This window comes from Ammodytes marinus (assembly GCF_949987685.1).
Source record: "Ammodytes marinus genome assembly, chromosome: 4".
In the NCBI taxonomy this organism is placed as follows: Eukaryota; Metazoa; Chordata; class Actinopteri; order Uranoscopiformes; family Ammodytidae; genus Ammodytes; species Ammodytes marinus.
Window position 1 is genome coordinate 1,867,164 of NC_137233.1, and position 72,089 is coordinate 1,939,252.

General features: G+C 42.9%; 2 protein-coding genes and 2 long non-coding RNA genes across 4 annotated transcripts; all 4 read left to right on the forward strand.

The window, feature by feature from the left end:
* Positions 1-11,444: 11,444 nt before the first annotated feature.
* Positions 11,445-16,288, forward strand: LOC307249873. Its single transcript, XR_013844851.1, has 2 exons — positions 11,445-11,564; positions 16,189-16,288. It is a non-coding gene; the product is annotated as an uncharacterized lncRNA (long non-coding RNA).
* Positions 16,289-19,191: 2,903 nt separating this feature from the next.
* Positions 19,192-21,710, forward strand: LOC307249189 (uncharacterized protein; the record flags this gene model as incomplete). The annotated part of the gene is made up of 2 exons (XM_080025828.1): positions 19,192-19,254; positions 20,546-21,710. The coding sequence occupies 2 exons, from the start codon at positions 19,192-19,194 to the stop codon at positions 21,521-21,523; spliced, it is 1,041 nt and encodes a 346-aa protein (XP_079881954.1). The 3' UTR covers positions 21,524-21,710.
* Positions 21,711-24,995: 3,285 nt separating this feature from the next.
* On the forward strand, positions 24,996-30,873 carry LOC307249678. Its single transcript, XR_013844846.1, has 2 exons — positions 24,996-25,479; positions 30,774-30,873. It is a non-coding gene; the product is annotated as an uncharacterized lncRNA (long non-coding RNA).
* A 10,415-nt stretch (positions 30,874-41,288) lies between these two features.
* LOC307249190 (uncharacterized protein) lies at positions 41,289-57,074 on the forward strand (the record flags this gene model as incomplete). The annotated part of the gene is made up of 4 exons (XM_080025829.1): positions 41,289-41,338; positions 43,704-43,803; positions 55,517-56,553; positions 57,017-57,074. Exons 2-4 carry the CDS (start codon positions 43,786-43,788, stop codon positions 57,072-57,074), a joined length of 1,113 nt encoding a protein of 370 aa, XP_079881955.1. The 5' UTR covers positions 41,289-41,338; positions 43,704-43,785.
* Positions 57,075-72,089: the final 15,015 nt, after the last annotated feature.

Sequence of the window (72,089 nt, forward strand, 5' to 3'; positions counted from 1 at the left end):
CGACGACCGATTTCATGGCACACACCAAACAGATTTGTGTCCCTCGAAACTCTACGACGGCGATTATCGGGCCGGTGTGTCCGGGCCTTTAGAGCTCACTCAAAGCACAAATAAACAACTGCACTTCAGAAAAACAAGCCCAAGATATGTGACCCCCAGTAAAAGTAACTTGTTTATTTCAAATTCTTTATGGGGAATGGCTGATAGGGCTCTTCTCTCTCAACATTTACAAAAGTGGATTCAGCAGCACTGGCTGTCACAATGGACTAGAGAATCCTCCTTTGCAGTGAGTGAGTGTTAAACTGCTTTTAGCCACAGTGCCCCTCACTCCTGGAACAGCCTACAACATCAAATAAAAATAAATACACTCATAACTGTTAACCAATTTAAATGTATTATTTTGAATCAGTCCCACTCCACTTGTAACTGTTTTAATTAGGCTATTGTTCTGCTTCATTCAATTGATCTGAATGTTTTAATTGTTGTTGTCTCTTTGTCAGCTTGTTTTGTATTTTCATTGTGTATCTGTAATTAATGGTTGATGGTTGATTTAAGAACGTTGTTCACTACCTAGCAGCACATGCTATCAAACAGCGCTAGCACACTAGTTGATTTAGCTTACATTAGCTAATCATTGTCACCTTCTCTTTACAGGTCCGTGGTCTGACCAAACGTCTGTGAGCTCGACACACAAACACCGTCTCTGGTTACTATCTGCTGCCACCGAGGAAGAAGCATGAGTTCTCCACAAACGGTGACTATACAGTTTATGTTACTATGGTGAAATTATGACGTTTCTTCTGTTTTTACCTGTTAAAAGTGTTTCTTTATGGGGGAGTTGTTCCTCAGCCTCGTGGGTCTAAGGACCAAGGTGTCGTATTACTGTCTGTACGGATAGTAAGGCCACTGACGCACATTACTGTCTGTCTGCGATATCGGGCTACATAAATACAACTGATTAGAATAGAGTTATTTCTGCTGAAACTGAATCAATCTGTTAAGGGGTAGGACTAGATACGTTGTTTGTCCTCATTCCCCCTTTCCAGTATGTGGAATATGTGTCTATTTTTTTTCTTTTTCTGCTATATTTTTATTTATTCGTGTTCTACTATTTTACTTTGCTTTTATTGTTAATCAATCAATCAAAACGTGGAGTGACCTTTGAGCACAGGAAGTTGACGAGCAGTTCACGCTACACAGCTGTCTGCCTTGTAATGGCATCTTGCGTGGGTCGCTGTGGTTTGCAGACTACGTGACTGATTGGTTACAGGGGGTCACACACTACAAGATCTTTGACCAGGACGCTCCGCAGTGAAGTCAGTGTGAAGTTGGATATTAATATTCAACAAACATTCATCAGGCCACAGGAGGATGGTTAGCAGGGTTGCCAGATCTCACAAGAGAAACATGTAACTGGGCCTATAAAAACTAGCTAAAAAAATAATATCCCTGATCATTTCTACCCAAACAGAGCTGATCAGTTAATATGATTTGATTTATGTTTTATTTCAGCAATTCCAAAAAAATACTGCAACTTGCAACATTTCTCTTTTTACATCTAATAAAGTAGAACAAAAACCAACTGGCCAACAAAAACATTCTGTATGATAGTGTGGTGGATTTCAGTAGTCTATGATATCAAGAGTTTGCTGACCGTGTATGTCTAAAGGTTGTGGTCACGGGGGAGAAGTAGAGCACCCCTAGAAAGACTAGTATCTGTCTATTTGTAGATATAATACACTTGATGCCCCCCCACACATGAATATAAGACACTGTTCTGTAACTAATCGAGTAGGTGCCAGGCGGCTCTCTCACTGCTGCTTCGATGCTCCATGAAATCCTCTATGTCTAATGTCTGATGGAAATCTCCTGAAATAAACCTTCCTGAAACACAATGATGATTGTCCAGTCTCCAGCCCTTTGTCTTTGTCAAGCCATGGGGAAACGTTCGGCTACTACAATAGCTTATACATTATCATATGGTGACACAGCAGAAGTGTATCATGCAAACATTAGGCAACTATTCATTATCAAAATTAAAAGCAAGGCAATAAAAGTTTAAATGGATTGACAGACGACGCAATGGGGGACAAAGTGTTATAAGGAAACAAATACATTATTTCTGATTAGTTGACTATGTGTTGGAGGCTGGCCGTGGCTTGCCCTTGACGTCTCTCCAAGCTGGTCTTCCGGTGGCAGGTGTAACTTGAGAAGGGCCGTTGCTAAGGTAGTCTGTTGTTCTTTTGCAGTCAGGGGAGTCGAATTGAATGGCATTGTCAGCTGATCAGCTTAAGCCCCTTTTCCTGTAACGACTGCCCCCTTTTTGTTTTACCGCACCGAACTGGAAGTGTTGAGGAAGTTTTAAATATTGAAAAATGCCTGTTGAATCTACAAAGGTTTAAACAGGTTTGAGGTTAGAGAAAGCTGCAAAGCATCTGCAGAGTGGGAAAGCAGGGAGTGGGATTAACAATTTAACTTAATATCATGATATCATTTCTAATGGAGAGAAGAATAAAAATGATTCTTGATACTTCTGTTATTGATAGATATCTATTTATGTCTATTGGCAATTGTCAAGACTTGTCAAGCTCCCTATTTTCTGGTGTCATCTTTTTTTTTCTCCCTGTTTACTGTTTTATTTTGCTAAACATTGTCTTGTCCAGTCCGTGTCCCTTCTGTTTGATGACTGTCCCCACCCTAATGTGTGTGACCTGTGTCTCCAATGTATTTGAGTATTAAAGTCCTTGGGCCTCATTTCTCAACCGTAAAACGCATAAATCTGTGCGTAAGTAGGGCGTAAGAACATTGCCACGCAAAGTATGGAATTTACCAAAATGTACTTAGACTTATGAATGTGTGTAAATGTAAGCACAACTCTGACCATGCTTACGAACAGAATCTAGTGGTAGAATAGCGATATTACAAGCACAAAGCAAAGCATTTAAGAGTTTCAACGTCTGCATTAACACTAGAACCGCCAGTGTTCTCTTTATATTTATAATCGCCACGCGTCAAATCCACCCGTGCATTTCTAGGGTAATATAAAGTCATGCATTTGTTTGTTTAATCATCATCTGTGTTCTGGACCTCTTGTTTTATAATCTAAGTTTTTTTAAGAACACTGATCACAACTCAGTAATGAAACTGAAGTAGATATAAAATCGCCAATACATCAATGAAAACAGACGGTCAAAACAGCGTTCAAATGAGCTAACATCCTAAATGCAATAAATAGTTACATGGCTCACTTATTTTTAGGTAAGCTCTAATTGATTATTCATTAAATGTGTCACACGTTTACATATTTTGAAGCGGAGGATCCCTCCGATGCTCTCTGTGCGTCTCATCTGACAGCACTCAGCTGTGAGCTGGACGAGCCGCGGTGACTCGCCAGACTCGCCAATCACTCATTTCACTTAGTAACTCTAATGTTGTTAGGAACTTATCTTCATCTCTTATTTATTGAAAGAGTTTATGAATGACTGCACGTAAAGTTGTCAGATCGCGGACCCCAAACAATGCCGTTGCCTTACAACTTGCTCGAAAATATCACATTTTCCCATGCAGCAAGCTTTCTTTTGTTTTAATGCCTCCTGCACTAAGTGAGCCAACAAAATATGTTTTGCTTTGATTCAACCTCGTTTACAAGGGTTTCCATTTATGTGTTGGAGAAGTTTCTTTTCGTTACCCTCGGCTCTTTACCATTGTGGCGGAGAGGGGTAAAACACATTCACATGGTTGATAAAGGGATGTGTTGTGACCATATATGGTTAATTGGAGGCGTTTCTGAATGCAAATGGTCTGAGCGTGAACGAGCATGGTACTTAAGAACATGTGGGATTTATCAAGATTGATGACTTACTGGTGTGCGTACGATAGGCCAGCGCACGTTTGATAAATACCGATTTTTTTGTACTTAAGCACATACTAAATTTCATTCGTAAGAGTGAATTTAGAACCTTTTCTACGCACTGTTGATAAATGAGGCCCCTGGTCTTCTTTTCATTAGTTGTAAAATCCTAAGGATCCTCATCCCTACTGCCGACCCTGACTGCACATCTCTGCCTCACTCATACTCTGTCTTTGTATTTCTGTCTGTCTGTCGCTACAGAAACAAAAAGGAACAAAGAAACCTAAACCTCACCGCTGTCAACAGTGTAAGAAAGAGTTCATATCGAGGTCGGTCTTAACGATTCATCAGAGAATCCACACTGGAGAGAAGCCGTACAGCTGTGACCAATGTGGGAACACCTTCACTACATCAGGAAGCCTCAAAGTCCACCAACGTATTCACACTGGAGAGAAGCCGTACAGCTGTGACCAATGTGGGAACACCTTCGCTACATCAGGAGACCTCAAAGTCCACCAACGTATTCACACTGGAGAGAAGTCGTACAGCTGTGACCAGTGTGGGGAAACCTTCGCTACATCAGGAACCCTCAAAGTCCACCAACGTATTCACACTGGAGAGAAGCCGTACAGCTGTGAGGACTGTGGCCAGAGATTCACCCATCTGAGTTCTTACAATAGTCACAGAAACATTCACACAAAGGAAAAAATCTACCCATGTCAGGAATGTGGGAAAGTCTTCAGTTACTACAGCTCATTCCGGCAACATGAGAATATCCACACTGGAGTCAAAGAGTACCAATGTCAACACTGTGACAAACGGTTCTCCTCATCGTCTCAACTCTCAGAACATGAGCGTTTCCACACTGGAGTCAAAGAGTACCAATGTCAACACTGTGACAAACGGTTCTACACATCGTCTCACCTCTCAGTGCATGAGCGTATCCACACTGGAGTCAAAGAGTACCAATGTCAACACTGTGACAAACGGTTCTACACATCGTCTGATCTCTCAGTGCATGAGCGTTTCCACACTGGAGTCAAAGAGTACCAATGTCAACACTGTGACAAACGGTTCTACACATCGTCTCACCTCTCAGTGCATGAGCGTTTCCACACTGGAGTCAAAGAGTACCAATGTCAACACTGTGACAAACGGTTCTACACATCGTCTCACCTCTCAGTGCATGAGCGTATCCACACTGGAGTCAAAGAGTACCAATGTCAACACTGTGACAAACGGTTCTACACATCGTCTGATCTCTCAAAGCATGAGAGAATCCACACTGGAGTCAAAGAGTACCAATGTCAACACTGTGACAAACGGTTCTCCACATCGTCTAATCTCTCACGGCATGAGAGAATCCACACTGGAGTCAAAGAGTACCAATGTCAACACTGTGACAAACGGTTCTCCACATCGTCTAATCTCTCAGTGCATGAGAGAATCCACACAGGACACAAACCGTACTGTTGTGACAAATGTATGAAAAGCTTCAACAGAAACGATCACCTAAAGAAACACAAGTGTGTTTAAACTATCAGTTATTATCAGAGTTATTAATGCATCAGCAAACAATGATATACTGTTTCTGTTTGTCATAGGTCAAAACATGTAGGAGAGAGAAGCATTTTTTCTCAGCATATGATGTGTGAATATATCATGTAATAAATGCAGAGCCCTGTTTTCATGTGAAATTCCACCTATCAATGAGGATAAAAAGATTCTGTTGTAGAACCTCATTCATCTGACTAAACCCATTTCCAAGAGTTTATCTGACCCCATCAGAATAATTATTTTACATTTTGTTGAGGTCTTTCTTGTCAAATGTTATGATAGTTATGTAGTTTTTGAAATGCTTTAACCGCTCTGCATGCAGTTGTCTTTTTATTGTTTGAAACCATTTATTTTCTTTGTTATTTTGAATAAATTTAAAATTGTATTCAATAATGCATATGTTTATTCTAATTAACTGTTTTATTTAGAAAATGAATCTCCTGTTAAAAATGCGTGTGAATGCTGAAAAGCTGATGCTAAAGTGGATTGCTGAGTATGAACTTTCTGATAAACTGAAAGAGTCCTTTAATCTGCTTGGAGCTAAACTACATTGCTAGCTTGGATTGATATGATTCAGCTGAAGGAGTATGATAGGGAGTGAATAGTTAAACTGTCATAATGTAAGAAAAATGTTGAATAATTAGAAATTTTAATGATATTTCTAGTTGACATATTTAAAGAAAGACATGAAAAAGTATTTCAAAGTGTTAAATAATCCTTTAATGGGCAGAATGAGTCACCCATCCTTAAAGAGGACCTATTATACCACTTTTCTGGTCTTAATTTCTTGTTAAAAACTGCTATAGAGCAACCTGACACGAATCACATCACAAAAAACTATGTAGATTTTCGGGAAGCTCTTTCTCTTATTTTGGCGATCCAGCAGGCCCTGTAAACACTTTGATTTGAACACTCGTGATTCTAAATGTCTGCAAAGGTTCAGCCCCAGCGGGACGCGAACCCGGCTCTCTTGCTTCGTAAACGTAATCTCAATCGACAGAGCTAAACGAGCACTGGTGTGACGATTTCACCACATGCTATATATAGCTGCCTGACCATATATGGCAAACGCTATATATGGTCAGGCAAGGTGACGCACTTTTACCGGAAATTTGAACAAGATCGGCTCGACTGGCTGCAATAGTTTTTAGTGCTCTGCACAGCCACCCCAGGCAGTCAGCAGGGAATACGTCGAAATGCATGTACGTAATTACTTGATACTTTAGTATGGTTAAACATGACTATACATTATTATAACAACGTTTATAGGTCATAAAAGTCGAAAAGTATCATAGGTCCTCTTTAACCATATTCACTTTTAGCAACTTGTTTATGAATATAGTTTCTTTGTTTTCAGCTTGAAGTATTTTTGAATGTTTGAATTGAAAATTATATCATGTTATCTCCAGATTCTTATACTGCTTAAAGTTTTGAGCTGTTTTTGTCATTTTATTAAATATTGGACTGAATAAATCAAATACATTTCAGCTTCATTTCTGTGGAACAGATAAAACAGGCACATCTGTATATCACATGCATTTTATTATCAGAGTTATTAAGGCATCAGCAAACAATGATGACTCACTGGACCCCCTGCAGTTTGCATACAGGCCTATCTATCTATCTATCTATCTATCTATCTATCTATCTATCTATCTATCTATCTATCTATCTATCTATCTATCTATCTATCTATCTATCTATCTATCTATCTATCTATCTATCTATCTATCTATCTATCTATCTATCTATCACAGTTTGCATACAGGGCGAACAGGTCCACAGACGATGCCATCCCCTCACCCTCCACACTGCCCTCTCCCTATAGAACATTATTCTATTACATGAACAGTATCCTGTTTCACTACTTATTTGTATTGCTGATCTATTTCGACCTCCCTCAGACCGTCACTACGGTCTAAACCGTGAATGATACCCTCCATTCTACCTATCTTTCGAGACCATAATATCAACAGAGTCGTATGACCGACCTTCAGAGGCGGGGCTCGGAGTGCATTTAGTATCCGGGGGAGCACGCCTCTTCCTCTTTGCCTTTCTCGCCTCATCTGAGAGACCGGTAAGTTGTGTTTGAAAATGTAGGAAGCTAGTAATCCGTCACATTATTGTGCAGGTGCCTTGTGTCCCTGAGGATTGTTAAACTGGTTTCCCTGTGATTACAGGTTGTAACTATTGGCGCACCGAAAGGTCTCCAGTAGTTTGTAGCACATGGTGTTTGATTGTTGTTGATTGTTAACACCTGTTGCTTCTCCCCTTAGCCTGCAAGGAAAAAGCAGTGTTGGGGCGAAATACACTTTTTGTTAAATACTAAGAATAAGTACAACAAACAAAGCCTTGCCTGCCGGCGTTAGAAGTGCTTTATTTATATATTTTCCTCGTACGTCCCAAGAGTGGTGATTCGTACTATTTCAGAGTTGATTTTGATTTTGATGGTCAACTTAATTTTCCCTGAAAACGGGTTTCTTTATTTATTCCCCATTGTAGGGAAAAAGAAGAAAGAAAAAGAAAATGGAGAGAAGAAGAAAAGAAAAGGAAAAGAAAAGAGAGCTGTTAAGCAACTTAAAGCTTCCCTTAACCTCTGTGCGCAGAAGGCCGGGTTCCTTTAGTTGTCCCCCATTGTACGTCCGCATACATATTGTGGGTGAATTTAATTAAATAGAAAGAAAATAATAAAGGGAAAAAGCAGCTTAACTAAGAGGCTGTTAATCAACTTAAAGGTTCCCTTAACCTCTGTGCGAAGAAGGTCGGGTTCCTTTAGTTGTCCCCCAGTGTACGTCCGCGTACACATTGGGGTGAAATTGGGCACTATGGCCCCCCAGACATGGTAGGATTCAGGACCGCCACTCTAAGAGCAGCCACTCACGCAAACGCCAACGTGAGCATTCCCATGGCCGTAGTAAAAGACGAGCCTCAAGAGGGGCTCTGCAGCCAGAAGGTCCAGGCCCCACCCCAGTGGCGGCGGCAGGACGGGAGGATATACAGCTGCAAATTGTGTCTGCCATTCGTGGCCTGACAGACAGGTTGGGCAGAATTGAAACTCGCTCTCAGAGTGAAGCTATCTCTGAGACTCACACCTCTGGTCGAACATCCCCCGCACATATGTCATCGTACAAGGAACCAGAAGCCAACCAGTGGACTCTATATCCCTCTATGCCCGGGGTTCCCTTTTCGCAGAAGAGGGACAATCGGAGTTTGCTGCAGAGCCACACGGCCTCAGCTCATCCCATCCAGAGGGATCTGCTTCTGCAGATGAGTGTTCGAAAGAGCCGGGTCAAGATAGTGTGCTCTCAAGGGTCCTGAGTGCTGCCAAGATCCTGGGACTTGAGACTCCAGTGGAAGTCCCAAGTCAGACAGAGGGGGTCTGGGCTGGCATTCCACAACCCCGTCCTTCAGTGGCTATTCCAGCTGCAGAAGACTACTGCAAGATGCTGAAAAAAGCTTGGAGTGCTCCTAGCCAAGCACCTCAGTTTAATGCAGGCTGCAGGAGGATGGCTAAGGCACGATACCCGTCGGAGACAGGACTGGGTGATATGCCTCCGGTGGAGAAGGAGATGGCAGCCTTAACCTCTCTCAGCCCAGAGAAGGTCACAGCTGACCCACGGTGTCCACGAAAGGAGTGCGACAAGATGAACCGCTTGGTTTGCAGGACCTACAATGCAGCTGCTCGTGCAGCTTGTGCAGGAAATGCTTTGGCTATCCTACTGGCAACTATCAGGAAGACTGTTAGCACAGCTGACCGCGACACCAGGAACTTGGTAGATGCGGCCTTATCCACCCATTCCCAGCTCACCCGGGATGTGGGGGCGGCTATGTCATCAGCCATGATGACCCGCAGGCAGATCTGGCTGGCTCAAACGAACTTCCCAGCGAATATTAAGAGTGAGCTCACCAATATGCCAATGGAGCCGGGCTCAATGTTTCATTCAGACTCCCAGAATGTGCTGAAGAAGGCTGAACAAAGTGCACGTGCCAGGGAGAGTGTGCAACGCACGTTCACTCACCCTGGGAGGACAGGGCAGCGACCTACTGGCCGGAAGCAACCACATCAGACTGCTGAGGGCCGTCGAGTTCCTTGGGTGCGTGACGGATGTCAGAGCCTGGGCAACCAGGGCTACAGCGGTGCTAAAGTAAGGCCACTGCAGCAGGGGTTTCAGTCCCACTCAACATCAAGAGGGGCTCCCCAAAAGAGACGTCCCCCGAGGGGCCAAAGGCCCCGGCAGGGTCGTTAATAGGATTGGTGGGACAGCCGCCGGGGCAGCTGGGAGCAGAAAGTTAGTCCTTTCAACTCGGGTGTTTCTAATCTGCATAAAGATATATCTCTTTATATACAGTTATGGAAACGCTCTAACCACTACACCACAAGTCTTTTTACCGCTTATTTTTGTACAGTATGTAAAATATTTTTTAGATTGGTCACAGTTAAACAGGGAATGTGTGTGTTTGTGTGTCTGTGTCTGTGTCTGTTTGTGTGTGTGTGTGTGAGTGTCTGTGTGTATCTGTGTGTGCATGTGTGTGTGTGTGTGAGTGTGAATATGGGGGCGGGACCTGATAAGCCTTTGGCTTCTTCCGTCTCCCTTCGGACAACACAAAGTATGATGTATGAATATTTGCAAGAGAAAATTGTGTATTGCGTGGAATTGTCCGAAAGAATAATAAATAAATAAATAAATGTGAGTGTGTGCATGTGTGTGTGTGTGTGTGTGTGTGTGTGAGAATGTGAATGTGAATGTGAGTGTGTGCATGTGTGTGTGTGTGTGTGAGTGCATGTGTGTGTGTTGTGTGTGTGTCTGGTGAGAAAGTACATTTCTAGCCTTGCTACCAAACGTCATAATGCATTTTTGAATTTTTTTTTTTTTTTTCACAATTTCATATTTCCACTATTTTCATGTTGTATCATGTATTGCAGCTACCTCTGTCTGTTGCCTTATATTTTACCTGTTATAAGACTTACTGTTAACGTTTATAATATCATTTTATACTCATTAAAAACCTGTAAAAAAATTTATTCAATCAACATCTCATACGTTCATAATAAAGTGCCTTGGTCTTATCATCCTGCCTCCTCTGAGATTTATTTTAAAATGTTTTGGAAAGAAATCAAATAATTTTTTAGATTTCTGTCTATTTATCTTCCATTACATGTCTTCTTTCATACTAGTATAAATCAAAAGGTCCAACATGTACATTCAGGTGTTTATTTGACTAAACCTTGTCTGTTTGCGTCTGTATATTTCTCCTATACAACCATCTTTAACGGACATTATCTCAACATTAGTTTTTATTTTTCCAATACTCTGAACCAAAAAATCTCAACTTCTAAAGCACTTACATCAACTAAACTTTCCATGATCATTCTCAGCACTATTCTGAAGGTTATTACAGAAGGATTTGTTCATATGTTGTTCACTGTCTGATTTATGAGACATTTTCTTCTTACAAACATGCAGACAATGCATACAAACTATATGTTTCTAGGCCTATGTTATGGTAGGCTATGTGTGTGTGTGTGTGTGTGTGTGTGTGTGTGTGTGTGTGTGTGTGTGTGTGTGTGTGTGTGTTTACTAACTCTGTATTAGTCTGTGTGTGTGTAGGTGTGTGTGTGTGTGTGTGTGTGTGTGTGTGTGTGTGTGTGTGTGTGTGTGTGTGTGTTTGTGTGTGTGTGTGTGTTTACTAGCTCTCCCCACCAGAGTGCGCTGTTGCATATCACACAGCAGCGATGTCTGGAGATGTGTTTACTGACCGGCTCTACTGTGGGGAAAAACTGATAGTTGAAGACATTTTTTAGGGTTTTTTTATGAAAAAAGGCCGTATCCAAATATTTTCTGTAAAAACGTAGGACACAAATATGTTGTAAAAATGAAATAAAGATTTTAACTCTTCAAGCCAAATTGACCCATAATTGGTTGGATATTCAAAGTTTCATGATATCTATAAGTTAAAATGTTACCCCGTTCACCTGCAGTGTCTCGACTTTGACCACTGGGTGGTAGTAATGCGCTCAGCGTCTACACTGACGGAAGTCTATATGGAGGAGAAGAAGCATCTGGTTAGGATCTGCGCATGCGCGATATTTTCTCACAACATTGGAAGACTCAGCAGACAACACAAGCCTCTTCACCGTCTCGTCTTTATTTATCAGGTTGGTAATGTTTCTAAACCTCACCGTGATTGTTGTAGTTTGTTAATGAATGTTGAGAGATCGTTTTAGTTTAAGGTAATATAGTGAAATGAACGGAGTTTGTCTTACTTTCACGAAAGTGTAGCTGCAAAGAAACAAACATGGCGCCGACTCCCGCGTTTACTGTTTACTGTTAAGGCTCTTTCCCGCTACATTGTACCGTCAACTCGCCTCTGGTACAGGTACTGTTGTATAGGTCGTTTTCTATCACAAGATAGGGGTCGTTATTATCTTTCAAACTCCCAGCAGGACATGTAGCCTACAGTATTAGCCTCAGCTTGTCTTACACACAGCAGAGTCGAGCGCAGCATAGCTTTAGCCTAGCCTAGCCTAGCTTTCCCACCTCATTGTATAACGTTACTTCCCCCGGGCCGAAATACACTCATAAACTCTGGGAAATGAAGCGTGGGGGTTTGGATTGGGCAGCGGACCTTATTACCAACTAGATTATCGTTCAAACTTCCAGCAGGACATGTAGCTTACAGTATTAGCCTCAGCTTGTCTTACACACAGCACAGTCTCAGAGCTACACCGCCCATATCTGGAGTGAACTTTTACTAAAGGCTCCTGCTCCTCCAAAACGTTATCACTAAAATAAATGTATCTATCGTATTAGTGTGCATGTTAAGGTGCGAACACGTGCGTAATGCAGCTAAAATGTTGCTTGATCATTTTGTGTCAAAAATGGTTGTACGCGCTTAACGTGCCTAGTCTACCTACCGATATTGTATTTCCCCTAATCAACCATGGCTGCGATCAGACCCGACACAATAGCGTGCATGTGTTACGGGTCCCAGGTGGGGACGCCCGTGAACAGATTATATATAACTGAAAGACAGGAAAATAACGCTGAAACGGGAAACGTGGTTTGTTTCTTTTAAATCTCCATCAGTTATCTTTTATTCATTCAACATGTAGCTTCACTCAAGGTCACTGTAACTTCACATTGTCCACACATTTCAAAGCCAGTATCATATCACTGTATATGTTGTCTATTTAGACATTTAAAATGTTCTTCAAAACTACATTCAAAACACACCTTTTCACACAGTGTTATTTCATCTCTCTTGTCTCTGCACCTTTAATGCTCTTAAAACCCTTAAAACCCATTAAGTTTTTATTGGACTAGTATTCTAACAGTGCCTTGTAAATATTAACAATATTGAACATTTACCTTACATTTAAACATACACATTTTCTTATTAACTTCAACTACTTCTCTTAACCCGTTTTTAACAACAATCAATAAACCTTTTTTAACACTTTACAAACGTCAGGAAGAAAGCCACGTGTGGTGCACTTGGTAGAGACGAGCGTGGCTCACTACTGGCTTAAAGCTACTAGCTTAAAAGTGGGACCTGAAACGGCGCCGCCGCTACAAATACATTCATCTCCATAGTCACACTCCACCAACACACAACACCACACACTCTCCAATCACTAACATCGATCCGCTCCACATTCAAAACACACCACCCACCTGAAAGACAGGAAAATAACGCTGAAACGGGAAACGTGGTTTGTTTCTTTTAAATCTCCATCAGTTATGAGGAGCATCCGGGGACCCCGGCAAACCACAATACCACGGCGCCTCCTACTGGCGGGATAGTGTAATTGAACATATAAAACAAGATCGCCTCCGCAGAAAACAAAGTGTCCCAACATAAAACGGTGCAATATACAAAAATGTAACATACACAAATGGACACACTTTAGTGGGCATCACACATGTCCGCACAAAAACAACAACAACACGGCCAACAACTGTGCCAAAAGACAAACTGAACAGCACAAATAGCCTAGCATTAAAACAGCATTGCATATTCACGGCAGCTACATAACAAACACAGTTACAGCAGCATCGGTGCACGGCGGCACAACATAAAGCCAAGTAGCCAATTAGCCTACCTGGCTGTGACAGGGGTACTTGTTGTGAAAGTCCCCCGGACATAGCCGTCATGTTTGGGTTCATAATATGAGGCGCTAGCCGCCCGCACACAACAGGGTGAGTTAACTAATGCTATACGGCGCTAACTTGTTTTATCGGCTTAAGCACAGCCGCACATATTCACTGAATTAACCAGGAAGTCCATTCTCCTGGTTTACTCTCCCCACGTCTTCTATTCCCGAGCTGCTGTCATACAGCACCGGCTCGGCTGCCTGCAATACATTTTCCTCCTCGGTGTCTCTCATCAGCCTCTGTGTACAGTACACTGTTCTCCGACCGTGCCAATGTATGTGACGTTGGGTCAAGCCCAACGCTGATTGGCCAACGCGGCTAATCGTCAGGCGTAGGAGCAACAAAAGTTAAATTTTTTGAACTCGGCGCATAGCTGCGTAGGCAGGAAAGGAATGTATCATGTCAAGATTCACTGGAAAGGCATTATCTTTTGTAAAAAAAAAAAGTATAGAAATAATTAGTCAGAGCTGCAAATTATCTGACACCCTTTCAATATCTAATAGATAATGTATCATTTGTATTGTGATCACTCATTCATAATAAAGTGTTACTGTTAAAACATGTATTGTGTTACTTACTGTCACTGTTTGCTTCGTGTAGTAAAGGATTACTTGAAACTCACATTTTCATAGTCAGGATATTGGACTAGTTTTCTGACCGATCTACATGCATTGACTTATACGTTTTTTAATTCAACCCTTTATCTCTCTGAAGATTTCTTATAAAACAGTATAATTACATTTTAAAAAGACCAAAACCATACTTAAAAATAAAGCAGTTTATTCATAGCCAGTGAAATGGAAATATAAAGTGTACATATCAAACAGAAGCAAAGCCATAACTTGTATGTAACTGTCCAGTTGTTGCTGTTGGGCCCTGAAGAAGACCACCTGTCCCACCCAGTGAACAGTCTCCTCTGATGGAACAGATAGTGTGGTCCGTCAGGTCAGTCATATCTGTAAAACATGAAACATTCAATGTTATATCATGTAGCCTAGCTGAAATATACATCATACATCTGTAGTTATGGCAAAGCTACAAACTAATGAAAATATATTTTTTCTTCGATTATTAAATAAGATAGGCTACTAATAAGTTCAGTATAGCCCTTGCTCAAGAAGCAACAAGTTCTGAGTGATACTGTGTGCTTTTTGAAATATAATTGACAGGAAACAAACAGCAGCAGAGGCAACTTACAGTAGGCTATTCTTCCTGTCTATTATAGTGTACATAAACACTGGAGATGTAGTAGGCCTACTGCTGCATGTACCACGACTGCTTGCATAACTACACACTGTCAACAACAAACAAATACTATTCAGTTTCCAACACACCGTAAAAGTGCAAAGAACACACCAAACCGACTGCTGACTTTCCTTAAGCTCTGTGCTTGCGCGGGACGTAATGTCTCCATAACAGCATGCGGCGCTAATCTGTATTGTGGCCCGAAAAAATACGGAAGCCGGAAATGATTGGACGGCTCTCTAGACCATAAACATAGATAGAAATACGTATTTATATTTATGGACCATAAAGAGCACCATTTTTAGCAGAGAGTGTTGAGCATGGTGTCGAGCAGTCAACAAGGGTTGATGCATGTGAGTACTCGCTGAACGAAACAAACAAACACATTAAAACGATGGCTAACTGTTGTTAGCAGTTTGTGCTACCCGCCTCACTTCCGGGCTTCACTGATTCGCTAGCCCTCCACAAATCAAATTGCTCCAACTGAAAGACTGCCCGCCGCTCAAAAGAAGCCCGACGACATCTACGACGACCGATTTCATGGCACACACCAAACAGATTCGTGTCCCCGCCCCCTCGAAACTCTACGACAGCGATTATCGGGCCGGTGTGTCCTGGCCTTTAGAGCTCACTCAAAGCACAAATAAACAACTGCACTTCAGAAAAACAAGCCCAAGATATGTGACCCCCAGTAAAAGTAACTTGTTTATTTCAAATTCTTTATGGGGAATAACTGATAGGGCTCTTCTCTCTCAACATTTACAAAAGTGGATTGAGCAGCACTGGCTGTCACAATGGACTAGAGAATCAGCAGCACAGGCTCTCACAATGGACTAGAGAATCCTCCTTTGCAGTGAGTGAGTGTTAAACTGCTTTTAGCCACAGTGCCCCTCACTCCTGGAACAGCCTACAACATCAAATAAAAATAAATACACTCATAACTGTTAACCAATTTAAATGTATTATTTTGAATAAGTCCCACTCCACTTGTAACTGTTCTAATCAGGCTATTGTTCTGCTTCATTCAATTGATCTGAATGTTTTAATTGTTGTTGTCTCTTTGTCAGCTTGTTTTGTATTTTAATTGTGTTTCTGTAATTAACTGGACGTCATTGTAAAAGAGGGTCACCCCTCAATTGGTCTTTCGAGGTTAAATAAAGGAAAATGAAATGAAATGAAAATGCTGTTGGTTGTTGCCTCTGTAGTTGATTCTGTAATGTTAAAGGTTTGTTCCCCCTGCAACACTGCTGATCACTGAATGACGTTGATGGTTGATTTAAGAACGTTGTTCACTACCTAGCAGCACATGCTATCAAACAGAGCTAGCACACTAGTTGGTTTAGCTTACATTAGCTAATCATTGTCACCTTTTCTTTACAGGTCCGTGGTCTGACCAAACGTCTGTGAGCTCGACACACAAACACCGTCTCTGGTTACTATCTGCTGCCACCGAGGAAGAAGCATGAGTTCTCCACAAACGGTGACTATACAGTTTATGTTACTATGGTGATATTATGACGTTTCTTCTGTTTTTACCCGTTAAAAGTGTTTCTTTATGGGGGAGTTGTTCCTCAGCCTCGTGGGTCTAAGGACCAAGGTGTCGTATTACTGTCTGTACGGATCGTAAGCCCACTGACGCACATTACTGTCTGTCTGCAATATCGGGCTACATAAATACAACCGATTAGAATAGAGTTATTTCTGCTGAAACTGAATCAATCTGTTAAGGGGTCGGACTAGATACGTTGTTTGTCCTCATTCCCCCTTTCCAGCATGTGGAATGTGTGTCTATTTTTTTTCTTTTTCTGCTATATTTTTATTTATTCGTGTTCTACTATTTTACTTTGCTTTTATTGTTAATCAATCAATCAAAACGTGGAGCGACCTTTGAGCACAGGAAGTTGACGAGCAGTTCACGCTACACAGCTGTCTGCCTTGTAATGGCGTCTTGCGTGCGTCGCTGTGGTTTGCAGACTACGTGACTGATTGGTTACAGGGGGTCACACACTACAAGATCTTTGACCAGGACGCACCGCAGTGAAGTCAGTGTGAAGTTGGATATTAATATTCAACAAACATTCATCAGGCCGCAGGAGGATGGTTAGCAGGGTTGCCAGATCTCACAAGAGAAACATGTAACTGGGCCTATAAAAACTAGCTAAAAAAATAATATCCCTGATAGGGATGGCCATTTAGAATTTTTTCTTTAACCGGTTAACCACCAGAATTAACGGTTATTAACCGGTTAACCTTTAAGATTTAATGTACCCTAAAATAGTGAAATAAATGAAGCATTATAGCAGGGCTCCCGACCTTTTTTTGTTCCAAGGACCTCTATATTAATTTAAAAACAATTCAGGGACCAGTAGCCAATTTAAATGCCTACATGTTGACATTCACACGGCACCTTGTCTGTTGTGAGAAGAGGTGTAGTATGCGAATGTAGGAGCAGAAAGTGAAATAAGTGACTGAAAAGGCCGGGACATTTACACACACACACAGGCTTAGGGGATAGCCTACCGAAACCCGGTGCTAAGTAGTGCAGAGCACGGGGCAACATTTTGAAAGACCGTAATATTGATAAGCTCCGATGTTATCAGTAGGCTACACTTTTGTTTATGACGGATTTTCGCTGTTGATCCTGGCACACAATCATGGCTGACCTGTGTCTGTGCAGGGGCACTCACTGCCTGTCTGTCACTCCCTCACACACTCATGAGACGGTGATAGATGCAGGACAGCATCCACCTCAAGAAGGCTAATGCTAGCGCTATGTTAAGCTAGCGGGAGCCCACGCTGTTAATTAAATTATACAAACATATGACACGGGAGCGTTGTGACCATAAGTTGTGACTGGGAGCGTAACATGGACCTATTGTAAAGTTGAGCCGCGTAGCCTACACTACTCGTTTCATTCTTTACCGACAGTTGGCATTCTTACATCCGGTTTAGCGATATCAAAATAAGAGTCCGGATTTCAGAGAAATTAAGATATATATATTTTTTTTAACCATTTAACCTTTAGTATTAACCGGTTAAAGATCTTCTTAACGGTTAACGGTTAACCAGTTAACCATGGACATCCCTAATCCCTGATCATTTCTACCCAAACAGAGCTGATCAGTTAATATGATTTGATTTATGTTGTATTTCAACAATTCCAAAAAAATACCGCAACTTGCAACATTTAATAAAGTAGAACAAAAACCAACTGGCCAACAAAAACATTCTGTATGATAGCTTATACATTATCATATGGTGACACAGCAGAAGTGTATCATGCAAATATTAGGCAACTAGATTCAAGATTCAAGATTCAAGATACTTTATTTTGTCATTGTACCAAAACAACGAAATTTTGTTTACAGTTATACCCCCCCAAGAGACATTGAGTGACAGTAAACAAACATGGGAGACGGGGGGGAAACACTGAAGAGTCGGCAGCGTGCGCTGCGCCCCCTGAAGTAGGAAGGATAAAAAGAACATCGGGAAAGACAGGTTAAAAAAATGCTTCTCTCACACTAGCTCCTTGGTAGGTGCAAGTGTGTGATTAGTACAAAAACCACCTTGGCATAGTAAGCAACAACAAGATAACGCCACAGACAAATAGACACGTCGATAAGCACAAAGGAATGGGTAGGGTTCATGGGACGGTAGGTGTCACAACCCAGGCGCTAGGGGGCGTACGCAGGCGCCCCGCCCGCAGCTGTCTGCGCTGCGACGGGAGGGAGAGGGGGAGGATTCAGGAAGGCTTGAGAGGTCAGGATGTGTGTGCTATGTGTTTACGTGTGTGTGTGTTCCATGAAACTATCTCTGTCCAGACGTAGTGGGAGTCTGCCGGCGTCAGTTGTTATGAGACAGTCCGTGGAGACGACCTCGTGGCCCGGTCACAGATAGAGTTCACAGGAGAGTAGGTGAAGGGAGTGTGGGGGTAGAGCGTCTCTCCACATAAACATCCCGGAGAGAGAAGAGATAACACCGCCACCAAGGACGGTGTAGGGAGCCGAATCGTGAGATTGTGATTTGTTTTGGTTGAGACTAGGCGCTGGAATGGCCTGTCTTAAGAGTCACTGGTATCCGAATTATCCGCCAACATCCTGTGGCCTAAATCCAAGTGCTTGCGGCCCGTTAATGGCATCCCTGATCGAATCCACTTTCCGAATAAGTCCAGGAATCACTTCCAGCTTGCGATTCACCTCACTTATCACTTGAGTCTGTGCATTAACGGCCCGGCACAAACCCTCAAATACGGGCAGCTTTGCTATGGCCTGATTTGCTGCCAACGCCTTATTACCGTTGCGGTAAATCAGGAATCCGCCAACTCCAATCAGCAGGAACCCTGATACCAGAAGCCCAATAGTGTAGATATCTTCGGCGTCCTCAATGGAGAGTATTGCTAGACACATCTGGTTCCAGCCACTCCACCCGTTCCAGGTGTATCCAACAGTAAAGGTTCCATCAGGACAAGCGGCATCACCTTTGCCACCTTTTCTCGTTGAGAAAATTTGTTCAATTGCAGAAAGACCCCAGTTGATCAGATCCATAATTTAGTTTTTCGGAGGAAAATGCACAGAGAGGCTCAGGATCGACAGAGACAACACAGGACAGAGAGCAGAGCAGCATAGATAAGGGTCGGGAGGGAAGAGAAATGCGACCGCCTTCCTTCAGAGCTAGACTAGAAACTATTCATTATCAAAATTAAAAGCAAGGCAATAAAAGTTTAAATGGATTGACAGACGACGCAATGGCGGACAAAGTGTTATAAGGAAACAAATACATTATTTCTGATTGGTTGACTATGTGTTGGAGGCTGGCCGTGGCTTGCCCTTGACGTCTCTCCAAGCTGGTCTTCCGGTGGCAGGTGTAACTTGAGAAGGGCCGTTGCTAAGGTAGTCTGTTGTTCTTTTGCAGTCAGGGGAGTCGAATTGAACGGCATTGTCAGCTGATCAGCTTAAGCCCCTTTTCCTGTAACGACTGCCCCCTTTTTGTTGTAACGCACCAAACTGGAGGTGTTGAGGAAGTTTTAAATATTGAGAAATGCCTGTTGAATCTACAAAGGGTTAAACAGGTTTGAAGTTAGAGAAAGCTGGAAAGCATCTGTGGGAAAGCAGGGAGTGGAATTAACAATTTAACTTAATATCATGATATCATTTCTAATGGGGAGAAGAATAAAAATGATTCTTGATACTTCTGTTATTGATAGATATCTTTTTATGTCTATTGGCAATTGTCAAGACTTGTCAAGCTCCCTATTTTCTGGTGTCATCTTTTTTTTTCTCCCTGTTTACTGTTTTATTTTGCTAAACATTGTCTTGTCCTGTCCGTGTCCCTTCTGTGTGATGACTGGCCCCACCCTAATGTGAGTGACCTGTGTCTCCGATGTATTTGAGTATTAAAGTCCTTGTCTTCTATTGATTTAATTTTATTTTATTCCAGACACAGAGAAAAACGGTCCATAATACAATACAAAAACAGTAAAAAGACAAACAACAATAAAAAAATACTAAAAAAGACTCCAGCTGTCAGTTCCACACTACACAAAGAGTGTTCAGATATTAGCATATAGGCTAAAGCGCCAATGGTTCATTAGTTGTAAATTCCTAAGGATCCTCATCCCTACTGCCGACCCTGACTGCACATCTCTGCCTCACTCATACTCTGTCTTTGTATTTCTGTCTGTCTGTCGCTACAGAAACAAAAAGGAACAAAGAAACCTAAACCTCACCGCTGTCAACAGTGTAAGAAAGAGTTCATATCGAGAGCGGCCTTAACGATTCATCAGAGAATCCACACTGGAGAGAAGCCGTACAGCTGTGACCAATGTGGGAACACCTTCACTACATCAGGACACCTCAAACGCCACCAACGTATTCACACTGGAGAGAAGTCGTACAGCTGTGACCAATGTGGGAACACCTTCGCTACATCAGGAAGCCTCAAAGTCCACCAACGTATTCACACTGGAGAGAAGCCGTACAGCTGTGACCAGTGTGGGGAAACCTTCGCTACAGCAGGAAGCCTCAAACGCCACCAACGTATTCACACTGGAGAGAAGCCGTACAGCTGTGACCAATGTGGGAACACCTTCGCTAGATCAGGAAGCCTCAAAATCCACCAACGTATTCACACTGGAGAGAAGTCGTACAGCTGTGACCAATGTGGGAACACCTTCACTACATCAGGACACCTCAAACGCCACCAACGTATTCACACTGGAGAGAAGTTGTACAGCTGTGACCAATGTGGGAACACCTTTGCTACATCAGGAAGCCTCAAAGTCCACCAACGTATTCACACTGGAGAGAAGTCGTACAGCTGTGACCAGTGTGGGGAAACCTTCGCTAGATCAGGATACCTCAAACGCCACCAACGTATTCACACTGGAGAGAAGCCGTACAGCTGTGAGGACTGTGGCCAGAGATTCACCGATCAAAGTTCTTACAATAGTCACAGAAACATTCACACAAAGGAAAAAATCTACCCATGTCAGGAATGTGGGAAAGTCTTCAGTTCCTCCTGCTCATTCCGGCAACATGAGCGTATCCACACTGGAGTCAAACCACACCAATGTCAACACTGTGACAAACGGTTCTCCTCATCTTCTGATCTCTCACGGCATGAGAGAATTCACACAGGACACAAACCGTACTTTTGTGACAAATGTATGAAAAGCTTCACCTCAAACTCCTACCTGAAGAAGCACAAGTGTGTATAAACTATCAGTTATTATCAGAGTTATTAAGGCATCAGCAAACAATGATATACTGTTTCTGTTTGTCATAGATCAAAACATGTAGGAGAGAGAAGCATTTTTTCTCAGCATATGATGTGTGAATATATCATGTAATAAATGCAGAGCCCTGTTTTCATGTGAAATTCCACCTATCAATGAGGATAAAAAGATTCTGTTGTAGAACCTCATTCATCTGACTAAACCCATTTCCAAGAGTTTATCTGACCCCATCAGAATAATTATTTTACATTTTGTTGAGGTCTTTCTTGTCAATGTTATGATAGTTATGTAGTTTTTGAAATGTTTTAACCGCTCTATCTATCTATCTATCTATCTATCTATCTATCTATCTATCTATCTATCTATCTATCTATCTATCTATCTATCTATCTATCTATCTCAGTTTGCATACAGGGCGAACAGGTCCACAGACGATGCCATCCCCTCACCCTCCACACTGCCCTCTCCCTATAGAACATTATTCTATTACATGAACAGTATCCTGTTTCACTAGTTATTTGTATTGCTGATCTATTTCGACCTCCCTCAGACCGTCTCTACGGTCTAAACCGTGAATGATACCCTCCATTCTACCTATCTTTCGAGACCATAATATCAACAGAGTCGTATGACCGACCTTCAGAGGCGGGGCTCGGAGTGCATTTAGTATCCGGGGGAGCACGCCTCTTCCTCTTTGCCTTTCTCGCCTCATCTGAGAGACCGGTAAGTTGTGTTTGAAAATTTAGGAAGCTAGTAATCCGTCACATTATTGTGCAGGTGCCTTGTGTCCCTGAGGATTGTTAAACTGGTTTTCCTGTGATTACAGTTTGTAACTATTGGTGCACCGAAAGGTGTCCAGTAGTTTGTAGCACATGGTGTTTGATTGTTGTTGATTGTTAACACCTGTTGCTTCTCCCCTTAGCCTGCAAGGAAAAAGCAGTGTTGGGGCGAAATACACTTTTTGTTAAATACTAAGAATAAGTACAACAAACAAAGCCTTGCCTGCCGGCGTTAGAAGTGCTTTATTTATATATTTTCCTCGTACGTCCCAAGAGTGGTGATTCGTACTATTTCAGAGTTGATTTTGATTTTGATGGTCAACTTAATTTTCCCTGAAAACGGTTTTCTTTATTTATTCCCCATTGTAGGGAAAAAGAAGAAAGAAAAAGAAAATAGAGAGAAGAAGAAAAGGAAAAGAAAAGAGAGCTGTTAATCAACTTAAAGGTTCCCTTAACCTCTGTGCGCAGAAGGCCGGGTTCCTTTAGTTGTCCACCATTGTACGTCCACATACATATTGTGGGTGAATTTAATTAAATAGAATGAAAATAATAAAGGGAAAAAGCAGCTTAACTAAGAGGCTGTTAATCAAATTAAAGGTTCCCTTAACCTCTGTGCGCAGAAGGTCGGGTTCCTTTAGTTGTCCCCCAGTGTACGTCCGCGTACACATTGGGGTGAAATTGGGCACTATGGCCCCCCAGACATGCCGTTTCTGTGGAGCGACCATGGAGCCCCGTGACGGTCACAGAGAGTGTCCCCCATGCTTGGGCAGGGCTCACCTCTTGGAGGATGTGGAGTCAACTTCAATTTTTTATTCCCGGTAAAGGGTTTTTACTGGGAGTTTTTTCTCAGCCGAGCGAATGGTCTAAGGGCAGGGTGTCATATTGTATCATATTGTATCATATATCATATTGTATGAAATGTAAAGCCCACCGAGGCAAATTTATTTGTGATTTTTGGCTATACAAATAAAACTGATTTGATTTTTGATTTGGAGTCCCCATGCCCAGCTGCATTGGACCTACCGCTGGACGAGAGGTCTCGGAGGGCTTGGTTAGGAGAACACCCCCCCGGTGCTGCGGCAGGTGCTCCTTCTCCCACCGATGGTAGGATTCAGGACCGCCACTCTAAGAGCAGCCACTCACGCAAACGCCAACGTGAGCATTCCCATGGCCGTAGTAAAAGACGAGCCTCAAGAGGGGCTCTGCAGCCAGAAGGTCCAGGCCCCACCCCAGTGGCGGCGGCAGGACGGGAGGATATACAGCTGCAAATTGTGTCTGCCATTCGTGGCCTGACAGACAGGTTGGGCAGAATTGAAACTCGCTCTCAGAGTGAAGCTATCTCTGAGACTCGCACCTCTGGTCGAACATCCCCCGCACATATGTCATCGTACCAGGAGCCAGGAGCCAACCACCCGGACTCTATATCCCTCTATGCCCGGGGTTCCCTTTTCGCAGAAGAGGGACAACCGGAGTTTGCTGCAGAGCCACACGGCCTCAGCTCATCCCATCCAGAGGGATCTGCTTCTGCAGATGAGTGTTCGGAAGAGCCGGGTCAAGATAGTGTGTTCTCAAGGGTCCTGAGTGCTGCCAAGATCCTGGGACTTGACACCCCAGTGGAAGTCCCAAGTCAGACAGAGGGGGTCTGGGCTGGCATTCCACAACCCCGTCCTTCAGTGGCTATTCCAGCAGCAGAAGACTACTGCAAGATGCTGAAAAAAGCTTGGAGTACTCCTAGCCAAGCACCTCAGTTTAATACAGGCTGCAGGAGGATGGCTAAGGCACGATACCCGCTGGAGACAGGACTGGGTGAGATGCCTCCGGTGGAGAAGGAGATGGCAGCCTTAACCTCTCTCAGCCCAGAGAAGGTCACAGCTGACCCACGGTGTCCACGAAAGGAGTGCGACAAGACGGACCGCTTGGTTTGCAGGACCTACAATGCAGCTGCTCGTGCAGCTTGTGCAGGAAATGCTTTGGCTATCCTACTGGCAACTATCAGGAAGACTGTTAGCACAGCTGACCGCGACACCAGGAACTTGGTAGATGCGGCCTTATCCACCCATTCCCAGCTCACCCGGGATGTGGGGGCGGCTATGTTATCAGCCATGATGACCCGCAGGCAGATCTGGCTGGCTCAAACGAACCTCCCAGCGAATATTAAGAGCGAGCTCACCACTATGCCAGTGGAGCCGGGCTCAATGTTTCATTCAGACTCCCAGAATGTGCTGAAGAAGGCTGAACAAACTGCACGTGCCAGGGAGAGTGTGCAACGCACGTTCACTCACCCTGGGAGGACAGGGCAGCGACCTACTGGCCGGCAGCAACCATATCAGACTGCTGAGGGCCGTCGAGTTCCTTGGGTGCGTGACGGACGTCAGAGCCTGGGCAACCAGGGCTACAGCGGTGCTAAAGTAAGGCCACTGCAGCAGGGGTTTCAGTCCCACTCAACATCAAGAGGGGCTCCCCAAAAGAGACGTCCCCCGAGGGGCCAAAGGCCCTGGCATAGTCGTGAACAGGATTGGTGGGAGAGCCGCCGGGACAGCTGGGAGCAGAAAGTTAGTCCTTTCAACTCGGGTGTTTCTAATCTGCATAAAGATATATCTCTTTATATACAGTTATGGAAACGCTCTAACCACTAAACCACGAGTCTTTTCACCGCTTATTTTTATACAGTATGTAAAATATTTTTTAGATTGGTCACAGTTAAACAGGGAATGTGTGTGTTTGTGTGTCTGTGTCTCTGTGTGTGTGTGTGTGTGTGTGTGTGTGTGTGTGTGTGTGTGTGTGTGTGTGTGTGTGTGTGTGTGTGTGTGTGTGTGTGTGTGTGTGTGTGTGTGTGTGTGTGTGTGTGTGTGTGTGTGTGTGTGTGTGTGTGTGTGTGTGTGTGTGTGTGTGTGTGTGTGTGTGAGTGTCTGTGTGTGCATGTGTGTGTGTGTGAGTGTGCATGTGAGTGTGAGTGTGTGCATGTGCCCCGTTCAACTGCAGTGTCTCGACTTTGACCACTGGGTGGTAGTAATGCGCTTAGCGTCTACACTGACGGAAGTCTATATGGAGGAGAAGAAGCATCTGGTTAGGATCTGCGCATGCGCGATATTTTCTCACAACATTGGAAGACTCAGCAGACAACACAAGCCTCTTCACCGTCTCGTCTTTATTTATCAGGTTGGTAATGTTTCTAAACCTCACCGTGATTGTTTTAGTTTGTTAATGAATGTTGAGAGATCGTTTTAGTTTAAGGTAATATAGTGAAATGAGCGGAGTTTGTCTTACTATCACGAAAGTGTAGCTGCAAAGAAACAAACATGGCGCCGACTCCCGCGTTTACTGTTTACTGTTAAGGCTCTTTCCCGCTACATTGTACCGTCAACTCGCCTCTGGTACTGTTGTATAGGTCGTTTTCTATCACAAGATAGGGGTCGTTATTATCTTTCAAACTCCCAGCAGGACATGTAGCTTACAGTATTAGCCTCAGCTTGTCTTACACACAGCAGAGTCGAGCGCAGCATAGCTTTAGCCTAGCCTAGCTTTCCCACCTCATTGTATAACGTTACTTCCCCCGGGCCGAAATACACTCATAAACTCTGGGAAATGAAGCGTGGGGGTTTGGATTGGGCAGCGGACCTTATTACCAACTAGATTATCGTTCAAACTTCCAGCAGGACATGTAGCTTACAGTATTAGCCTCAGCTTGTCTTACACACAGCACAGTCTCAGAGCTACACAGCCCATATCTGGAGTGATCTTTTACTAAAGGCTCCTGCTCCTGCTCCTCCAAACGTTATCACTAAAATAAATGTATCTATCGTATTAGTGTGCATGTTACGAATCCCGAGTCATGGCGCCCGTGGACAGATGTTTAGATAACTGAATTATCAGTAAACCATGATGACACGACATAACTGGTATGTTATAAAATAAACAATTTCATGTGAACTAATTTCACTCTTTCCTCAAAGAAAATATTACTTTATTTCTGTGAAGTAACTCAAATTATTCTAAACTGTTAAAATTAAAAGTTTGTAATTTGTGTATTGGGGTTTGATGCTAGTGTTTGTACTCTGAGCATATTCTGAGTGACAGTGTGTGTTATCTCAATGAGGCTGGTTCATAGTGTTTGCTGCAGTGAGCCTATTTGCAGGTGAAGTGAACTGTTCAGCTCCAGTGACTGTTGGTAGTGCAGACTGTAGTTAGAGTTTTGCACATTGAGCTACAGTTGTGCCCACTGGGTTAGCAATCGAAAAAAAAAACTGTAAGCAATTCTAATTTAAAAGAGCAAGAAATATACACAAATGCATATAGGTTTATCTTAGACCCTGTTTCCACCTGGCATTAATATGTGGTTTTTAGGATCCGATCGCGCTAACTACAGGTGGAAACACGCTCAATGCGCATTGAATGCGCATTGAAATTATCCACATTCGGAGGTGGTTTGAGACCACTTATCCACATACCCAATAACAGTGGAAACGCGTATGCGCATCTCATACACATTAGGCCCCGCCCACTCAACTGCGGCGAGTGACTGGGCGGAAACGCGTACTCATTCACGCGACAATTCACGTCATAAAAGCGCACCGTTGCAGGTAAACAGACAACAGAAAACAGAAAACATTGAAGATGGAGGCCCAATCCCAAATGCCTCCCTAGGCACTCCCACTCCGTGAGTGAGTGTCACTCGCTGTGGAGTCACCCTCGCGGCTGTGGAGTGCCACTCGATCATTAAGGGCGAGGGTATAACAACGGTGCGGCTTTGGCAAGCCCTCGCCTTTGTCAGACAGAAACAGGAAGAAACCTAGAGACACTTTGTTAAGTCTTTATTTCTCGCCCTAAAATAAAATTCCACCACATTCATATTTGACCTGAAACACTCTTTACATTCATATATAGGCTACGCATGTGAGAGTAAAATGTAGTATTGAATAAAAACAAACTCACTCCCATGCTTTTTTGGCTGCATAATTTATTTGTTGTTAAACATTTTCTAACTGCATATTCTTAATTTTACCAGCTCAGTCTGTAGTGGAGAAAACAGGTGGGTGTTTGATCCGCTGTTTAATTATCCTTTTAGTTAACATGCACAGCAGCATACAAAACCAGGGAAAAGAACAATAGTCTGCTAAAGCATGTATTCCACTTGTCATGATACGTTAATCTGCCATTACGACCGACGAATCGCGGCAGTTAATTAGCGTGCATAAATTATAATGCACTGCAAGGGTAGTCATAAATAAGAAAAGTCATGCGCTCCAGGTGACTGACGTCACCGCCGCTATTACTACCCCTCATCGGCTTTAAATAACAGTAACACAAATCTTACTAACAATTTAAGGAAACAATAATCACTGTCCCTTATTAACTTGTGGGCATTTTCTTCATCTGCTTCGTTTTATCTTTTATCCGCGGTCCTGAAAATACTCTAACGGTAGACAAGTGGCATAATCAAATCAACAAGTGTAAAACAACATGTTCGTTCCGATATTGTAGGCTACCCTCCGGTTCCGTCATTTAGGGCTATGCATAAAAATAATCAATCAAATGTCTGTTTGAGGTAAGAGAACGTTTCATTTATAATTCGGGAAACAAACTCCATGGAACTCTCATTTGTAAGTTGGCTCTTCCATTCCGGACATAATTGATTGGCGGACACCTGTGTCAAATGTAGGGCTGAGCCAACATCGATGCAGACTCGGTGATCGAGGGCTTTATAACCCACTTACACTCGAGGCTCGGTGGTGTGGGACGACACTCAATATGGCGTGCCCTCCCCGCGAACGCGCAAACGGAGGGATAGTGGATAGGGTTAGGGTGTAGGGGGTGGATCTAGATTGGGCCGGAGTGTCGTGGATGGTCAACACTTCTTCTTCTTCTTTTATTTCCGGCAGACTAGGCAAGGGCGGGGCACTGCTGCCCCCGCCGGTTAAAAACAACAGTATAAGCGGAAATGATGTACGAGCTGATTTTCATACAGCGCGGGGAATTCGAATCCGGATCGCAAACGCGCATAGAAGACGCATTGTTAAGGCCAGGTGTGAACAAGCATATTACATTTACATATAACGATCGGATTCCTCAGAACCACATATTAATGCCAGGTGGAAACAGGGTCTTAAAGGCAGACTATGCAATATTTTAATGAAAATATAAATTATAGTCACACAAAAATAATCCTTCTCAACAGTTCTGCCCCACTAGAATATGTGTTGGTGTGTTTATCTGCACAGTCTTCCTCTCTCTGACAAATTCTACTATGTAAAATACAACCACAGTGCAGAAGCCTCTCCACTTCCTTGACTTGGATTAGCTTTGGTTAGCTCACTGACTAACAAACTGATATGTACTGTTTGTCAAATTAGAAAGTAGTGTCCTCTCTCTCTCCACCGAACGTCGGCGCATGCTCACGCGCCTCGTTCGCTCTGTAATAGTAAAAAAGAATAATAATAATATCGGAGCTTTCAGTCCGATGTCCGATACGCAGATTTCGGACATAACGGACCCGATACCGATACTGGATCGGATCGGCCTCATCCCTAGAATTTACATATTTTCAATTAGCCTACTCAGGAACTTCAGCTTGCTTGTCTTAACCCGTTTTTAAACTGTATACAGTAGGGCTGATCCCGAATGCCATTTTTCAGGCTTCGAATATTCGTTGGTTTTTCCGAGCGAATATTTGAATATTCGTTCCAGAAAAACACACCATCAAAAACAACATTAAAAAAAAATTAAAAATAAAAATTATTTAAAAAAAAATTATTAAAAAAAAAGAAAGAAAACGTTAATAATCCCTATATACTCCCTGGAACAGATTTTGACAGTATCTGCATATTTTGTTGAATTTTACCGCGCACGGAGGTGAAGTAATGGATGCGCTATGACACTTAGTTATGTAATATCCTCCTAAATGAGCAATACTACTATTACTACTACAATATTACTAACTTTTATATCCAAATATAAAATTATTTGCAGTACTAGCTTCTTGCAAAAACAAATGTTGAAAAAAAAAAAAATTATAAAAAAGAAAAAAAAACGAAGCTCCCAGTATTCGAATAATTCGGGCCAGCCCTAGTATACAGTGCTTCACAAAATCAATACACGTTTAAACACTATACAAAAAGTCAAGGAGTGAGCCTCAAACGTTCCAAACACTATCCCCATGTCCGGTGGACATGGGGATATTAAAACAGGCTTCAGTGTCAGTAAACCATAACCGACAGTGTGAGCTAAAGAATGAAAAATAACAAGCAGGCATATGCTGGACTGAAACTTACTGTTTAAGAAATATATCGTTAATCCATCTATCATATTAGTGCAGATACACAAAGCCCCCAAGCTGCCCAGTCACAGCAGATGCCATTGCGTCCGAGCTCCTGACCACAAGCGTCTGGAGTCCCAGCAAGCCCCTAAATACCTTGGTGTGCGTCTGGATCGGACACTGTCCTTCAAACAACACCTCGAAGATGTCCGGGCAAAGACAACAGCAAGGGTTGTGCTGATCCGTTGCCTTGCTGGCACAACCTGGGGAGCCACTGCTAAGAGACTACGGGTATCAACCCAAGCCCTGGTCTTCTCAGCAGCAGAGTACTGTGCCCCAGTCTGGAGCAGAAGTCCACATGCTAAAAAGGTGGATGTGGCTATCAACAACGCCCTCCGGATCATCACAAACAGATTTGTGTCCCCGCCCCCTCGAAACTCTACGACGGCGATTATCGGGCCGGTGTGTCCTGGCCTTTAGAGCTCACTCAAAGCACAAATAAACAACAGCACTTCAGAAAAACAAGCCCAAGATATGTGACCCCCAGTAAAAGTAACTTGTTTATTTCAAATTCTTTATGGGGAATGGCTGATAGGGCTCTTCTCTCTCAACATTTACAAAAGAGGATTCAGCAGCACTGGCTGTCACAATGGACTAGAGAATCCTCCTTTGCAGTGAGTGAGTGTTAAACTGCTTTTAGCCACAGTGCCCCTCACTCCTGGAACAGCCTGCAACATCAAATAAAAATAAATACACTCATAACTGTTAACCAATTTAAATGTATTATTTTGAATCAGTCCCACTCCACTTGTAACTGTTTTAATCAGGCTATTGTTCTGCTTCATTCAATTGATCTGAATGTTTTAATTGTTGTTGTCTCTTTGTCAGCTTGTTTTGTATTTTCATTGTGTATCTGTAATTAACTCGACGTCACTGTAAAAGAGGGTCACCCCTCAATTGATCTTTCGAGGTTAAATAAAGGAAAATGAAATGAAATGATAATGCTGTTGGTTGTTGCCTCTGTAGTTGATTCTGTAATGTTAAAGGTTTGTTCCCCCTGCAACACTGCTGATCACTGAATGACGTTGATGGTTGATTTAAGAACGTTGTTCACTACCTAGCAGCACATGCTATCAAACAGAGCTAGCACACTAGTTGGTTTAGCTTACATTAGCTAATCATTGTCACCTTTTCTTTACAGGTCCGTGGTCTGACCAAACGTCTGTGAGCTCGACACACAAACACCGTCTCTGGTTACTATCTGCTGCCACCGAGGAAGAAGCATGAGTTCTCCACAAACGGTGACTATACAGTTTATGTTACTATGGTGATATTATGACGTTTCTTCTGTTTTTACCTGTTAAAAGTGTTTCTTTATGGGGGAGTTGTTCCTCAGCCTCGTGGGTCTAAGGACCAAGGTTTCGTATTACTGTCTGTACGGATCGTAAGCCCACTGACGCACATTACTGTCTGTCTGCGATATCGGGCTACATAAATACAACTGATTAGAATAGAGTTATTTCTGCTGAAACTGAATCAATCTGTTAAGGGGTAGGACTAGATACGTTGTTTGTCCTCATTCCCCCTTTCCAGCATGTGGAATGTGTGTCTATTCTTTTTCTTTTTCTGCTATATTTTTATTTATTCGTGTTCTACTATTTTACTTTGCTTTTATTGTTAATCTATCAATCAAAACGTGGAGCGACCTTTGAGCACAGGAAGTTGACGAGCAGTTCACGCTACACAGCTGTCTGCCTTGTAATGGCGTCTTGCGTGCGTCGCTGTGGTTTGCAGACTACGTGACTGATTGGTTACAGGGGGTCACACACTACAAGATCTTTGACCAGGACGCACCGCAGTGAAGTCAGTGTGAAGTTGGATATTAATATTCAACAAACATTCATCAGGCCGCAGGGGGATGGTTAGCAGGGTTGCCAGATCTCACAAGAGAAACATGTAACTGGGCCTATAAAAACTATCTAAAAAAATAATATCTCTGATCATTTCTACCCAAACAGAGCTGATCAGTTAATATGATTTGATTTATGTTGTATTTCAACAATTCCAAAAAAATACCGCAACTTGCAACATTTCTCTTTTTACATCTAATAAAGTAGAACAAAAACCAACTGGCCAACAAAAACATTCTGTATGATAGCTTATACATTATCATATGGTGACACAGCAGAAGTGTATCATGCAAACATTAGGCAACTATTCATTATCAAAATTAAAAGCAAGGCAGTAAAAGTTTAAATGGATTGACAGACAACGCAATGGGGGACAAAGTGTTATAAGGAAACAAATACATTATTTCTGATTGGTTGACTATGTGTTGGAGGCTGGCCGTGGCTTGCCCTTGACGTCTCTCCAAGCTGGTCTTCCGGTGGCAGGTGTAACTTGAGAAGGGCCGTTGCTAAGGTAGTTTGTTGTTCTTTTGCAGTCAGGGGAGTCGAATTGAACGGCATTGTCAGCTGATCAGCTTAAGCCCCTTTTCCTGTAACGACTGCCCCCTTTTTGTTTTACCGCACCGAACTGGAAGTGTTGAGGAAGTTTTAAATATTGAAAAATGCCTGTTGAATCTACAAAGGTTTAAACAGGTTTGAGGTTAGAGGAAGCTGCAAAGCATCTGCATAGTGGGAAAGCAGGGAGTGGGATTAACAATTTAACTTAATATCATGATATAATTTCTAATGGAGAGAAGAATAAAAATTATTCTTGATACTTCTGTTATTGATAGATATTTTTTATGTCTATTGGCAATTGTCAAGACTTGTCAAGCTCCCTATTTTCTGGTGTCATCTTTTTTTTCTCCCTGTTTACTGTTTTATTTTGCTAAACATTGTCTTGTCCTGTCCGTGTCCCTTCTGTGTGATGACTGTCCCCACCCTAATGTGTGTGACCTGTGTCTCCAATGTATTTGAGTATTAAAGTCCTTGTCTTCTTTTCATTAGTTGTAAAATCCTAAGGATCCTCATCCCTACTGCCGACCCTGACTGCACATCTCTGCCTCACTCATACTCTGTCTTTGTATTTCTGTCTGTCTGTCGCTACAGAAACAAAAAGGAACAAAGAAACCTAAACCTCACCGCTGTCAACAGTGTAAGAAAGAGTTCATATGGAGGTCTGCCTTAACGATTCATCAGAGAATCCACACTGGAGAGAAGTCGTACAGCTGTGACCAGTGTGGGGAAACCTTCAGTCAATCAGGAAACCTCAAAGTCCACCAACGTATTCACACTGGAGAGAAGCCGTACAGCTGTGACCAATGTGGGAACACCTTCACTACATCAGGAAGCCTCAAACGCCACCAACGTATTCCCACTGGAGAGAAGTCGTACAGCTGTGACCAATGTGGGAACACCTTCACTACATCAGGAGACCTCAAACGCCACCAACGTATTCACACTGGAGAGAAGCCGTACAGCTGTGACCAATGTGGGAACACCTTCACTACATCAGGAGACCTCAAACGCCACCAACGTATTCACACTGGAGAGAAGCCGTACAGCTGTGACCAATGTGGGAACACCTTCACTGCATCAGGACACCTTAAAGTCCACCAACGTATTCACACTGGAGAGAAGTCGTACAGCTGTGACCAGTGTCGGGAAACCTTCGCTACATCAGGAACCCTCAAACGCCACCAACGTATTCACACTGGAGAGAAGCCGTTCAGCTGTGAGGACTGTGGCCAGAGATTCACCCGGCAAAGTTCTTACAATAATCACAGAAACATTCACAAAAAGGAAAAAATCTACCCATGTCAGGAATGTGGGAAAGTCTTCAGTTCATACGGCTCACACCGGGCTCATGAGAGAATCCACACTGGAGTCAAAGAGTACCAATGTCAACACTGTGACAAACGGTTCTCTTCATCGTCTCATCTCTCACGGCATGAGAGAATCCACACAGGACACAAACCGTACTGTTGTGACAAATGTATGAAAAGCTTCAACAGAAACGATCACCTAAAGAAACACAAGTGTGTTTAAACTATCAGTTATTATCAGAGTTATTAAGGCATCAGCAAACAATGATATACTGTTTCTGTTTGTCATAGGTCAAAACATGTAGGAGAGAGAAGCATTTTTTCTCAGCATATGATGTGTGAATATATCATGTAATAAATGCAGAGCCCTGTTTTCATGTGAAATTCCACCTATCAATGAGGATAAAAAGATTCTGTTGTAGAACCTCATTCATCTGACTAAACCCATTTCCAAGATTTTATCTGACCCCATCAGAATAATTATTTTACATTTTGTTGAGGTCTTTCTTGTCAAATGTTATGATAGTTATGTAGTTTTTGAAATGTTTTAACCGCTCTGCATGCAGTTGTCTTTTTATTGTTTGAAACCATTTATTTTCTTTGTTATTTTGAATAAATTTAAAGTTGTATTCAATAATGCATATGTTTATTCTAATTAACTGTTTTATTTAGAAAATGAATCTCCTGTTAAAAATGCGTGTGAATGCTGAAAAGCTGATGCTAAACTGGATTGCTGAGTATGAACTTTCTGATAAACTGAAAGAGTCCGTTAATCTGCTTGGAGCTAAACTACATTGCTAGCTTGGATTGATATGATTCAGCTGAAGGAGTATGATAGGGAGTGAATAGTTAAACCGTCATAATGTAAGAAACATTTTGAATAATTAGAAATATTAATGATATTTCTAGTTGAAAGACATGAAAAATTATTTAAAAGTGTTAAATAATCCTTTAATGGGCAGAATGAGTCACCCATCCTTAACCATATTCACTTTTAGCAACTTGTTTATGAATATAGTTTCTTTGTTTTTAGCTTGAAGTATTTTTGAATGTTTGAATTGAACATTATATCATGTTATCTCCAGATTCTTATACTGCTTAAAGTTTTGAGCTGTTTTTTTGGCATTTTATTAAATATTGGACTGAATAAATCAAATACATTTCAGCTTCATTTCTGTGGAACAGATGAAACGGACACATCTGTATATCACATGCATTTTATTATCAGAGTTATTAAGGCATCAGCAAACAATGATGACTCACTGGACCCCCTGCAGTTTGCATACAGGCCTATCTATCTATCTATCCAGGGCTCAAAAATAAGGATTGCCCAACGTCCCGGGGCAAGTAAAACGCCATGTCGGGCCAGTAACTATGAACAACTAGATTGCTATTTGACCTGTATAAGACTTACTGTTAACGTTTATAATATCATTTTACACTCATTAAAAACCTGTAGAAAATGTATTCAATCAACATCTCATACGTTCATAATAAAGTGCCTTGGTCTTATCATCCTGCCTCCTCTGAGATTTATTTTAAAATGTTTTGGAAAGAAATCAAATAATTATTGAGATTTTTATCTAATTGAGCATAGCGTTAGTTCATGCAGGGTACGGACGTCAAGTGGCTGTCATCTGTGCGCATCAGCTGACAGCCAGTTTACGCCCCTAGCACATCATTGGCCGTACACTCAAAGTGGCGCCTTATTTAAGCTGCTCTAGCCTACCTACTGGTGCTGCTTCCTCTGCAAGCTTTTGCAACTGCTTACACGAACGACATGGCTGTCAGTTCACTTGCTCTACTTACCTTGCTGTTGGCGTGTCGATCCACTCCATTTACGACCAAGATTCATGGCAGATGGACAAAACTATGGATTATCTCAGCTACAGCTATCCGAAGCAGAGGACGCCATCCGTATGCAGAGCGGCGTTTCACTCGTCGGAGCTCCCGTCGGGCAAGTTAAAAACCTCAATCACCCATCATCGGGTAATGGCTGGGGCTAAAACTCCTGGAAGTTACAACCCCGGCCGCGGCCCAAGAGAGCACACGAGTTGGTTCCGGTCTCTTGGGCGAGGTCCATGGATCCAATCACGGGTCCAGCCTCCGCAGACAGCTCCGTGATTCGGAAGACAACGCCGTCCTCCCAGCGCCGCTCTACATCCAAACATCACTTGCTATGATGTATTCCCGCACTGAAGCCTCGGAGTCCGGTTCGGCAAACTCAGCGGGTCCATGACGTCCCAGGTCAACGGGCTCCGGTCCGTTTCCCTCTCCAGCTGAGCAGCAGCAGCCAGCGGCTGCGTCGTCGGCCGATGTCGTCACTCTAGTGGGTAGCGAGGCATCACTATCCCGCGGAGGATGCTGGGAAGTGTAGTTCCGGTTATTTCCTCTGACCAGTGTCAAAACTCCGAGTGTTAGCCACTCATTACAGCCTACACCATCTGTAGCTTTGTCTGGCTGTGCGAACTACGCATGTCTCGCAAGCCCCTGCTGTTCACCTAGTTAAATGCGTGCCTCGCTTGGCAGTATACGGTGAAATAAAAAATAAAAAATCTAACTGCTGAGTTGCCAGGTTGGGCGGCCTAATCAAGCATTTAACGGCTACCGTGCTCTTGCATTCATATCGCTAATACGAAGCAATTAAATTGAGGGACACTATAACAACCTGGCATTTCATTTTCAACGCTAGTTCTGCTTCTTATATTCCATGTGTCGGCTAAGGTATTGCAGCATTTTAGCTTGTGTTATCAACATACTGAATGTATTGATTTCTAATCAAGTAGTCACCAGGTGGACAGAACCAAAAAGCCGTGGCAACGAGGGGATACGATTGGTAATGCATGCATGCACCCGCCCACTCTCGTAAGGTAGGCAATGCTGCTTTTTATGAGTGTCCGTTACGAGCCGCATGGTTCAGGGATGATGACGGCTAACTAAACAGACGTGTGGCTGTTTATTTGTTCGGATGAAGCTTGATACAGTCGTGGTAAAGCATAGACTGTATGGGTAAAGGTATGTGATTTTGTCTTATCAGCGTGGCTCATTTAATGGTGCACACCAGCGCTGCTGCAGTCTCTCCTATCTCCGAGCGCAATAGCCTATGTTAGGCCTCATAGGAGCCATATTCATTTATTCTGTTACGTTCATGTTTTGCGCTCCATAACAATAGGGGGCTGTATTGGGTGTGGCTGAGGTTCGGCAGCCAGTCCAAGTATGTCATTTAACACAAGGAAAAACAGGGAATTAGGTGTTTGATCGGGAAGCAAACCGTTTTTACTTTTTACAAGTGTATTATGAGTTAACGTTGCGCCGGTGACGGATTTATGAAGGAATAAACCTGCCGTACTACAGTCAATGTACTCCCGTTTATGGTTTACGGAGGGCACTGGGCGCACATCGGAATTATCCACATTAACCCGGTAGTGGCTTCGGACAGGGTTTAGCCGCTACCCCTCATGACATAATCTCGTTAAATAAAAAATAAAAATGTGTATTGCATGCTCAGAGCTGAGTGATAGTCGAACATAGCTAACGATTTTGGAGATGTCTTCAGCATCAAATTAAGCCAAACCCTTTCACTGCACTTTATGCTCAAAGATAGGTACCGCTTTCAAAACTTAACCTCAGCTGTTTTTTATTGCTTTTGGGGCCTTTAGAGATGTCATTTGTAAGTTCCCATCGTAGGAGGAACTCTGTCTATGTGTATATAATAATGATATGCCAAGGCTGCTATATTGATTTAAGGGTGAATCAGGCCGGTCGTTGAAATAGCTTTTCAGACCATTCACCAGGCATCAAGCCCTGGCTTAATATGCGGCTCGTGGCCTGAATCTGTGCTAAACACTTAGCCGTAGGTCACGCTGCATAGCCTATTACGCAATGTGTTTAAACTTCAACGAGTATGTGCAAATACTAGCTGGAAATACCCACATCTTGGAACGATGTAGGGTGTGGCAATGAGCATAGACCTTCCGCTTCCAACCAAGGGAAGGCACCAACGCATGCATTTCAAATACCACCGCATGCAATTGAATAGCATACAACCAATCATAGCAATGGACAAGTGACAAGAGGGTATTTAAAAAAAAATAAAAAATAAAAAAAAAAGTTGCCTATACGGCCCGGCAAATGCATATCTTGCTTATGAAATATTTGGATGCCATCTTCTGTACATTTTGAAGGATGCTAGGTCCAATCGATAAGTGTTGAGGCCAAAGCTGTTTCAAACAACGTATCCGCAGCCATCTTTATTGTAAATAAAAAGATGTAATTGATTCCCAGGATATGCAAATACATAACTGTAATGCATGCAGCTTGTGCGGGGACGACCATTCTAAGTCTGCTGCCCGAGACAAGCCGCCTTACGGAATGGGAAATTAAATAAATGCATATATCAAATATACAGTATTCAGGCTATAGCGTAAAATAAGCCACTGACTCACGCCAATGTTCCTGAACTGGGGACGTGCTTGAAGCATCCCATTTGCTGTTTGGCAGTTTTGCTATTTGATCACAACCTGCCAACCTCACTTATTTTGCATACCTATAACCTGATGGGAATAAGGAGGGAACATCATTTTAACTGCTGAATCTAACTCTGTTTTCTGTCCTCTGTCCTATGAGTCGATATTGGTGAAGCCCACTTCAATCCAGCATCGTGAGCCTCCTCGTTATGGAGGGGAAACCTGTGCCCAGAGCTGGAGCCTGGTTGCCTCCCGCCCTTGTCTCCTCTGCCAAACTGTGGGCTCCAGCCTGAGCGCTCCACTCCTCATGCTCTGTGCAGAGCAGCAGCATCTGCAGCATCAGTAGCTCCTGTGTTAACGCTCAAAGCTTGGGCTGTGGGTCTTCGTCTGCCTATAAATATCACCTCCGGTCAGGGCCTCAAGTATAATCTACGCTCTAAAGCATCCATGGGTGCCGTGTTATTGCTGACTCATTCAAATAATTAGGGCATATATTATTTGTCTTCGTGTGCCTAGATATTAATCCACCTTGGCATTGGATAACTTATCAGCTTTTTGTATAGATTTAAGTAGCCTCACTAAGGTATTTTAATCTAGCTGGCTTCCGCTGCAGTACGATGGTCTGGTAGGACCATAGCGTTCGAGAGGTTTCCTCAAGCAGGTACTGCGATGGTATTTGATACTCTTATTTACTATCAAACATGTTAGCTAATTAATAATGTATTAAGCATAGATTAAGTAGCATTTTCAAATGTATTTAATTATCTGGCTTCCTACGATACTCTCTTACTATTTAACATTAGGCATCCACTGAGGGCTCAGTCAGCATCTCCTGTTGCACTCTTATAGTATGGGGGGCAGGGGGTTGCTGCCCCTGACCCCGGCTCCGGGATGATCATGTAAGCAGAGGGGGCGTGCGTCCCCTCCAGAAGGCTCGTTTGTCATGGAAGGGCAGAGATGTGTGCTCTCTCTGCTCTGGCTTGCATGCGCACTCCCGGCGGGTCAGGGTGGTCGCACTGTTTAAACAGGATTTTCAACATATTTAACATTTCTGGCTTCCTACCGATGGCTCAGTCAGCGCCTCCTGTCGCCACTCTACGTCGTGTCCTGGATATAGGCTATAATAAATACATTTTGGCATTTGATAATTATGAATAATCTTATAATTATTCAACATGTTAGCTAATAATTATGAATCAAGCATTCGCATTGATTAAGTAGGATCAAATGTATTTTAACATTCCTGGCTCCTACTGATTGCTCAGTTAGTGTCTCGATAGTCTCCACTTATAGTCTCCATTTATAGATTTAAATGGCCTCACTAGGTATTTTTTAATCTATCTGGCTTCCTACTGAGGGCTCAGTCAGTGCCTCCTGTCGCCACTCTACGTTGTCTTGGGGGGCAGGGGGCATATTTTCCCTGACTGCGGCTCCAGGTTGCTCATATTAAACGGAGGTGACATGCGTCCCCCTTAGGCTCGGTTATCCTCGGAAGGGCAGGGAGGAGCTCTCTCTGCCCTGGCTTTCATTCGCACTCCTGGCGGGTCATGAAGGTTGCCGTTTGGTCGGTTGGGGGGTCCTTGCTGCAGATCTCCTCACCTTCGGTAATCCATGAAGCTCATGGAGGTCAGAGGGAGGGCTCTCTCTGTCTAAAAGCTTTCCAAGCAGGCGCGTGGAGGGTGTGGAGATCCCGGATCAGAACCATACCGCCAAATATAATTACTGCAAAGTATTCTGCTAATTGAAATAAACTTCTATTTTGACTAAAGTATTCCTGTCTGAATTTATCTTCCATAACATGTCTTCTTTCATACTAGTATAAATCAAAAGGTCCAACATGTACATTCAGGTGTTTATTTGACTAAACCTTGTCTGTTTGCGTCTGTATATTTCTCCTATACAACCATCTTTAACGGACATTATCTCAACATTAGTTTTTATTTTTCCAATACTCTGAACCAGAAATCTCATCTTCTAGGCTGGGGTCCCTCAACATCTGCCAAAAACTACTGCAGATGTTTTACCAGTCTGTGGTGGCCAGCGTGCTCTTTTATGCTGTGGTTTGCTGGGGAGGAAGCAGCAGGAGGAGAGACGCCGGTCGACTGGACAGACTGGTGAGGAGAGCTGGCTCAGTAGTGGGCACAGAGCTGGACTCTCTGGTGACAGTGGCAGAGACAAGGACCCTGGACAAACTGCTATCCATCCTGGACAACACCCACCACCCTCTGCACGACACCTTCACCAGGCAGAGGAGTGTGTTCAGTGGCCGAATGCTGTCCCAGTCAAGCTCCACCAACAGACTAAAAAACTATTTCGTCCCCCTGGCCATCAGACTGTACAACAGTTCCCAGTCAAGGCAGGGAGGACGACAACGACAATAGACAATGGACACTTTATTTATATTTATATCTGTATTTTTGCACATATTTGCACTGTTCTTACCTTACTTTAATTACATCTGCACTGATTTACTTTCATTTGCATTGTTTACTGTCTGCACCATTACTGTAGCTACTGTTAATTTTATTTTATATCTTAATTTAGGTTAAAGTTTATTGTAAGTACTGTCAGTTTTTATATTTTAATTTAGATATATATCATAATTTTAGCCTAATGTATGTTTAATGTATGTCTTGTTTTTATGCTACTGGAAACCTGAATTTCCCTCGGGATAAATAAAGTATCTATCTATCTATCTATCTATCTATCTATCTATCTATCTATCTATCTATCTATCTATCTATCTATCTATCTAAAGCACTTACATCAACTAAACTTTCCATAATCATTCTCAGCACTATTCTGAAGGCTATTACAGAAGGATTTGTTCATATGTTGTTCACTGTCTGATTTATGAGACATTTTCTTCTTACAAACATGCAGACAATGCATACAAACTATATGTTTCTAGGCCTATGCTATGGTAGGCTATGTGTGTGTGTGTGTGTGTGTGTGTGTGTGTGTGTGTGTGTGTGTGTGTGTGTGTGTGTGTGTGTGTGTGTATGTGTGTGTGTGTTTACTAACTCTGTATTAGTCTGTGTGTGTGCGTGTTTACTAGCTCTCCCCACCAGAGTGCGCTGTTGCATATCATACAGCAGCGATGTCTGGAGATGTGTTTACTGACCGGCTCTACTGTGGGGAAAAACTGATAGTTGAAGACATTTTTTTAGGGTTTTTTTTATGAAAAAAGGCTGTATCCAAATCTTTTCTGTAAAAACGTAGGACACAAATATGTTGTAAAAATGAAATAAAGATTTTAACTCTTCAAGGCAAATTGACCCATAATTGGTTGGATATTCAAAGTTTCATGATATCTATAAGTTAAAATGTTACCCCGTTCAACTGCAGTGTCTCGACTTTGACCACTGGGTGGTAGTAATGCGCTCAGCAACGTCTACACTGACTGAAGTCTATATGAAGGAGACGAAGCATCTGGTTAGGATCTGCGCATGCGCGATATTTTCTCACAACATTGGAAGACTCAGCAGACAACACAAGCCTCTTCACCGCCTCGTCTTTATTTATCAGGTTGGTAATGTTTCTAAACCTCACCGTGATTGTTGTAGTTTGTTAATGAATGTTGAGAGATCGTTTTAGTTTAAGGTAATATAGTGAAATGAGCGGAGTTTGTCTTAATTTCACGAAAGTGTAGCTGCAAAGAAACAAACATGGCGCCGACTCCCGCGTTTACTGTTTACTGTTAAGGCTCTTTCCCGCTACATTGTACCGTCAACTCGCCTCTGGTACAGGTACTGTTGTATAGGTCGTTTTCTATCACAATATAGGGGTCGTTATTATCTTTCAAATTTCCAGCAGGACATGTAGCTTACAGTATTAGCCTCAGCTTGTCTTACACACAGCAGAGTCGAGCGCAGCATAGCTTTAGCCTAGCCTAGCTTTCCCACCTCATTGTATAACGTTACTTCCCCCGGGCCGAAATACACTCATAAACTCTGGGAAATGAAGCGTGGGGGTTTGGATTGGGCAGCGGACCTTATTACCAACTAGATTATCGTTCAAACTTCCAGCAGGACATGTAGCTTACAGTATTAGCCTCAGCTTGTCTTACACACAGCACAGTCTCAGAGCTACACCGCCCATATCTGGAGTGAACTTTTACTAAAGGCTCCTGCTCCTCCAAACGTTATCACTAAAATAAATGTATCTATCGTATTAGTGTGCATGTTACGGATCCCGAGTCATGGCGCCCGTGGACAGATGTATAGATAACTGAATTATCAGTAAACCATGACAGTGGCGTGCACAGACATTTTTGGGGGCAGGTGCTCATTGCAAAAAAAGGGCACAATATATTCTATCGATGAATGACCAAATAATTTTAAGGGTAATTGTACAAAATCCCCCCCTGGCCTAATGACTTTTAATACCCGGCCACACATAGAGTATTTCTCAAAGGAATTTGGGTGACTGTGTTTGGGACCCTGGACCTTCTAGGGAGGTCCGGGGGAATGCTCCCCCGGGCAAAGGAAGAAAAATTTGAACCTTTTAAAGTAAAATTCATCAATCAGGTGCACTTTGAGAAGAAAGCTAAGGCTAAATCACCTGTGTCAATGTGGGCTATTCGGTACTATTTTCTGGAATAATTTGGAGACACAGAATTACCAAAAAGCAGAAAGAAAAAATGTACATGCGGGACGTAATGTCTCCATAACAGCATGCGGCGCTAATCTGTATTGTGGCCCGAAAAAATACGGAAGCCGGAAATGATTGGACGGCTCTCTAGACCATAAACATAGATAGAAATACGTATTTATATTTATGGACCATAAAGAGCACCATTTTTAGCAGAGAGTGTTGAGCATGGTGTCGAGCAGTCAACAAGGGTTGATGCATGTGAGTACTCGCTGAACGAAACAAACAAAACCATTAAAACGATGGCTAACTGTTGTTAGCTGTTTGTGCTACCCACCTCACTTCCGGGCTTCACTGATTCGCTAGCCCTCCACAAATCAAATTGCTCAAACTGAAAGACTGCCCGCCGCCGATTGAACATGTTCAATTTGAGCCGATTGAACATGTTCAATCGGCTCAAAAGAAGCCCGACGACATCTACGACGACCGATTTCATGGCACACATCAAACAGATTCGTGTCCCCGCCCCTTCGAAACTCTACGACGGCGATTATCGGGCCGGTGTGTCCTGGCCTTTAGAGCTCACTCAAAGCACAAATAAACAACTGCACTTCAGAAAAACAAGCCCAAGATATGTGACCCCCAGTAAAAGTAACTTGTTTATTTCAAATTCTTTATGGGGAATGGCTGATAGGGCTCTTCTCTCTCAACATTTACAAAAGTGGATTCAGCAGCACTGGCTGTCACAATGGACTAGAGAATCCTCCTTTGCAGTGAGTGAGTGTTAAACTGCTTTTAGCCACAGTGCCCCTCACTCCTGGAACAGCCTACAACATCAAATAAAAATAAATACACTCATAACTGTTAACCAATTTAAATGTATTATTTTGAATCAGCCCCACTCCACTTGTAACTGTTTTAATTAGGCTATTGTTCTGCTTCATTCAATTGATCTAAATGTTTTAATTGTTGTTGTCTCTTTGTCAGCTTGTTTTGTATTTTCATTGTGTATCTGTAATTAACTCGACGTCATTGTAAAAGAGGGTCACCCCTCAATTGATCTTTCGAGGTTAAATAAAGGAAAATGAAATGAAATGAAAATGCTGTTGGTTGTTGCCTCTGTAGTTGATTCTGTAATGTTAAAGGTTTGTTCCCCCTGCAACACTGCTGATCACTGAATGACGTTGATGGTTGATTTAAGAACGTTGTTCACTACCTAGCAGCACATGCTATCAAACAGCGCTAGCACACTAGTTGATTTAGCTTACATTAGCTAATCATTGTCACCTTTTCTTTACAGGTCCGTGGTCTGACCAAACGTCTGTGAGCTCGACACACAAACACCGTCTCTGGTTACTATCTGCTGCCACCGAGGAAGAAGCATGAGTTCTCCACAAACGGTGACTATACAGTTTATGTTACTATGGTGATATTATGACGTTTCTTCTGTTTTTACCCGTTAAAAGTGTTTCTTTATGGGGGAGTTGTTCCTCAGGATCGTGGGTCTAAGGACAAAGGTGTCGTATTACTGTCTGTACGGATCGTAAGCCCACTGACGCACATTACTGTCTGTCTGCGATATCGGGTTACATAAATACAACTGATTAGAATAGAGTTATTTCTGCTGAAACTGAATCAATCTGTTAAGGGGTAGGACTAGATACGTTGTTTGTCCTCATTCCCCCTTTCCAGCATGTGGAATGTATGTCTATTTTTTTTCTTTTTCTGCTATATTTTTATTTATTTGTGTTCTACTATTTTACTTTGCTTTCATTGTTAATCTATCAATCAAAACGTGGAGTGACCTTTGAGCACAGGAAGTTGACGAGCAGTTCACGCTACACAGCTGTCTGCCTTGTAATGGCGTCTTGCGTGCGTCGCTGTGGTTTGCAGACTACGTGACTGATTGGTTACAGGGGGTCACACACTGCAAGATCTTTGACCAGGACGCACCGCAGTGAAGTCAGTGTGAAGTTGGATATTAATAGGGATGGGACGATCCATTTTTTTAGTTCCGATCCAATTCCGATACCTGAGGTTTGGATATCGGCCGATACCGATACTGACCGATACGATATCATAATTGTTATACATTTTTTTGTTGGTGGTGATGTTATGTATTAGGCTAGGAAGGCAAGCAATTCTAATTTAAAAGAGCAAGAAATATACACAAATGCATATAGGTTTATCTTAAAGACAGAATTATAGTCACACAAAAGAAATCCTTCTCAATGATCACTTCTGCCCCACTAGAATATGTGGTGGTCTGTTTGTCTGAACAGTCTTCCTCTCTCTGACTGTATTTTAAATAGTAGAATTTGTCACAAGCCTCTCCACTTCCTTGACTTGGATTAGCTTTGGTTAGCTCACTGGCTAACAAATATGTTAGCCAGTGAGACATACAGTACTGATATGTACTGTATGTCAAATTATAAAGTGATGTCCTCTCTCCCTCCACCGAACGTCGGCGCATGTTCGCTCTTACATAGTAAAAAAAAAATTATATATATATAAAAAAATAAAAAAATTATATAAAAAAAATAAATAAAAAAAAATCGGATTTTAATATCGGAGCTGTCAGTCCGATATCCGATACGCAGTTTTCGGCCATATCGGACCTGATACCGATACTGGATCGGATCGGCCCCATCCCTAGATATTAATATCCAACAAACATTCATCAGGCCGCAGGAGGATGGTTAGCAGGGTTGCCAGATCTCACAAGAGAAACATGTAACTGGGCCTATAAAAACTAGCTAAAAAAATAACATCCCTGATCATTTCTACCCAAACAGAGCTGATCAGTTAATATGATTTAATTTATGTTGTATTTCAACAATTCCAAAAAAATACTGCAACTTGCAACATTTCTCTTTTTACATCTAATAAAGTAGAACAAAAACCAACTGGCCAACAAAAACATTCTGTATGATAGTGTGGTGGATTTCAGTAGTCTATAATATCAAGAGTTTGCTGACCGTGTATGTCTAAAGGTTGAGGTCACAGGGGAGAAGTAGAGCACCCCTAGAAAGACTAGTATCTGTCTATTTGTAGATATAATACACTTCAGGGTTCAACATAACTTTTTTTTCCTACTGGCCCGGCGGGCCAGTGGATCTGAGTTTTACTGGCCCCTTGTATATTTTCACTGGCCCTGCACACACTTTTTTTTCTTCATAATTTAGTGTCAATAATTTTAATACCTGTATTAGAAAAATAACCATATCTAAAGGGAATATCTATACTGTAACAGTATAGATATTCCCTTTAGATTTGGTTATTTTTCTTTTAGGTAATTATATGAAATGTTGATATTGCTCATACACATAATATAAAACCAGGCAAACATATTGAATTTGAAGCCTACAACTGAAAGTATGTTGAAAGAGTGGGCCAGTATTTTAAAGTCCAGTAGTTTGATGATTGTTTTTATTCTTGAATTTGGGCAGTTTAATGAATAGTTCACCTGCAGAAGTCATGTTCAAACATAAAAAATAAATAAGAGATGAAGGTCTGATCATTCTTTGTGGTGTGGTAGGCTGTTTTTATTACTTTCTCTATATGCATTAGGGATGTGAATGTGTCGACCGAATGACCGGTTTTCCACTTGCGCTCAAGTTGACTTTAAAAATAGAATAGAAATCCGAAAATCAGTGGGTTATGCCGTTTTTTTAATGGGAGATTTCACCGTGTACGAGTTCACGTCTGGTCGTGAGCGCGCTGCAGGAGTGTCACTTCTCCATGAAGTGTCAGCTTCACATAAGAGTCCGGTGTGGGACCATTTTTTCAAACTATTGATAAAAAAAACAATGCAGTGCAAAATATGCAGCATAAGTTAAACGCTCGTCTAAGACTATGACGTTAAATCACCTTAGAAACACACAATGCCTTCGTCCGATCACAGCAGCGTTTCACCGTGTGATCTCGCCAGCGAGTGAGCCGCCGCGCAGATGAACTGTGGTTTGTGGCTAAAATAATAACCGGGGATATTCTCCCCGTTAGCGATTTCAATGGGAAAGACTTCCGCGATCTGATTGAATGTCTCGAGCCTGAAAACACAGTGCCAAACTGCGCGACTATAGGGACTGTACAGTGATTCGAGTCCCTCCGTTGGTTTCTGTCTACAACCGACACAATCACCGGAGACGCATTCACAGCGTTTAAATAAAGCCTCTCATTTGTATTACCATTGGGGCTTTGATGCAAATACTGCAACATTACGGCGGCAGATAAAGGAAAAGCGCAGTTATCATTTTCTGCACCTCAACCTCTGCTGTTGGAAGAAAGAAAGGGGGCAAAGAGAGTCGATTGATTTGTCGACTCGCAGGCGGACGGTAGGCAGCTCTGCCAACGGAGCGAGAGTGCACCCGCTTGTTGCCCCGCCTGTCAAAACGCCCACACATCGGTTGTCCACTGGCCTTTCATTAAAAAAATACATTTTATATTAGGTTTATTATATTGAGTCTTAAATAAACACTGCTTTCATTCCAACTCTCAACGCGCATTTCAATGAACCATGATGTAGTCTACAAAAACATACTGAACTGTGATTGGCCAGTCACTGGCCCGGGCGGGCCAGTGACTGGCCAATCAACTTGCCCTGCATAAGATTTTACTGGCCCCGGGCCATCGGGCTATACGTTATGTCGAACCCTGCACTTGATACCCCCCCACACATGAATATAAGACACTGTTCTGTAACTAATCGAGGAGGTGCCAGGCGGCTCTCTCACTGCTGCTTCAATGCTCCATGAAATCCTCTATATCTAATGTCTGATGGAAATCTCCTGAAATAAACCTTCCTGAAACACAATGATGATTGTCCAGTCTCGCCCTTGTCTTGGTCGCCATGGGGAAACGTTCGGCTACTACATTTGGCGTCACGATGACGGATAAAATAACAGAAACATGATGAAACTACCTGTACTCGGACGGAAATCATCTGATGGAAAGAGAAATGCAGAACGGAAAGGAAGTCCAGATGGACGCCGAAGTTGAAAGTTTCATGTCTGTCCCAGTATCTAAAAATAACTGAGAGAACTGCAACGGGTGATAAGGTGTAAACGGCAGATAGCGCTCTGTGTCATGATCAAGGTTACGGCATGATTGTCCGGACATGGGATTCACAGAGGCTCCGTTATGGCCAGGTAATCCACGAAGTTCCACTGTTATAACAAAGAACCGTGTGCAGTTTTATTGACTAAGACTTTGGGAAAAAAGGCTGGACTGGAATCAAGCTTGTTACGTCGCTCTGTGCTTTATGTACGCTCTGGAAAAAGGGAAAAAGACTTGTAGAAACAGTGCAACGTTTAGAGGCCAACGTCTATGTCATCGAGAATTCAGACTGCTCGGGTTACTGCTCCCGCACTGTCGCAAGTGCAAAGCTGTGGTCATGCTGAAAGTGGAGGAGGCCCCGCGCATACCAGCCGCATCCAGCCGCATCCAGCCGCATACCAACTTGGACATTCCTGGGCCGCTGGCCACCGGGTCCCACACGGTCAGCTGGGGCTGCCTGGAATCAAATGCCAAAGTTGGATGGACTACATCTCCCATGCAAGCTGATCACGTTTCGAAACATCAGGGGCCGTATTCACAAAACATTTTATCTTAGCACTAAGAGTACTCCTAAGGAGCACTAAAAGTTCTTAGTAAGGAGTAATTTCTTAAAACCTATTCACAAAGCTGATAAGACCAACTTTTACTAAGGAATGGGAGGTACTCCTAAGCTAAGACAAGAGGGCGGTGTTGACCCTGTTGCTATGGATGACGTCATGTTCATACCTTCTATGCCCACAGTGATTGGCTGAGAGGGAATGAGAGCTAAGAGTGAGTTTATGATGGAAACACTGTGGGAGATATCCATATCGTGTCGCTGTATTAAAGTAAAGAGTTTTTATATACAATTAATGACAAGTAACACTTATTTAACATGAAACCAAGATACTGCAGGGTTTCCCACACATTTGTTCACAATTGACCTACAATAGCGCCACATAGGTCTATTCATTTAAAATTTTACAATGATTTGAATCGGAAAAAATATCCTTATTGAACAGCTGCACGCCATGCACTCTCACTGTATTTCTCTCAACGGCGGACTATGCCGCAATAGTCAGACAGCGACAAACCAGGAAATTTGCAATTTAGAAACAACAACTGGCGAAATCGTAAAGTGCATGCGGAAGGAAAAAGGCGAGACACGCAACTATACAGTAGCGGATCTGTGGATCGGAGGAGATGCTGCGAAGCGCCACATATAGGCCTACTCTAGTAGGAAATTGAACCCAAACGTGACACCAACAGTAACTTTCAGTGCATCGTAAACCCAAAGCAATTGCAGGAAAAGGAGCTTAATACATCATTTTTTATATAAATATAAATGTGTCTATACTTTCTAAACATAGCTTTACTAAGATCATTAAACCCTTACAGCTATTAAGGTACCTTTTGTAAAGCTCACTAGCATTAAATCTCTCCAAAATGCCATCAAATGAGTGTCTGTGAATTACTCTTAGTGACTTAGGAGTCCTCTCGAGGACTCCTAGCTTTTCATAGATTTAGGAGCTAGCTTTAGCGCTAAAATGCTTTGTGAATTACACTTATCTTAAAAAGTTAGGAGTCCTAAAATTAGGAGTGAAACGCCCCTTATTTTTGAGAGTTACTCCTAAATCAGCACGTTAGGACCTACTCTTAGCCTTAAAATATTTTGTGAATACGGCCCCTGAACTTGAGACTCTGAGGGACTCAGCTGTTATTAATGTGCTGTCGTCGTTGCAGGGGGAACTCTGCTCTCTTACTGTCTCATTTTATCATCATTCAGTGTTTGAGTTTTTGCATTGTTGGTCCTATTCAAATGTAGTTTACTGCAGTAATGTGTACATCTATGCATTGTATTCTACATAACTCATAAAGAGTGTTTCTGTGTTTTGTTGGAGGTTTCTGTTGGACCATTCATATATGTTTGGTTACTTCTCGTTTTTTGTAGATGAAGTTTCATCTAAATGGAGGAATGTGGTGGATTTCAGTAGTCTATAATATCAAGAGTTTGCTGACCGTGTATGTTTAAAGGTAGAGCACCCCTAGAAGGACTAGTATCTGTCTATTTGTAGATAATTATACACTTGATACTAGGGCTGTGTCAAAAAATCGAAATATTGATATATCGCGATACTTAGTTTCCCGATATCAGTATCGATTTTTATATCAAAATATCGATTTAAAAAAAATATATTTATTTATTTATTTTATTTATTTTTTTATTTTTTATTTTTTTGCTTTTCAAGGCTTTATTGACAGTGCAGAGATACAGATATGAAGTGGGGCAGAGAGGGAATGAAACAACCACGGGTCAGATTCAAACCCATGTCTGCTGTCAGGCCTGAGCCTCTAGGATACTGACTATTGAAGTCAGATCAGTTTTGTTTATAAAAATACTCAAGATTCACTGTGTCACAAAAGCACACTGATGTGTTTTCATTTTAATTGTGTCCTGTACAGTTAGTACAAGAGTGAATTGGATTTGTTATTTTGATGTTATGCCTCTCCGGGAACCATCACCTTACCGTGGTGGAGAGGTTTGTGTGTCCCTGTGAACCTGGGAGCTGTGTTGTCCGGAGCCTAGTGCTCCTGGTAGGGTCTCCCAAGGCAAAGTGGTCTCAGGTGAGGGGCCCGACTAAGAATGGTTCAAAAAGACCCTATGGAAAATCACCAAAGAGGAGGAGAGACCCTGCCCGGAGGAAGCCCGGGGCCCCCGTCTGGAGCCAGGCCCAGAAAGGGGGCCCGCCTGCGAGCGTCTGGTGGCCGGGTCTGCCACGGGGCCCGGCCGGGCACAGCCCGAAGAAGCTACGTGGCACCAACCCCCTCTATGACCGATGGGCCCACCACTCGTCGGAGGAACCGCTGGGGTCGGGTGCGCTGCCTAAAGGGTGGCAGTGAAGGGCGGGGACCACAACGGACCAGACCCGGGCGGCAGAGGCTGGCTTTGGGGACGTGGAACGTCACCTCGCTGTGGGGGAAGGAGCTGGAACTGGTGCGGGAGGTGGAGCGCTACCAATTAGACCTGGTGGGGCTTACCTCCACGCACAGTCTTGGCTCTGGAACCGTACTTCTGGACAGGGGTTGGACTCTATTCTTCTCTGGAGTTGCCCAAGGTGTGAGGCGCCGGGCCGGTGTGGGGATACTCACGAGCCCCCGGCTGGGCGCTACTACGTTAGAGTTTACCCCGGTGGACGAGAGGGTCGCCTCCCTACGCCTCCGGGTTGTGGGGGGGAAGACTCTGACTGTTGTTTGTGCGTACGCACCGAACAGCAGTTCGGAGTATTCGGCCTTCTTGGAGACCCTGAACGGAGTCCTGCATGGGGCTCCGGTAGGGGACTCCATAGTTCTGCTGGGAGACTTTAACGCGCACGTGGGCAATGATGGAGACACCTGGAAAGGCGTGATTGGGAGGAACGGCCTCCCCGATCTGAACCCGAGTGGTCGTTTGTTGTTAGACTTCTGTGCTAGTCATGGTTTGTCTATAACAAACACCATGTTCGAACATAAGGATGCTCATAAGTGTACATGGTACCAGAGCACCCTAGGCCGAAGGTCGATGATCGATTTCGTGATCGTATCATCTGATCTGAGGCCGCATGTTTCGGACACTCGGGTGAAGAGAGGGGCGGAGCTGTCAACTGATCACCATCTGGTTGTGAGTTGGGTCAAAGGGTGGGGGAAGACTCTGGACAGACCTGGTAAGCCCAAACGGGTAGTGCGGGTGAACTGGGAACGTCTGGCGGAGGCCCCTGTTCAAGAGATCTTTAATTCGCACCTCCTGCAGAGCTTTTCTAGCATCCCTGTGGAGGTTGGGGGCATTGAACCCGAGTGGTCGATGTTCAAAACTTCCATTGCTGAAGCCGCGGCAGACAGCTGTGGTCTCAAGGTCTTAGGTGCCTCAAGGGGCGGTAACCCTCGAACGCCGTGGTGGACCTCGGTGGTCAGGGAAGCCGTCCGACTGAAGAAGGAGTGCTTCCGGGATATGTTATCTCGGGGGACTCCTGAGGCAGTTGCAAGGTACCGACAGGCCCGAAGGGCTGCAGCTTCTGCCGTGACCGAGGCAAAGCAGCGGGTGTGGGAGAAGTTCGGAGAAACCATGGAGAAGGACTTTCGGTCGGCACCAAAGTGTTTCTGGAAGACCGTCCGGCACCTCAGGAGGGGGAAGCGGGGAACCATCCAAGCTGTGTACAGTAAGGATGGGACGCTGTTGACCTCAACTGAGGAGGTAGTCGGTCGGTGGAAAGAGCACTTTGAGGAACTCCTGAATCCGACTAACACGCCCTCTATGTTGGAGGCAGAGCTGGAGGCTGATGGGGGATCATCGTCAATTTCCCTGGTGGAAGTCACTGAGGTAGTCAAACAACTCCACAGTGGCAAAGCCCCGGGGGTTGATGAGATCCGTCCAGAAATGCTGAAAGCAATGGGTGTGGAGGGGCTGTCTTGGATGACACGCCTCTTCAACATTGCGTGGAAGTCGGGTACAGTGCCGAAGGAGTGGCAGACCGGGGTGGTGGTTCCTATTTTCAAAAAGGGGGACCAGAGAGTGTGTTCCAACTACCGGGGTATCACACTTCTCAGCCTTCCCGGCAAAGTCTACTCCAAGGTGCTGGAAAGGAGGGTTCGGCCGATAGTCGAACCTCAGATTGAAGAGGAACAATGCGGATTCCGTCCTGGCCGTGGAACAACGGACCAGCTCTTCACTCTCGCAAGGATCCTAGAGGGAGCTTGGGAGTTTGCTCATCCAGTCTACATGTGTTTTGTAGATCTGGAGAAGGCTTATGACCGGGTTCCCCGGGAGATACTGTGGGGGGTGCTGCGGGAGTATGGGGTGAGGGTGTCTCTTCTGAGGGCCATCCAATCTCTGTACGCTCAAAGCGAGAGCTGTGTACGGGTTCTCGGTAGTAAGTCAGACCCGTTTCCGGTGGGGGTTGGCCTCCGCCAGGGCTGCGCTTTATCACCAATCCTGTTTGTGATATTCATGGACAGGATATCAAGGCGTAGTCGTGGTGGGGAGGGGTTGCAGTTTGGTGGGCTGAAGATCTCATCTCTGCTGTTTGCGGATGATGTGGTTCTGATGGCATCATCGGCCTGTGACCTTCAGCTCTCATTGGATCGGTTTGCAGCCGAGTGTGAAGCGGTTGGGATGAGGATCAGTACCTCTAAATCTGAGGCCATGGTGCTCAGCAGGAAACCGATGGATTGTCTACTACAGGTAGGGAATGAGTCCTTACCCCAAGTGAAGGAGTTCAAGTACCTCGGGGTCTTGTTTGCGAGTGAGGGAACAATGGAGGGTGAGATTGGCCGTAGAATCGGAGCAGCAGGGGCGGTTTTGCACTCGCTTTACCGCACTGTTGTGACGAAAAGAGAGCTGAGTCGTAAGGCAAAGCTTTCGATCTACCGGGCGATCTTTGTTCCTACCCTCACCTATGGTCATGAAGGCTGGGTAATGACCGAAAGAACGAGATCGCGGGTACAAGCGGCCGAAATGGGCTTTCCCAGGAGAGTGGCTGGCGTCTCCCTTAGAGATAGGGTGAGAAGCTCAGTCATTCGTGAGGAACTCGGGGCAGAGCCGCTACTCCTTTGCGTTGAAAGGAGCCAGTTGAGGTGGTTCGGGCATCTGGTAAGGATGCCCCCAGGGCGCCTCCCTAGGGAGGTGTTCCAGGAGCGTCCAGCTGGAAGGAGGCCTCGGGGAAGACCCAGGACTAGGTGGAGAGATTATATCTCCACACTGGCCTGGGAACGCCTCGGGATCCCCCAGTCAGAGCTGGTTGATGTGGCCCGGGAAAGAGAAGTTTGGGGTTCCCTGCTCAAGCTGCTGCCCCCGCGACCCGATTTCGGATAAGCGGTTGATGATGATGATGATGATGATGATGATTTTGATGTTATGGCAGCTGCAGCAGTGTTTGATAATTTGCCAAAACCAAAAAAAAGGAAGAAAAATGGTAAAGGAAGTTGTGAATTAAATAGTTTTGACTTCATTTGTCTGTACAATTATCACTATATTGTGCTGTTATGTTTGACAAGGCAACTTGTTTATGGAATATCGCAATATATCGTGATATATCAAGATACGCGATATATCGTGATATATCGTATCGTGACCAGTGTATCGTGATACGTATCGTATCGCGAAGTCCTTGACGATACCCAGCCCTACTTGATACTCCCCCACACATGAATATAAGACACTATCCTGTAACTAATCGAGTAGGTGCCAGGCGGCTCTCTCACTGCTGCTTCGATGCTCCATGAAATCCTCTATGTCTAATGTCTGATGGAAATCTCCTCAAATAAACCTTCCTGAAACACAATGATGATTGTCCAGTCTCCAGCCCTTTGTCTTTGTCAAGCCATGGGGAAACGTTCGGCTACTACAATAGCTTATACATTATCATATGGTGACACAGCAGAAGTGTATCATGCAAACATTAGGCAACTATTCATTATCAAAATTAAAAGCAAGGCAATAAAAGTTTAAATGGATTGACAGACGACGCAATGGCGGACAAAGTGTTATAAGGAAACAAATACATTATTTCTGATTAGTTGACTATGTGTTGGAGGCTGGCCGTGGCTTGCCCTTGACGTCTCTCCAAGCTGGTCTTCCGGTGGCAGGTGTAACTTGAGAAGGGCCGTTGCTAAGGTAGTCTGTTGCTCTTTTGCAGTCAAGGGAGTCGAATTGAACGGCATTGTCAGCTGATCAGCTTAAGCCCCTTTTCCTGTAACGACTGCCCCCTTTTTGTTTTACCGCACCGAACTGGAAGTGTTGAGGAAGTTTTAAATATTGAGAAATGCCTGTTGAATCTACAAAGGTTTAAACAGGTTTGAGGTTAGAGAAAGCTGCAAAGCATCTGTGGGAAAGCAGGGAGTGGGATTAACAATTTAACTTAATATCATGATATAATTTCTAATGGAGAGAAGAATAAAAATGATTCTTGATACTTCTGTTATTGATAGATATCTATGTCTATTGGCAATTGTCAAGACTTGTCAAGCTCCCTATTTTCTGGTGTCATCTTTTTTTTTTCTCCCTGTTTACCGTTTTATTTTGCTAAACATTCCCTGCGTTCCAATACCCGTTCAACAGGCACTCGTTCACTTTCCCTAGGCACTTGCCCTCGGGATCCCCGCCGCCATCTTAAGTGTCGTTCCAATTGTCTGGAAACTGAAGTGAACTTCGTGATATAGACCTTCGGAGGGCTGAGTGATCAAGTGAACATCCATGGTCACTCCGAGGTGGATATCACCCACAGTGCATTGCAGTTTGTCTTCTTCTTCTTCTCCTTTTATTTTCCGGTAGACTGTATGCTTTTAGGGACCTCGCAGCCACCCGCAGGACAAATATATAAATATATAAATATATTCCAAAACGCCTCAATTAGGCTATCCTATTTCCATAGGAACAATCCAGTGAATGTATTGCAGTTTACACATTGCTGCTATAACACCGATGGCTGCCAATTAGAGGACTATTTAAAACAAATGTTTTTGGTTGAAACTAACATAAATAAGAAAATATGTCGGAGCAAACAATTTACATGTGTAAGTAACAATGTCTTGATAATCTGAGTTACCGTGTCGAAATTCAATGTTTGTTATGCTATGGAAATGGCTTTCTGCAATATAGGCTACCTTAACAGAATGTTATAATTCTGTATTATTTGCATTCAGAACTACCTATGTAACTGACGGTCCATTGCAACTACAAGGGCAAGTGGGTTCCATTTAAATCCTCCGCTCCTCCCCCGCCCAGTCTCCCTCCGCGCTCCAAGTTCCCTCCGTGCAATGTATGCTGTTACGTCATACCAAGGGCTGAGGGTAAATGAACGAGGGGAAGTGCAACTACTATTGGAATGCAGCTAGTGTCTTATCCTGTCTGTGTCCCTTCTATGTGATGACTGGCCCCACCCTAATGTGTGTGACCTGTGTCTCCAATGTATTTGAGTATTAAAGTCCTTGTCTTCTTTTCATTAGTTGTAAAATCCTAAGGATCCTCATCTCTACTGCCGATCCTGACTGCACATCTCTGCCTCACTCATACTATGTCTTTGTATTTCTGTCTGTCTGTCGCTACAGAAACAAAAAGGAACAAAGAAACCTAAACCTCACCGCTGTCAACAGTGTAAGAAAGAGTTCATATCAAGGTCAGACCTAACGAGACATGAGAGAATCCACACTGGAGAGAAGCCGTACAGCTGTGACCAATGTGGGAACACCTTCGCTACATCAGGAACCCTCAAACGCCACCAACGTATTCACACTGGAGAGAAGCCGTACAGCTGTGAGGACTGTGGCCAGAGATTCACCGCGCAAAGTTCTTACAATAGTCACAGAAACATTCACACAAAGGAAAAAATCTACCCATGTCAGGAATGTGGGAAAGTTTTCAGTTGCTACAGCTCATTCCAGCAACATAAGCGTATCCACACTGGAGTCAAAGAGTACCAATGTCAACAGTGTAAGAAGGAGTTCATATGGAGAGCGGCCTTAACGATTCATCAGAGAATCCACACTGGAGAGAAGCCGTACAGCTGTGACCAATGTGGGAACACATTCTCTACATCAGGATCCCTCAAAGCCCACCAACGTATTCACACTGGAGAGAAGTCGTACAGCTGTGACCAGTGTGGGGACACCTTCGCTATATCAGGAACCCTCAAACGCCACCAACTTATTCACACTGGAGAGAAGCCGTACAGCTGTGACCAATGTGGGAACACCTTCACTACATCAGGACACCTCAAAGTCCACCAACGTATTCACACTGGAGAGAAGCTGTACAGCTGTGAGGACTGTGGCCAGAGATTCACCCATCAAAGTTCTTACAATAGACACAGAAACATCCACACAAAGGAAAAAATCTACCCATGTCAGGAATGTGGGAAAGTCTTCAGTTGCTACAGCTCATTCCGGCAACATGAGAATATCCACACTGGAGTCAAAGAGTACCAATGTCAACACTGTGACAAACGGTTCTCCTCATCGTCTCACCTCTCAGTGCATGAGCGTTTCCACACTGGAGTCAAAGAGTACCAATGTCAACACTGTGACAAACGGTTCTACACATCGTCTGAACTCTCAGTACATGAGCGTATCCACACTGGAGTCAAAGAGTACCAATGTCAACACTGTGACAAACGGTTCTACACATCGTCTAACCTCTCAGTGCATGAGAGAATCCACACTGGAGTCAAACCACACCAATGTCAACACTGTGACAAACGGTTCTCCTCATCGTCTGATCTCTCACGGCATGAGAGAATCCACACTGGAGTCAAAGAGTACCAATGTCAACACTGTGACAAACGGTTCTCCACATCGTCTAACCTCTCAGTGCATGAGAGAATCCACACAGGACACAAACCGTACTGTTGTGACAAATGTATGAAAAGCTTCAACAGAAGCGATCACCTAAAGAAACACAAGTGTGTTTAAACTATCAGTTATTATCAGAGTTATTAAGGCATCAGCAAACAATGATATACTGTTTCTGTTTGTCATAGGTCAAAACATGTAGGAGAGAGAAGCATTTTTTCTCAGCATATGATGTGTGAATATATCCTGTAATAAATGCAGAGCCCTGTTTTCATGTGAAATTCCACCTATCAATGAGGATAAAAAGATTCTGTTGTAGAACCTCATTCATCTGACTAAACCCATTTCCAAGAGTTTATCTGACCCCATCAGAATAATTATTTTACATTTTGTTGAGGTCTTTCTTGTCAAATGTTATGATAGTTATGTAGTTTTTGAAATGTTTTAACCGCTCTGCATGCAGTTGTCTTTTTATTGTTTGAAACCTTTTATTTTCTTTGTTATTTTGAATAAATTTAAAGTTGTATTCAATAATGCATATGTTTATTCTAATTAACTGTTTTATTTAGAAAATGAATCTCCTGTTAAAAATGCGTGTGAATGCTGAAAAGCTGATGCTAAACTGGATTGCTGAGTATGAACTTTCTGATAAACTGAAAGAGTCCTTTAATCTGCTTGGAGCTAAACTACATTGCTAGCTTGGATTGATATGATTCAGCTGAAGGAGTATGATAGGGAGTGAATAGTTAAACTGTCATAATGTAAGACAAATGTTGAATAATTTGAAATGTTAATGATATTTCTAGTTGAAATATTTAAAGAAAGACATGAAACATTATTTTAAAAGTTTTAAATAATCCTTTAATGGGCAGAATGAGTCACCCATCCTTAACCATATTCACTTTTAGCAACTTGTTTATGAATATAGTTTCTTTGTTTTCAGCTTGAAGTATTTTTGAATGTTTGAATCTCCAGATTCTTATACTGTTTAAGGTTTTGAGCTGTTTTTGGCATTTTATTAAATATTGGACTGATCAAATACATTTCAGCTTAATTTCTGTGGAACAGCTAAAACAGACATCTGTATATCACATGCATTTTATTATCAGAGTTATTAAGGCATCAGCAAACAATGATGACTCACTGGACCCCCTGCAGTTTGCATACAGGCCTATCTATCTATCTATCCAGGGCTCAACAATAAGGATTGCCCGACGTCCCGGGGCAAGTAAAACGCCATGTCGGGCCAGTAACTATGACAACCCACTTGCCCGAACGGGCAACTGGGAGTTTTTCCGAAATTATTGAAAATAATTATAATAATAATATTTAAATTTTTTATAGCGCCAAATACAAGTCATCTATCTACGGTCTTTTTCCATATAGAGCTGGTGCTCATTATCCATTAAACGCTTAGGCCTATGTTACTTATCTAATTTATGTGCGAGTAGTTGTGTCTGCTGCGTTGCATCTCTCAACTCTCCTCCGTATAGTGAAGGGGGGCGGGGTTCCACCGCCGAAACGCACACACGCACACACACAGATCTCGGCAAAAAACTGGTGCGCGTCTCACACACACACAGTCAGAGAGATAGGAAAGAGAACTACATGGTGTGACAGAAAGTACAAAAGCCAACGACTAGGCTTAAATAAGTAGAACCCAGCCGTCTGAAAAACAGCAAAAATATCCGCGTTTTTTAAATGCATCCAAAGTGAATCAAGTCGTAGCGAGGATGCTAACGTTAGCTCTGCTACTAGTAGCCTACTACCAGTTTAATGTGTGCAGGTCAACACAAACATCAGCAACAGTTAGCAGAGGAACATATCTACAGCCTGCATGTAGCCTACATCTTAAGAAATGGACCAGAGGTGTCACTTCACATACCAGGAGGCTGTGGAAGCTTGAAACTAGGCTACTGGAAAAGTGTTCAAAACAGCCTGTCCTAAGCCAAAAGTTGAGATTTTGAATAATAAAAAATAAAAATAAACTTTTAAAACAGATTGTTGTAGGCCTACAAACATTTCTTACAGAAAAAAAGTTTTAAAGAATTGCTGTTGTAAAAAGAATGAAGGTGAAAGAAAAAAACGTTTGTGTGAACAATGTTTTTTTTGCATAAAACACATCTCATTTGCAGTTATTGTCGGTTTAGAAACAAAAAAATTACAAATGTTCCAACTCAAATAATATTTGAATAATAGCCTCCACTTTCAGTATGACCCTTAACTTATCTATAACACTGTCCATGATGTGTTTATACATTGTAAATATAGAGCGAATATAACAAATATTTAACTAATAAAATTTTTTTTATATAGGGGCCAGTAAAGATTGACTTCGGGCAAGTAGAATTCACACCCACTTACCCGACCGGGCAAGTGAAAAAAAACCTTAGCGTTGGGTCCTGCTATCTATCTATCTATCTATCTATCTATCTATCTATCTATCTATCTATCTATCTATCTATCTATCTATCTATCTATCTATCTATCTATCTATCTATCTATCTATCTATCTATCTATCTATCTATCTATCTATCTATCTATCTATCTATCTCAGTTTGCATACAGGGCAAACAGGTCCACAGACGATGCCATCCCCTCACCCTCCACACTGCCCTCTCCCTATAGACCCCTTATCAGTCTACGTCACACAGCGTCACTCCCCGCTCTACTGCGCATGTCCGCAGAAAGAGACAAGAGCGACACGAGCCACAATCATGTCTTGTTGTGCTGTTGGATGCACAAACCGTTTATTTTTTGTTTGAATGGTGATAAAGCTAGTAAATGCCCAAATGCACCGCTGTATAATTACATAAATGAGTTGTGAAATGTTTACAATAAGGACAGTGACTGGAGACGAGGCTATAGCAATGGAAAGCAATGGAGGCTTAAATTTACAATGACCCAGACGTTATACATCTCCGTCCTCTTCCCTTGTGTTTGACTCTATGGTTTGACTAGGTAGTAGGGGTTTACACGTGTAGCCGGTAAGTAGGCTAAATCATACCATTTAGGAACGAAAACCGAGTGGGGTCGACATGTGCTCGCCTATTGTAGGCTACTAAAGCAGATAACACAACACATTATTGTGTTCGGTTATAATATTTATTAATTTAACTATTTAACTGCTCCACCATTAGCCTGGTGCTACCAGACCATCGTACTTCATTTCCTTTGTACAGAAGGTCTGGCAGTGCTGTAATTGGCAAACGTTCACTCATGGAGGCGGGTGTCTGTTAAAGTTTAAAACTATTGGATCTGCCCAGTGCCACTCTGGATTAGCCAACCAATCGCATAACGTTTGGTCGTCACGTGTGTCATGAGCCGGCTTCTGGCAACTGAAACTGGAGCGCGACTTCGACGTCATCGTTCTCAGCCACTCGCTCTGTTCGCTGATTGGACCGGCTGTCGAATCTCCGGCAAAACTGGGAAATGGGCTGTACACCCAGACTGACTACTGAAGGGAAAATAAAATTTGGCCGGAAGTAGGCGGGCGGGCGGAGCCAGGCTACTCCACCATAAGTTTCACTTTCCTTTTCATCTCCGTCTCAAACAGCTGGTCTGATAAACTGGTCGGCTCGTGAGCCCAACGCCCCGAAAGCAGGAGTCATCCACTCAACTGCCCGCAACGCCTATTAAGACGTTTCCTGTTCAATAGTGTTAATGTTTCCGCATAACCAATGTTATCACTCGCTGATAAACTGTTTTAGTAAGCTGACAACATCGCTATTTAACACCATGGACCTATAAAGAAACACCGCAACTGCAATACAACCAAACGGGTAACCATGGCAACCAGCCAAACAATTTTTCGCCGCGCCGCCAAAACATTCTCTATGCAGATAAAACCCTTTATATAGTTTACAGTATATAAATAACTGGTCGACTGTGTCTCAGGTGGTAGAGCGGGTCGGCCGATGATCAAAGGGTTGGAGGTTCGATCCCCGCCCTGCCACCTGTGTCATGGTTGTTGTGTCCTTGGGCAAGACACTTCAACCACCTTGCCTTGTGTGAATGTCGATAGTTAGCCTGCTATCGGTGTGTGAATGTGTGTGTGAATGGTAACGTGGGAAAGGAAAACAGGTCTCCCTTGCAAAAGAGTCTTCGGTCTCAATGGGATTTACCTGTAGAAATAAAGGTTAAAAAAAAAAATCAATATTAAAACTTTTTAGTTAAAGGTGCAGTGTGTAATATGACATCATGAAGAAAGTTCTACAAAGTTCTAGAATGCAACACTCCCTGGGTAACCCCAACCCTTTTGAATAATAACAGAAGCTACAGTGGCCTTCAAGGACAAGAACAATTCTAAATTTTAAACAATGCACCTGATGACATTCCAACTATGACACTTTCAAGATGGTGGCACTAGGCCTTGGTCCAAAATATGCAGAAATATGGACATAAATGAGACCCTTTCTAAGGGAAAAAAAATTATTAAAAAAAAAAATTCAGCTATTATGCACTAAATTAAACGTACTTATGGATATTATAATTACTTTCTACAAAATCTGCTAGGAAATAAAACCCAAAATTCTACACACTGCAGGTTTAAGATTCATGTCTATTAATTACATATATAAAGTAAACTGTATATCATGTGTATATATGTAGTATTTCTAATTATGAGAGCTCATTTGAGAGTTAAACTGGTTTAAGTACATTTTATAATAGTTTTTATTTGATTGGACAAGAGGTTGATATGCATTATGATACCACAGGACTGTTAAAGGTGCTCCGAGGAACTTTCAGTTTGTGTTAATTCTAGCAAGGCAAGGCAAGGCAAGTTTATTTATATAGCACAATTCAGACACAAGGCCACTCAAAGTGCTTTACAGGGGCAAGATTAGAATACATAAAACACATTATAAAACATTTAAAAGCGAATAAAAGAAGCAAATAAAAATAAAATAAAAATTAAAACTCGATTTAAAAACATAATAAAAGAAGCAAATAAAATGAAAATTGCAAGTTAAAAAGGAAACAAAAAAGTCTTCAGACTCGATTTAAAAGAACTGAGAGTTGCAGCAGACCTCAAGTTCTCTGGGAGTTTGTTCCAGATTGTTGGTGCATAAAAACTAAAAGCTGCTTCTCCTCGTTTAGTCCTAACTCTAGGGACTGTAAGTAGACCTGTCCCAGACGACCTAAGGGCTCTGGACGGTTCATAACTTATCAGCATATCAGTAATGTATTTTGGCCCTAAACCATTTAGTGCTTTATAAACCAACATCAGAATTTTGAAATCAATTCTTTGAGTGACTGGAAGCCAATGTAAAGACCTCAGAACTGGGGTAATGTGATCCACCTTTTTGGTCCTAGTGAGGACTCGAGCAGCAGCGTTCTGAATTAGCTGAAGCTGTCTGATTGATTTTTTTGGAAGGCCAGCAAGGACACTGTTACAGTAGTCAAGTCTACTAAAGATAAATGCATGGACAAGTTTTTCTAAATCTTGCTGAGACATAAGCCCTTTAATTCTTGATATGTTTTTTAGGTGGTAGTAGGCTGATTTATTGATTGATTTTATGTGTTTCTTGAAATTCAAGTCAGTCTACAACAACACCAAGATTTCTGGCTTGGGGTGTAGTTTCTAACATAATGGATGTAAGCTGTGCGCTGACTTTTAATTGTTCATCTTTGGCACCAAAGACAATTACTTCAGTTTTATCGTTGTTTAATTGAAGGAAATTTTGGCACATCCAATCATTGATTTGTTCAATGCACTTACTCAGTGCCTGTATTGGACTGTAGTCTCCTGGTGATATGGTTATGTAAATTTGTGTGTCGTCTGCATAATTATGGTAGCATAATTTGTTCTTATTCATAATCTGAGCTAGTGGGAGCATGTAGATGTTAAATAGAAGAGGGCCAAGAATGGAACCTTGGGGGACCCCGCATGTAATATTTGTCCGCTCAGATGTGAAATTGCCTATTGACACATAGTAGTCTCTATCCTTTAAGTAGGATTCAAACCAGCTTAGTACAGTTCCCGAAAGTCCAACCCAGTTTGCTAGTCGATCTAGTAATATGCTGTGGTCAACTGTGTCAAAAGCGGCACTGAGATCCAGTAAAACTAAGACAGAACTTTTGCCACTGTCTGTGTTTAAATGGATGTCATTGAGGACCTTAACCAGAGCAGTCTCAGTACTGTGGTGTTGTCGAAATCCCTTTGGACCAAAGCGGTGGTGTTTTTACCACGCCAGCTGTTGTTCCTGGGTGAGCGTATACCCCATGAAAAAGGCATAAAGAAAAACTATATAAAAATATCATTCTTTGTACTGATGGTTTCGTTTGCTTGTTACATGTAATTTATGATCGTCAGAGGAAAAATGAGACTGTTTCAGAAATATTTAAAAGTTCCTCGTAGCACCTTTAACTAAACGTATCCCTCCACTTTACCGCTATTCTTATCACTAGATCTGCTTTCTATGTATTTCAATTCTTTGTAATTTTTAAGTCAAATGCTTTTTTTAAATAGTCCTTTCAACTCAGGTGTTTCTAATCTGCATAAAGATATTTATCTCTTTATCTACAGTTATGGAAACGCTCTAACCACTACACCACGAGCACTATGACTTTTATACCTTTTTACCTGCTCTGTATTAGTCTGTGTGTGTGTAGGTGTGTGTGTGTGTGTTTACTAGCTCTGTATTAGTTTGTGTGTGTGTGTAGGTGTGTGTGTGTGTGTGTTTACTAGCTCTGTATTAGTTTGTGTGTGTGTAGGTGTGTGTGTGTGTGTGTTTACTAGCTCTGTATTAGTCTCTGTGTGTGTAGGTGTGTAGGTGTGTGTGTGTGTGTGTTTACTAGCTCTGTATTAGTCTCTGTGTGTGTAGGTGTGTAGGTGTGTGTGTGTGTGTGTGTGTGTGTGTGTGTGTCTGTGTGTGTGTGTGTGTGTGTGTGTGTGTAGGTGTGTGTGTGTGTGTGTGTTTACTAACTCTGTATTAGTCTGTGTGTGTGTGTGTGTGTGTGTGTGTGTTTACTAACTCTGTATTAGTCTGTGTGTGTGTGTGTGTGTGTGTGTGTGTGTGTGTGTGTGTGTGTGTGTGTGTGTGTGTGTGTGTGTGTGTGTGTGTTTACTAACTCTGTATTAGTCTGTGTGTGTGTAGGTGTGTGTGTGTGTGTGTGTGTTTACTAGCTCTGTATTGTGTGTGTGTGTGTGTGTGTGTGTGTGTGTGTGTGTGTGTGTGTGTGTGTGTGTGTGTGTGTGTGTGTTTACTAGCTCTCCCCACCAGAGTGCGCTGTTGCATATCACACAGCAGCGATGTCTGGAGATGTGTTTACTGACTGGCTCTACTGTGGGGAAAAACTGATAGTTGAAGACATTTTTTTAGGGTTTTTTAATGAAAAAAGGCTGTATCCAAATCTTTTCTGTAAAAACGTAGGACACAAATATGTTGTAAAAATTAAATAAAGATTGTAACTCTTCAAGGCAAATTGACCCATAATTGGATATTCAAAGTTTCACGATATCTATACGTTAAAATGTTACCCCGTTCAACTGCAGTGTCTCGACTTTGACCACTGGGTGGTAGTAATGCGCTCAGCGTCTACACTGACGGAAGTCTATATGGAGGAGAAGAAGCATCTGGTTAGGATCTGCGCATGCGCGATATTTTCTCACAACATTGGAAGTCTCAGCAGACAACACAAGCCTCTTCACCGTCTCGTCTTTATTTATCAGGTTGGTAATGTTTCTAAACCTCACCGTTATTGTTGCAGTTTGTTAGTGAATGTTGAGAGATCGTTTTAGTTTAAGGTAATATAGTGAAATGAGCTGAGTTTGTCTTACTTTCACGAAAGTGTAGCTGCAAAGAAACAAACATGGCGCCGACTCCCGCGTTTACTTTTTATTGTTAAGGCTCTTTCCCGCTACATTGTACCATCAACTCGCCTCTGGTGCAGGTACTGTTGTATAGGCCGTTTTCTATCACAATATAGGGGTCGTTATTATCGTTCAAACTTCCAGCAGGACATGTAGCCTACAGTATTAGCCTCAGCTTGTCTTACACACAGCAGAGTCTCAGAGCTACACCGCCCATATCTGGAGGGATCTTTTACTAAAGGCTCCTGCTCCTCCAAACGTTATCACTAAAATAAATGTATCTATCGTATTAGTGTGCATGCTATGGGTCCCGAGTCATGGCGCCCGTGGACAGATGCAGTGGCGGCGGAATCAGGGGGGGGGGGCTAAATGGTTGAAAAAGCGCACTAAAGTGCCCTCAAGAGTGGTGAAAACGAGAGGAAATGCCTTATTGGCTGCCCTTTTCACATGCAAAACATGATAATAAATTATGATGATGTGCCCTCTAGAACAAGAAAATTTGATGACGTGCCTCAATGAGTGCCCTTATAGTCCCCTTCTGCCCATCTGGTGCCCTTTTAGTGCCCCCTATAGTACCCTGATAATAGTCAGCTATCACCTCAACATGAAGGAAAACTTCCTTCAATATTTCCGTAGCTGGCTGTCAGTGGTCAAAGACTGTATGGTAGCGGCACATTGAATTTTCTCTAGTCTAATTTTTACTTAAATGTTAGTAAAGATGAAAGTAGAAAGGCATCATCCCTTCTAAGGCTAAAATGTGAAAGTGCACAACGATGTGAACAACTCATTTTGGTGTTTAGAAAGTTGCTAGAATAAGGGGAAACAGTGTCTTTGAAGCTAATTTTTTTATGGGGGACCCCAGACCCCCCGTTTTATTGTATGAATCCAACAATTTTTATTAAGTGCTACATGGAGATGTAACAAGTGCCCCGAATGGGACCTTCAAGGCAGCACTTGCTAAGGATAGGGGATAGGACCTTCCAGGCAGCACTGCCTTTAAGGCTCTGTTGGGGGAACAAAACACCATCAATAAAATCAATAAAATAAAAAGATGTATCTATTGAAGCAAACTTCTGATGTTCATTTATTTTTGTTTACCTAAACATAACTGGTATGTTATAAAATAAACAATTTCATGTGAACTAATTTCACTCTTTCCTCAAAGAAAATATTACTTTATTTGTGTGAAGTAACTCAAATTATTCAAAACTGTTAAAATTAAAAGTTTGTAATTTGTGTATTGGGGTTTGATGCTAGTGTTTGTACTCTGAGCATATTCTGAGTGACAGTGTGTGTTATCTCAGTGAGGCTGGTTCATAGTGTTTGTACTCTGAGCAGGTTCTGAGTGACAGTGTGTGTTGTCTCAGTGAGGCTGGTTCATAGTGTTTGCTGCACTGAGACTGTTTTGCTGGTGAAGTGAACTGTTCAGCTCCAGTGACTGTTGGTAGTGCAGACTGTAGTTAGAATTTTGCACATTGAGCTACAGTTGTGCCCACTGTGGGTTAGCAATCGAAAAAAAACTGTAATCAATTCTAATTTAAAGGAGCAAGAAATATACACAAATGCATATAGGTTTATCTTAAAGGCAGACTATGCAATATTTTAATGAAAATATAAATTATAGTCACACAAAAATAATCCTTCTCAATGATCAGTTCTGCCCCACTAGAATATGTGTTGGTGTGTTTATCTGCACAGTCTTCCTCTCTCTGACAAATTCTACTATGTAAAATACAACCACAGTGCAGAAGCCTCTCCACTTCCTTGACTTAAAGCTACTACGAGTAAGTCGGCACGTTGGCGACACCTTTGAACAAAAGCAGTAGTATTATTACGACGCCAGCTGTCGTGAAGCTGTTTTGTAGCTCGTCCAGGGAGTGCAAGAGTCAAATAATCAGGAAGCAATATGGTGCGTGGCGTGTCCGTGTGTTGAAAGTGTGAGGGCACCGGACTCTTTTCGGCTCCGTGAGTCTATGGGTGACACAGCATCAACTAATGCCAGTAAGTGCTAAACACACCTGATTGCATTGAGTTGATGCATTGTCACCTCTCACGGAGCTGAACGAGTCCCCGTGTCCTCACACAAAGCGAATGAACGAGAGATGGCAGTTAGTTAGTATGGATCACGATGAGGTAATGTGTTGTTGTAAATAATGACTATTTCAGATGAATAATGGTCATCTGATGATGCTGGTGAGGCAAAGTAAACTTTGTTTTAGTAGGCTACCGCTCATTCATTTAGGAGTAAACACTGCAGTCTAGTTTCGCTGCGTGAAATTGTGTATACGTTGCTTGGCAACGCCCTCCCGCCCGACTATCACTCTCCCTTTTAGCTTTTCTTCATTGCATTTTCTTTTCTTTCTTTGATGGTTCAGCCCCGTTATCAGTCATTATGACGACAAATAACTGTCTCAAACAAGGCTCCCGCTCCCCTTCCCTCACCTGGAGGGATAGGCTTCTCAATTCACGTTCCTGCGCCATACTGAAATCTGCGACCAATACGGATATGTGACCATAGAACATGCACGCGTGAACCAAAAATCGGACTGGGTGTACGACCAGATCAAATGCAGTAATAAAAACTATATAAAAATGTCTTTCTTTGCACTGATGGTCTCGTTTGCTGTTAAAGGTAATTTATGATTATGAGAGGAAACATGAGGCTGTTTAAAAGATATTTAAATGTTACTCGTAGCCGCTTTAAGTTAGGCTTTGGTTAGCTCACTGACTAACAAACTGATATGTACTGTTTGTCAAATTAGAAAGCAGTGTCCTCTCCCTCTCCACCGATCGTCGGTGCATGCTCACGCGGCTCGTTCGCTCTGTAATAGTAAAAAAAAAAATAATAATATCGGAGCTGTCAGTCCGATGTCCGATACGCAGATTTCGGACATATCGGACCCGATACAGGATCGGATCGGCCTCATCCCTAGAATTTACATATTTTCCATTAGCCTACTCAGGAACTTCAGCTTGCTTGTCTTAACCCGTTTTTAAACTGTATACAGTGCTTCACAAAATCAATACACGTTTAAACACTATACAAGAAGTCAAGGAGTGAGCCTCAAACGTTCCAAACACTGTTCCTGCGGTGGACATGGGGATATTAAAACAGGCTCCAGTGTCAGTAAACCATAACCGACAGTGTGAGCTAAAGAATGAAAAATAACAAGCAGGCATATCCATCTATCATATTAGTGCAGATACACAAAGCCTCCAAGCTGCCCAGTCACAGCAGATGCCATTGCGTCCGAGCTCCTGACCACAAGCGTCTGGAGTCCCAGCAAGCCCCTAAATACCTTGGTGTGCGTCTGGATCGGACACTGTCCTTCAAACAACACCTCGAAGATGTCCGGGCAAAGACAACATCAAGGGTTGCGCTGATCCGTTGCCTTGCTGGCACAACCTGGGGAGCCACTGCTAAGACACTACGGGTATCAACCCAAGCCTTGGTCTTCTCAGCAGCAGAGTACTGTGCCCCAGTCTGGAGCAGAAGTCCACACGCTAAAAAGGTGGATGTGGCTATCAACAACGCCCTCCGGATCATCACTGGGTGCCTGAAGCCTACCCCTGTCGTCCTGCTGCCAGTCTTTGCAGGAATCGCACCGGCTGGCCTACAACGAGAGGCTGCCACTCTCGCCCTGGCAAGGAAAGCACAGAAGCATGATTGGCGCATCCTCCATAATACCACAAAGACAGCAGCTCCTCCGAACAGACTCAAGTCCCGCCAGCCCTACAACAAGGCGGCACAAGAGATGCTCCGTGCCACCACTGAGGACCTGTCCAAAGATGGATAGCTGGCGACAGCTTGGAAGCAGGAGTGGGAGAGGGCTGGGCCAACCAACATCCACCACTACATCCTGGATCCAGGAGATGGCGCCACAGGAGACGATCTCCCACGCCGGCAATGTTCTGAACTGGCTACGAACTGGGGTCGGCCTGTTCAAATCCTCAATGAAGAAGTGGGGCCTGGCAGACAGCGCTGCACGCGAGTGTGGTGCCCCTGATCAAACAGTCGAGCATATCACGACCAACTGCCCCCTGTACAGACCGGAAGCCAGCCTGTTTGACGTGGGACCAGAGACAAGGGCATGGCTACAATCACTGAGTTGGACCTCTGATGATGTTACACGAAAGAAGAAGAAGATATTAGTGTAGTCAAGGGTGAACTACTAAACCCCATTTGTTTGATCAGTAAAGGATAATCTGTGTTTATCATGTAGGCTAAACGAAGATGAAGGAAATTACAAGGAATATTTATAGGGTTATATCTTGTTTCTTGTTTTGAGTTGTGCTCCATACTTTAGAAGTATTTCTTGTTGTTTTCAGTTTCAGTTTCTTTTTAATTGCAGTATTTCAAGTCACTGTTTTTGGTCCCTCCCCCGACTAACCGTCTACTTGTGTTTTGAGGCGTGTTGCAGCTCATCTCGGAGGAGCCTATTGTCTTCCTCCTTACCTTGTTAACATATCAAAACCAACTGCTTAGTTAAGGCCAGGACACACCAGTCCGACTACCCGAAAATGGAGACTGCCGATTCAGGGAGCTCCAGTCTTCCCGTCGCGGCCGAAAAAGTGCAAAGAACACACCAAACCGACTGCTGACTTTCCTTACGCTCTGCGCTTGCGCGGGACGTAATGTCTCCATAACAGCATGCGGCGCTAATCTGTATTGTGGCCCGAAAAAATACGGAAGCTGGAAATGATTGGACGGCTCTCTAGACCATAAACATAGATACGTATACGTATTTATATTTATGGACCATAAAGAGCACCATTTTTAGCAGAGAGTGTCGAGCATGGTGTCGAGCAGTCAACAAGGGTTGATGCATGTGAGTACTCGCTGAACGAAACAAACAAACACATTAAAACGATGGCTAACTGTTGTTAGCAGTTTGTGCTTCCCGCCTCACTTCCGGGCTTCACTGATTCGCTAGCCCTCCACAAATCAAATTGCTCCAACTGAAAGACTGCCCGCCGGCTCAAAAAAAGCCCGACGACATCTACGACGACCGATTTCACGGCACACACCAAACAGATTCATGTCCCCGCCCCCTCGAAACTCTACGACGGCGATTATCGGGCCGGTGTGTCCTGGCCTTTAGAGCTCACTCAAAGCACAAATAAACAACTGCACTTCAGAAAAACAAGCCCAAGATATGTGACCCCAGTAAAAGTAACTTGTTTATTTCAAATTCTTTATGGGGAATGGCTGATAGGGCTCTTCTCTCTCAACATTTACAAAAGTGGATTCAGCAGCACTGGCTGTCACAATGGACTAGAGAATCCTCCTTTGCAGTGAGTGAGTGTTAAACTGCTTTTAGCCACAGTGCCCCTCACTCCTGGAACAGCCTACAACATCAAATAAAAATAAATACACTCATAACTGTTAACCAATTTAAAGGTATTATTTTGAATCAGTCCCACTCCACTTGTAACTGTTTTAATTAGGCTATTGTTCTGCTTCATTCAATTGATCTGAATGTTTTAATTGTTGTTGTCTCTTTGTCAGCTTGTTTTGTATTTTCATTGTGTATCTGTAATTAATGGTTGATGGTTGATTTAAGAACGTTGTTCACTACCTAGCAGCACATGCTATCAAACAGCGCTAGCACACTAGTTGATTTAGCTTACATTAGCTAATCATTGTCACCTTTTCTTTACAGGTCCGTGGTCTGACCAAACGTCTGTGAGCTCGACACACAAACACCGTCTCTGGTTACTATCTGCTGCCACCGAGGAAGAAGCATGAGTTCTCCACAAACGGTGACTATACAGTTTATGTTACTATGGTGATATTATGACGTTTCTTCTGTTTTTACCTGTTAAAAGTGTTTCTTTATGGGGGAGTTGTTCCTCAGCCTCGTGGGTCTAAGGACCAAGGTGTCGTATTACTGTCTGTACGGATCGTAAGCCCACTGACGCACATTACTGTCTTGTCTGCGATATCGGGCTACATAAATACAACTGATTAGAATAGAGTTATTTCTGCTGAAACTGAATCAATCTGTTAAGCGGTCGGACTAGATACATTGTTTGTCCTCATTCCCCCTTTCCAGCATGTGGAATGTGTGTCTATTTTTTTTCTTTTTCTGCTATATTTTTATTTATTTGTGTTCTACTATTTTACTTTGCTTTTATTGTTAATCTATCAATCAAAACGTGGAGCGACCTTTGAGCACAGGAAGTTGACGAGCAGTTCACGCTACACAGCTGTCTGCCTTGTAATGGCGTCTTGCGTGCGTCGCTGTGGTTTGCAGACTACGTGACTGATTGGTTACAGGGGGTCACACACTACAAGATCTTTGACCAGGACGCACCGCAGTGAAGTCAGTGTGAAGTTGGATATTAATATTCAACAAACATTCATCAGGCCGCAGGAGGATGGTTAGCAGGGTTGCCAGATCTCACAAGAGAAACATGTAACTGGGCCTATAAAAACTAGCTAAAAAAATAATATCCCTGATAATTTCTACCCAAACAGAGCTGATCAGTTAATATGATTTGATTTATGTTGTATTTCAACAATTCCAAAAAAAATACTGCAACTTGCAACATTTCTCTTTTTACATCTAATAAAGTAGAACAAAAACCAACTGGCCAACAAAAACATTCTGTATGATAGCTTATACATTATCATATGGTGACACAGCAGAAGTGTATCGTGCAAACATTAGGCAACTATTCATTATCAAAATTAAAAGCAAGGCAATAAAAGTTTAAATGGATTGACAGACGATGCAATGGGGGACAAAGTGTTATAAGGAAACAAATACATTATTTCTGATTGGTTGACTATGTGTTGGAGGCTGGCCGTGGCTTGCCCTTGACGTCTCTCCAAGCTGGTCTTCCGGTGGCAGGTGTAACTTGAGAAGGGCCGTTGCTAAGGTAGTCTGTTGTTCTTTTGCAGTCAGGGGAGTCGAATTGAACGGCATTGTCAGCTGATCAGCTTAAGCCCCTTTTCCTGTAACGACTGCCCCCTTTTTGTTTTAGTCAAAGTCAAAGTCAGCTTTATTGTCAACACTTCACATGTACAAGACATGTAAGGGAGTCGAGAAAACGTTTCCACTATCCCGCGGTGAACATATAAAAAGTGCACAGGCACAAACAGCAATATACGAGACAACACTACAAATAGACAAGATAGACAATGACATAAAATATAGGAGTTTCTCTATGAATAAAGTAAATAATTGTGCAAAAAGGCAGTCAATACTGGCAGCAAAGTGTCATGTAGTATAGTGCATTTTTAAAGATAGATAAATATCAGCTAATTCAGTTTGTATGGTGTGTATTATAGTGCAAAGACAGTTAAGAGGGGAGAGAATTTAGCTTCCTGACAGCCTGGTGGATGAAGCTGTCTCTGAGCCTGGTGGTGCGGGCAGGTAAGCTCCGATACCTTCTTCCAGGGGGCAGGAGGGTGAACAGACTGTGAGCGGGATGGCTGGCCTCGCTCACAATCTTAATCGCTTTGCTGGTGAGGCGGGTGTTGTATGTGTGTTGCATGGAGGGGAGTGGGG